The 72089-nt window shown below is 47.4% G+C and overlaps 12 non-coding genes across 12 annotated transcripts; all 12 read right to left on the bottom strand.

The window, feature by feature from the left end:
* Positions 1–3180: 3180 nt before the first annotated feature.
* On the bottom strand, positions 3181–3253 carry TRNAR-ACG (transfer RNA arginine (anticodon ACG)). The gene has a single exon. It is a non-coding gene; the product is annotated as a tRNA-Arg (tRNA).
* A 16716-nt stretch (positions 3254–19969) lies between these two features.
* On the bottom strand, positions 19970–20042 carry TRNAR-ACG (transfer RNA arginine (anticodon ACG)). Its single transcript has one exon. It is a non-coding gene; the product is annotated as a tRNA-Arg (tRNA).
* Positions 20043–25840: 5798 nt separating this feature from the next.
* TRNAR-ACG (transfer RNA arginine (anticodon ACG)) lies at positions 25841–25913 on the bottom strand. The gene has a single exon. It is a non-coding gene; the product is annotated as a tRNA-Arg (tRNA).
* An 11078-nt stretch (positions 25914–36991) lies between these two features.
* On the bottom strand, positions 36992–37064 carry TRNAR-ACG (transfer RNA arginine (anticodon ACG)). The gene has a single exon. It is a non-coding gene; the product is annotated as a tRNA-Arg (tRNA).
* Positions 37065–44123: 7059 nt separating this feature from the next.
* Positions 44124–44196, bottom strand: TRNAR-ACG (transfer RNA arginine (anticodon ACG)). Its single transcript has one exon. It is a non-coding gene; the product is annotated as a tRNA-Arg (tRNA).
* A 7063-nt stretch (positions 44197–51259) lies between these two features.
* TRNAR-ACG (transfer RNA arginine (anticodon ACG)) lies at positions 51260–51332 on the bottom strand. The gene has a single exon. It is a non-coding gene; the product is annotated as a tRNA-Arg (tRNA).
* A 5730-nt stretch (positions 51333–57062) lies between these two features.
* TRNAR-ACG (transfer RNA arginine (anticodon ACG)) lies at positions 57063–57135 on the bottom strand. Its single transcript has one exon. It is a non-coding gene; the product is annotated as a tRNA-Arg (tRNA).
* An 855-nt stretch (positions 57136–57990) lies between these two features.
* Positions 57991–58063, bottom strand: TRNAR-ACG (transfer RNA arginine (anticodon ACG)). Its single transcript has one exon. It is a non-coding gene; the product is annotated as a tRNA-Arg (tRNA).
* A 5718-nt stretch (positions 58064–63781) lies between these two features.
* On the bottom strand, positions 63782–63854 carry TRNAS-ACU (transfer RNA serine (anticodon ACU)). The gene has a single exon. It is a non-coding gene; the product is annotated as a tRNA-Ser (tRNA).
* An 855-nt stretch (positions 63855–64709) lies between these two features.
* On the bottom strand, positions 64710–64782 carry TRNAR-ACG (transfer RNA arginine (anticodon ACG)). Its single transcript has one exon. It is a non-coding gene; the product is annotated as a tRNA-Arg (tRNA).
* A 5727-nt stretch (positions 64783–70509) lies between these two features.
* On the bottom strand, positions 70510–70582 carry TRNAR-ACG (transfer RNA arginine (anticodon ACG)). Its single transcript has one exon. It is a non-coding gene; the product is annotated as a tRNA-Arg (tRNA).
* An 857-nt stretch (positions 70583–71439) lies between these two features.
* Positions 71440–71512, bottom strand: TRNAR-ACG (transfer RNA arginine (anticodon ACG)). The gene has a single exon. It is a non-coding gene; the product is annotated as a tRNA-Arg (tRNA).
* Positions 71513–72089: the final 577 nt, after the last annotated feature.

Here is a 72089-nt window from a genome sequence, read left to right as displayed (position 1 = left end):
ACACCACCACATCACTCGGGGACACCACCATATCACTCGGAAACACCACCACATTACTTGGGGACACCACCACATCACTCGGGGACACCACCACATCACTCAGGGACAACACCACATCACTCGGGGACACCACTACATCACTTGGGGACACCACTACATCACTTGGGGACACCACCACATCACTCAGGTGCACCACCACATCACTAGGTTTACCACCACATCACTCTGGGACACCACCAGATCACTCGGGGACACCACCAGATCACTAGGGGACACCACACCATCACTCGGGGACACCACCACATCACTCGGGGACACCACCACATCACTCTGGGAACACCACCACATCACTCGGGGTCACCACCACTTCACTCGGGGACACCACCACATCACTCGGGGACACCACTACATCACTCTGGGACACCACCACATCACTCTGGGACACCACCACTTCACTCAGGGACACCACCACATCACTCGGGGACACCACCACATCACTCTGCGACACCACCACATCACTTGTGGACACCACCACATCACTTGGGGAAACCACCACATCACTCAAGGACACCACCACATCACTCCGGGACACCACCACATCACTCAGGGACACCACCACATCACTCAGGGACACCACCACATCTCTAAGGAATACCACCACATCACTCGAGGACACCACCACATCACTCAGGGACAACACTACATCACTAAGGAACACCACAACATCACTCGGGGACACCACCACATCACTCGGGGACACCACCACATCACTTGGGGACAACACCACATCACTCGGGGACACCACCACATCACTCAGGAACACCACCACATCACTCAGGGACACCACCACATCACACAGGGACACCACCACATCACTCGGGGACACCACCACTTCACTCGGGGACACCACCACTTCACTCGGGGACACCACCACATCACTCGGGGACACCACCACATCACTCTGGGACACCACCACATCACTCGGGGACACCACCACATCACTCGGGGACACCACCACATCACTCTGGGACACCACCACATCACTCTGGGACATCACCACATCACTCCAATACACCACACATCACTCTAATACACCACCACATCACTCAGGGGCACCTCTCAGGGGCATCACCACATCACTCGGGGACACCACCATATCACTCGGAAACACCACCACATTACTTGGGGACACCACCACATCACTCGGGGACAACACCACATCACTCGGGGACACCACCACATCACTCAGGAACACCACCACATCACTCAGGGACACCACCACATCACACAGGGACACCACCACATCACTCGGGGACACCACCACTTCACTCGGGGACACCACCACTTCACTCTGGGACACCACCACATCACTCGGGGACACCACCACATCACTCTGGGACACCACCACATCACTCTGGGACATCACCACATCACTCCAATACACCACACATCACTCTAATACACCACCACATCACTCAGGGGCACCACTCAGGGGCATCACCACATCACTCAGGGACAACACCACATCACTCGGGGACACCACCACATCACTCAGGGACACCACCACATCACTCAGGGACACCACCACATCATTAAGGAATACCACCACATCACTCGGGGACACCACCACATCACTCAGGGACACCACTACATCACTAAGGAACACCACCACATCACTCGGGGACACCACAACATCACTCGGGGACACCACCACATCACTCAGGAACACCCCCACATCACTCAGGGACACCACCACATCACACAGGGACACCACCACATCACTCGGGGACACCACCACTTCACTCGGGGACACCACCACTTCACTCGGGGACACCACCACATCACTCGGGGACACCACCACATCACTCTGGGAGACCACCACATCACTCTTGGACACCACCACATCACTCTAATACACCACACATCACTCTAATACACCACCACATCACTCAGCCCAACCACATCATCACTCAGCACCACAACAGTACTGTCCCTGCTTGCTGCCTACAAGCATTTCCATAGCCAATAGGACTCGCATTAGGAAAGTGTAAGCTATTGGCTTTGTAAATAACGATGCTATTAATGTATATATTTTCACTTTTTGTGACGCACCAGTGGCGTAAAAATATCGCCATGTTTCATCATATTTACGTAGTGACGCATCTAGGTAGATGTGTCACTTCGTAAACCCCTGCACCACATTATACCTGCGCCAGGTACAATGTATGCAGAGTGGCGTAACCTCGCAAGAAAGGGTTGTAGGATTGGCGCAGCGAAATCTATGAGATTTCGCTGTGGCACTTCTAGGACGCCAATGCGTCAAAACCTTACGCCTGCCTCATGGCAATCGTAAGGGTGACGCAGGCCCATTCACATGGGTCTTGTCCCATGTTAAAGGAACATTGCTGGGGTTGCCTCACGTTTCTGACACAAATCCAGCAATGATCCACTTTTTGCGCTGGCAGACACGTCAGTTTTACTGACATATCTGTCGTTCCTTGCGACATGATCATTAGTGTCGCAAGGAGGTTTCACTGAGAAGTGGCGCATCGCTGCTTTCACACAGCGATGCTCCACTTCTCATGAATGAGGCCCCAGAAGTTCTCATGGCTCTTCTCAAACACAGGCTCTTTGAACTACTTCCACTGAACTATTTTCTATTCTTGCCTGGGCTCTCCCTGTTGTTAATTTGTTGTTGGGGGGAGGCGCAAAAAAAGTGTTGGGATTAGATGCTCATTCAATCTGCTGCCTCCCTGCATAGCCCACAGCTCAATTGTCACCTATGCCAACTTCAATTCTATGCAAAGGGTGGCACTCTAGTTTACATGTTTAAGCCACGCCCTAATTATATAGGCCCGCCCCTTTCAGGAACCCCACATGTTTTTTCATCCCACTTAAAACTCTGCCTCTCTGTAACTAGGTAGTCCGATCGAAGGCAACTATTTCTGCATTGTGGTATGTAGTTCTTTTAAATGTAATGAGTGTCTGGGCACATCGGATTTTTTCCCGATTAAAGCGCTGCTCTTTCAGTGGAATCAAATTACGGTTCTTCATGATTAATGGTTTATTTACAGGAAATTGTGTCATTAGTTTAATCTTCCATAAACGCCCACTAGGTATATGGATACATTTTACTATTAACTGTGATTTCTTTTAAAGATGTGAAAAGGATCCTTAAGTCGAACCAGCCAGGAGTCGAACCTGGAATCTTCTGCTCCGTAGGCAGACGCGTTATCCATTGCGCCACTGGCCCGCCGCTGTCTGAAGTGCACGGGGCGGGGTACTAGACCAACACATATACGCTCTGGTATATGGACGGCAATGTGCAGGCTGGAGAGGTTGAACAAGCTGGAGAAATTATAGCGCTTTCACATTAAGGAGTGAAGATAGTAGCAAGAGTCAAATACTGAGGTGTCTAAAGGGATCACTTAAGGAACTCACAGAATGTACGGCCAATGAAAGTCACAACAACTTTGACATGCTTCTGCTCAATTGGCAATTGTATATTTTGTCCGCGGCTCTGATTGGATCAAAGTCTTTTCGATTTGGTCAGGCAGCCATTCAGAACTGGCGACTTAACTAGTTTTTTTCCGCTTCAGTGCAAGTGCATAGGCCGGTGTGAAGGGAATGAAAAATTGTCTAGCATTCGCGACACAGAATTTTCAATTCTATTAAGGACACGGAGGCGAGAATAATGCTTCTCTAACTTTACAAACAAATACAGCAGCAAAAGAGTTAACTTTAAACAAGCATAACCCGGAAGAACAGCCCCCTCCAGGTATGCACCAATAGCATGACAGTAATCAATATATAATGTCCCAGTGACGTAAGCACTTCCTCTTTCTTTGCAAAGTCCATAAGTAAAAGAATTCAAATCCAATGGAACTTGAATGGAACACATCAGGAAACCTCCAGGAACACAGAGGACTGGTAAAGAACGTCAGGATAGCTGAATCTTCAGGATTGGGTGTTTTGATCACCTGAAAAAGAAACATAGCCATAATACCCATGTCGGATTGAAAGTAAAAACAGTCACAACGAGAATTGGGTGGGGAAAAACAAGAGTTTAAGCATAGCATCAAACAATGCATTCAGTATAAAACAGTTGTAAACAATAATACATTAAATATCATATAACATCCTGGGTGGGATTATTCTCGCCTCCGTGTCCACGGAGTCAGTGATAGATTGCAACGAGCTCCATCCCATTAAAATCTTGTCATGGAACATCGCAGGACTGACCGCTAAAGTAAACGATCCGATGTGGGTAACTTGGGTCAGAAATTACACCATACTATGTTTCCAGGAGACCTGGCTTGCAGATAATAACATCTTTATCGAGGGATACCAAAGCTTCTTTGTCCATGCATCTCCCTCACCTAGTGGAAGGGCAAAGGGAGGCCTAGCAACATTCATCAGTCTGTCTCTTATATCCCAGATAAAAAACATACAGCAGGATAGCAGGAACATCCAGATACTGGAGCTTAGGAAGGGTAAAAAAGCATTAACCCTGGTTAACTTTTACAACTCTGTTACATCCCCAGGAGAATGTAACATCGTTAAACTCCAAAATTATCTCTGTGACAACTCGGCAAAGCTATCCCGGGATAAAATAATTGTCGGTGACTTTAACACGCATATCTGGGGAAATCCATCTGTGACATCCTTGGGTTCTTTGGGCTGTGGAAATAGACCAGGTCCTCACTTTGAACATCGCCCTCGAGGAACAAACATGAACACCCTAACAGACGTCCTAAACCTGAGTATTGCCCTGTCTCTGAAAGATGATTCTTATATCTTCAAAACACCAACCTATAAAGGCTCAGAATCAGGGTCTTATATAGATCATATACTCCTTTCAGCTGAGGTGGTAAACCTGGTCCTAAACTTTAACATACTTGAAAGCACTTATAGTGATCACAACCTGCTTTCACTTGACCTACAACGCGGTCCTTTTGTACGCCAGAAAAATCATAAGGACCCTGGAGTCCTAAAATTGGTTAACAATAATCGCCGTCTGAAATGGTCCACGATAAATAGCGACACCTTGCAAGAGTCTGTTATAAAGAACTGTGAACATGAACTCAACCTTTGTGCCTCTAATATCACACCCCCTGAATCTATTTTATCTGCCTTTGCTGTGATTACAAAAAGAATTGATCAACTGCTCTCCGTACCAACGAAAGGAACAATTGCTCAACAACCACGGTGGTTTGATCATACTTGCTCATCCTCCAAGCGTAAACTGAAAATTGCCCTTAAGAATATACCAAGAAACCTTGTACTTATCAAAGCTTTACGTTTAGAATACAAAATAGCCTTGGCATCACGGAAAAAGATCATAAAAAAGAACATCTGGGAGTCCTTGCTTGATCCCTCAATCTTGGGAAACAGCTCGAAGTTCTGGAGCATAATCAACAAGCCACTGTTTGATTATCCCAACGCTACCAGCCTCGGAACTGTTATACCCGAGAATGAATGGATTTCCCATTTCAGCTCAATATTTGAGAGTGACGTCCCACAAACAACACAAGTTTTTAAATTTCCTGAAGGTGCACCATTGCACTTCACAGTCAAAGAACTTGAAAAAGGGATCCGTGGTCTAACCAGTAACAAAGCTCCGGGCCCGGACGGTCTCCCCCCGGACTTGTTCAAATCAAACATCCCCTTTTGGGCTCCAATTCTTACAGTGGTTGTCAATGCTGGGGCCGCAATTGGGGTACCAAAGACCTGGGGAGCATCTACCATCGTTCCAGTATACAAGAAGGGCGATAGAACTAATGCAGCGTGTTACAGACAAATCTCCCTGATAAATTCAGTTGCCAAAGTAGTGGGAGGGATCCTTTTAAACAGGTTGTCCACATGCGCCAAAAACAACAACATAATGGCACCCGCTCAATATGGCTTCAGACCAGGACACTCAACAACAACTCTATGCCTGAATTTATATCTAATCAGTGGCAAGTACACCCTAGCCCGCACTGGAACATTATATATGGCCTTTATGGACCTTTCATCGGCCTTTGATTGTGTTGACAGTAGCAAACTTTGGGACATCTTACTGAATATGGGAGTTGAAACTAATTTGATTAATTTTCTGGCCGACCTCCATAATGATACACGTACAAATGTTCGTTACACCAAAGACCTGAAAGTAACCAGTGACTTTAAAATTAATCGGGGGGTTAGGCAGGGCTGTATTTTAGCGCCTTTTCTTTTTAATTTATATATAAACGGTCTTGAGGAGCATCTTTTAACAACTGATACGGACTATCCTTACATAGGGAAAAAGGGCGTCCCTGTTCTGCTTTATGCAGATGACGCCGTTCTTATTTCCAGAACTGCACTTGGCCTCCAGAAACTGTTAGATTCCTTTCTCCAATTTATGAACTTGCGGGGTCTGAGTATCAACAACTCAAAATCTTTTGTTATGAAGGTAGGCTCCGAATCCAAAAAGTCCCACCCCTTCTTTATCAACGGGGAAAAAATACCAACAACAAAAACCTTCTCATACCTTGGAGTATTGTTTGATTCTAAACTCACATGGGGACCCGCAATATATAAAAAGAAAGACGAATTAATATGGACCAACGTTGGAATAATGGACTTTGCGCGTAAAATGGGCAACACACCAGTGGTCGCCCTGATGAAAATATATCAAGCCAAAAGTATTGCAGTCGCCAGTTACGGAAGCGAACTCTGGGGCTTCGCCCCTGTGGGCGTCCTTACAACCGCTGAAAAAATCTTTTTAAAACAGGTCCTGTGTCTACCAAAGTGTACTGCTAATTTTTCCACTCATGAGGAACTGGGCATGCCACATATAGGGGATAAGATCGCTGTAAGCCCTCTGCTCTGTTGGCTTAAATGTTGGCTGAACGACGAAATACCATTAACCCATAACATCCTCCTCGAAGCACTAACCTGGGAAGAGAAATTCAAGATACCCTGGCTAAAATACATCAAAAACTGCCTTCACGATCTAGGCAGGCTGGATCTCTTTTTTACACCTCAGCAAGTATCCAAGCTTGATGTAATATATGTAAAGGATACTTTCTTGCTGAATAGACAGCTTGCCAGGGAAGAAACCGAACTGAAAAAGGATAGTGTTATGAGACATGTCTTAATTACAACAAGTATACAAATTGAACCATACCTATCCTGGCCTACCTCCAGATATGAACGCTTCCTGTTGAGTAGATTTCGCTTTGGTTTATTTCACCTGATGTTAGCCGTACCGAGCGGAGCCCATAGAGGGACAGTGTTGCCATCTTGCGGCTGCGACAATAAGTCTCCGCAAGATATGGCACACTTTTTATTTATATGCTCATTTTACGAGACCCCGCGGAAAATGTTTTTAAAACTTTTGCTTAAGAAATTGAACTTTGGGCAAATAATGCTAGCACTACTATATCTTCAAATGCTGCATTGTGATTGCACCCTTTTTATATATAACTTTTTAAAAACAGCCCTGAAATTTAGAAAAAGTATGGAAGGTTGACTCCTAACCGAACCATCTTACCCCCTTAAACAAGTCTCTGATGAACTGTATATATACAACTGACCGTGATATCATGTACTTTTCTATGATTATCTGACGTATTGATTCCTTCTATCATGTTTTGTATATATATGTATTTTAAATGTACTTTTATGACTGTATTCCACGCAGTCGAATAAAGAACTTTGAATTGAAATTGAATTGAATTGAAAATTCTTTGTCGCGAATGCTAGACAATTTTTCATTCTATGTCAGGCCATGGAGGCTCAAATAATGCTAGTTTAAAGTTGCTCCACTACCACCGACGCAATATCCACAAAAGGTTTGTGGTAAAAGGTCTTGAAAGTGGACTCAGATGACCAATCTGCCGCAGTCATGATGTCTTGTAACCTAGACCCAGTGAGAAGGGCCTTAGAAGCCATAGAACCTCTAACAGAATGTGCTCCAAAAACGGAGGAATCAATGCCAGCTAAGGTCAAAAGCCAAGTAACCCACATGGCTAGAGTAGCTGAAGAGACAGGGCGGAAAGGTCTCTGAAGAGAAATTAGAAGTTGACCTGCCACATCATTTCGAAATTCTCTAGTACAGTCTTCATAGACCTTCAAACATTGCACAACACAAAGTTTGCTATGATGTGGAAAAGCAGGGTAAGAAACACATTTTGAATTTGTCTTTGTACGACGAGAAATGGTAAAAGAAACTCCAGAAGGAGTAAATACTCTACCTGCTAAGTCCAGTGCACGCACATCAGATACACGTCTACATGATATAAGACAAAGTAACAGAGTCAATTTGGCCGATAATTGTTTGCGCGACAAACCATCATTAGCCGGCCAAGACTGCAGGAATCTGAGAACAATGGAAACATCCCATAAGGTGTGATATTTGTCTTGAGGAGGATTTACTAACCTGATACCTCGTAGAATCTTACAAACCAAAGGGTGTTCACCTACTGGTTTACCGTCAATATGAGGATGACCCGCTGAAAGGGCTGATCGAAAATTTTTGACTGTCCTGAAAGCCATACCAGACTTGGCTAATTCAGACAAAAAATTTACAATTACAGAGATTCGGATCCCAAAGGATCACTCTGTTGTTGACCACACCAACGCACCCATCGCCGCCAAGCGGACTCATAACGTTTGTGAGTGGAAGGTGCCCAAGATTGAGAGAGGAAAAAGAGAGCGTCTTGCGAAGCTCCCGGCACTTGCCAACGTCGCCGGAAAGTCTCCACGCCATGAGTGACAATTGGCCCTGCAGGATCAACGGATGAAGAAGACCGACAGGGTTGGTCAATAATTCCGGAAAGGACTTGATTTGAACTGGAGGAGCACATGACAGAGTCATTGCTCCTGGAAACCAGGCTCGAGCTTTCCAACAAGGTGATACTAGGATTATTTCCGCCCTCTGTCGACAAGTGTGGGTCAACAATCTCGGGATCATCACGAACGGTGGAAATGCATATAGAATGCCCGTCGTCCATGATTGAAGGAAGGCGTCCGAGCTGATCGCTAACGGATCCGGACGCCAATTGTAAAACAGGGGAAGTTGCCTGTTGAGTCGAGAGGCAAAGAGATCTAGAACACACGGGCCCCATTTGGAGTTCAACGCTTGGAACACACAGGGATGCAGTTTCCAATCGCTTGAGTCCCGTAGGAATCTGGGATTCCAGTCTGCCACCACATTCAAGGAACCCGGAATGTACTCTGCCGTCACTGAGATGTGATGGTCCAGACAATAATGCCAAAAATCCTTGGCAATTTCCACCAGTAGACGGGATCTGGTACCCCCCAGACGATTGATGTAGCGTACCACGGACACATTGTCCATGCGCAGAAGTATACAACAACTTGCCTTCTGAGGAGAAAGAGTCCGAATAGCAAAAGAGCACGCTAACAGCTCCAGGCAGTTGATGTGAAGACGTAATTCCTCCTGGGACCAACGACCACCGGTCTCCAAAGTCCCGCAACGAGCCCCCCAGCCCCAACGACTGGTGTCGGACTCGATGATGGCATCCGGGATTGCCGCAAAAATGGCCTTGCCATTCCAAGCATCCATGTGTTGTAACCACCAATTCATCTCCAGACGCGCCTCCTGAGAGAGTGCAATCTGTTCTGCATAATGCAGACCCTTGCGAAGATGTAAGATCTTCAACCTCTGTAAAGCCCTGTAATGAAGGGGACCCGGAAAAATCGCTTGAATGGACGCTGCCAACAACCCTACAAGGCGGGCTAAGGTCCTCAATTATATTGTCGGAGATGCAAGCGCTCTCCTCAATTCCTTCTTGATAGCGGACCTCTTTTTTAGAGGCAAGAGAAGTTGAGACGTCACCAAATCGACTTGAAAACCCAAGAATTCGATCACCTGAGATGGAATCAGGAGAGACTTGGGAACATTGAGGAGGAAACCTAACTCCTGAAGGAGGCTTATAGTCCAAGAAAGATGCAACTGAACTATCTCAACAGACTGACCCATTATCAGAATGTCGTCCAGATAAATAATGAGTCTCACTCCTCTCTCCCTTAACCACTGAACCACCGGCCGCATGAGTTTTGTGAAACACCATGGAGCGGACGACAGACCGAAGGGCATGGCCGTAAACTCAAACCATTGATTGCGCCACTGAAACTGGAAGAAGCGACGATGAGGAGGAAAAATGGCAACCGTCAGGTAAGCATCCTTTAGGTCTAACCGAACCATCCAATCGCGGCTCAATAACATGTCTCGTAAGAGATTAATGCCCTCCATTTTGAAATGGCGATACACTACGCCCACGTTGAATTCTTTCAGATTGAGAACAAGACGGAAACCCAGATCTTTCTTGGGCACAAGGAAAACTGTGCTTACAAATCCGTGTGGATGCAGCTCTGTCTGCAAAATAGCCCCTTTGAGCAACATAGACTGAATCTCTTCGTCGATGAAAATCATCTCTACGGGGGAAAATCTTAGAGGTCTTGGAAACATCGTCTAAGTAGGAGTGGAATAAAAGTCAATCTGAAAACCCTGAACAGTTTGAAGGATCCAAGGATCCGAAGACAAGGCCTCCCACCTGGAAAGGAACTGAGACAGACGACCTCCCACCATGTGATCCCCGTAATGCAAAATGGGTACCTGAATATGAGGAGTCTCCATACTGGTACTGCTGACATCGATAATTGCCCCGCTGACCTCGGCCTCTGTCGCCTCTATTCTTGGAGGGGTAGAATTTGGACCTTTGGGCACCTCCTCTGCCCCTCTGCTCAGAACCTCTAGAGGTCTGTTGTCCTCCACGGCCAGAACCGCGACCTCTAAAGCGGCCGGCCCTGTTAAAAACACCAGTATGGGGCTTGACTGCCGCGCAAGATGGCCGGCTAGTTACGGAGCTCCGCCGCACCGAACAGCCTCCTTGAAGCTTCCTCGATGTGAAGGGGATTGCCTTCGCTTCTGACTCCTGGATTCTCCTGTCGGAACCTCCGGAGAACACGCGGAGCGCCAGTGCGGCTTTTGAACTGCCGTTTTTCATCGGTTTACACGATGTTGCTGCCACTCCTCACGCAGCCGCCATTTTAGGCGTCCCTCGACACACCGGACCTCCGCCTCCTCAATAAGCCGGCACGACCTCGACCACCATGTGTCGCTCGGCAGTAATGACTTTTGGGGTGAGCATTTAAGATGATTTATGCTACGCTTATTCTCTTCTGAGGCGCGTCTGTTCAGACTCTACGTTATGAGGCTTCCATTGTGAGACCTGCTTACCTCAGACGCTTTGCCACTTCAGCGTTCATCACTGGCGGTGTACTGCGGCTGTTTCAATAACTGTTTTCTGACTTTCTGCCTCACAGCTTTTTTCTTCTATGTCATGTTTTGCGCCCTTTTTCTTCAATACTACCAGCATCCACACCATTCAGCTCGCTGGCGCTTTCCAATGCAATTTACTTGCGCTTCCTCAGGCACATGACTTCATGTTATTTACCTGATTTTATTTTGGCGCCTTTGGCTCAAATATCCCTCCTATTATTTCTATGCTAGTTTCTCATGCCAAGTATATGCTTTGGACTTGACAGGTATGTTTTGGTGCAACCCTGTCATATTCAGCTGAAGTCTTCAAAGATACTACTTCACTCTTGTCAGCAATACCCACAGGGATATGTCTTTGGAACATCTTATGTATCTATAGTGACTGGCTTACCTTATACTACGGTGACCTTCTGAATCACTACTGTCGCCTTTCTCTCAACTTCTACGCGCCTTGAACTCAATTGTTGTCTGAAGGAGGAACTCCCTATGGTGACATTACGTAAACCTAAGTTTCTCTTTGACCCCTCGGTGAGTACTCCGGTGATTTCTTCAACTGCTGCGTCTACATTGCCTCAGTCTGCAAGAATGTCGACTTCTTCCTCTCAGCGTGCCCCCTCCGGTCACTCAGCTTCCAATAGAACCTCTCCACCGGCTCCAGCTGGCAAACGTCTTAAACAAAATTCTCCCACACCGGAAGACCCCTCTTCCTCATCTCCTATTGATCAAATTTTGGAAGAACTTCGTGCAATGCGTCCTTTTATCGAAGAGACGAGCAAGGATATGCAGCTTCTGAAAGATAAATGGGAGTCCATGGATGCTCGCCTTTCTTCTGTAGAACTACTTACACCTGAGGTTCAGTCCAACACGCAACGCATTGTAACGTTAGAAAAGACTGTCCTCTCTCTGCAGAAACATACGGAGGATTTGGAAAATCGCAACAGAAGAAACAACCTTCGTATTTACAATCTGCCAGAAAATCTTGAGGGTGACAATCCAGTCTCTTTCTTCACCTCCTTCCTTCCGAAACTTTTGGACATGCCCACCTGTACGTCCATCAGTATTGAAAGAGCGCATAGACTTGGCGCCAGATAATCTTCATCTACCAAACCTCGTGGGGTCATTATCCTGTTTTTGAAGTTCACTGACCTTCTTTCGATCCTTTCAGCAGCAAGAGGCAAAAAACAATTGACTTTTCAAGGTCAGCGAATTTACTTATCTCAAGATGTCTCTAATGCTACTGCCTCCAGACGCAAAGAATTTCTAGCAATGCGTCACTCTTTGCGATCTCTTGGAGCACGTTATGGCTTATTTCATCCTTGTACCTTCAGAGTCACTCATCGGAATAAGACTTGGACATTTCAGGATCCTGGTGAACTACGTAACTTTCTTCTTCTGCAGAATGAGGAAGGGATGGAAGCTTCTTCCTCTCCTTCAAACAGTGGCTGAAATGTTTCTGTTGTATTCATGTCTTCCTCTCTAGCTCTCTTTTTCTCTGGTTCCATGTACTCTTCTCGGCTTTTTTCTCTTGATCTTCTCATTTTTCTCCTCTTGAATATCTTCTTTTTCTTGAGTCTCCTTGACTATGCTCTACATAACTCTTCTTTCTATTTTCTGGTTATATATCTTGTGTCACATGTTCCGTATGTTATTAATTATTTTCTTTTTCCCTATGCAGATCTGTCTCGGATGTTCCCTTCACCATCTTGTTCCGTCCTTTGTTCCCTTTTTGTGAGGTCTCGGTGTGGTTCCGCTCCTGTTCCTGGTCCCCCGTCGTGTAACGCATCACCACCTCCCCGCCTTCCCCCTTGTGTATTTACCCCCTTCAGGTATGTTTATTACAGTCATCCTTTTGGATTTGTACTGTCTTCTATGCCTTCTCTCTTTTCCTTCTTCACCATCCTTTGCTGACCTTCTTTCCTTTCCCCTCGCCTTCTCCCTTTCCCCCTCTCTTTTTCCTTTTCCTCCTACTCTTCCTTCTACCTTTTCAATGGTTTACATATTTTTCACTCTCTTGCAGTTTGACTTATTGCTTATACAGTATGTTTATCCATTTTTCCATTTCCTAGTTATAATGGCTTTTATTGTCTCTACTTCACCTTATTGCATGTACAGTATATTTTGGCACCTGTTATTTCTGAATAGTTTTATGCGTTCTCATGTTTAACGTTATTTCATGGAATGTGAAAGGATTTAATCATCCTATTAAGCGGCAGAGAGTACTTTCCCACCTCTCCTCTTATAATCCTGACATTGCTCTTATCCAAGAAACCCACCTCTCTGACGTTGAGTCTTTGAAACTCAAAAGACTTTGGGTGGGCGATGTTTTCTTTTCACCTGCCTCTCATAAAAAAAATGGGGTTGCTATTCTAGTTCACAAACGTCTCAAATGTAAACTACTCCTTGAAGAGAGGGATGAAGAGGGTCGTTGGATTTTGGTTAAACTACTTGTCAATGCTATCCCGATTACTATACTGAATGTTTATGGTCCTACATGCCCTGACTCTTCTTTTTGGCCATTGATCACAGCAAAATGTATCCAATACAAGGACGATACCTTTCTATTAGGTGGAGACTGTAACCAGATTGTAGACCCCTTTTTAGACCGTAAATCTTCTGTTCGTTTCATTCCTCATAAACCTCACAAGCAGTTTCTTGACACTATCTCTCAGGTTCATCTCATAGACTCCTGGAGGATCACACACCCTGACACTTTAGATTTTTCCTTTTTCTCTCCCCCACATTCTTCCTTCTCCCGCTTGGATTACATTTTCCTTTCTTCCTCCTTATCTCAAAATCTTCTTTCCTCTTCTATTGAACCTATTGTCATTTCTGATCATGCCCCTATTCTTACTGTCTTTGATCTTCTCCCCCCTGCTCCTAAATCCTCTCGCTGGCGTTTTAACTCCTCTCTTCTCACTGATCCCCTTTTCTCTTCCTCATTTCGCTCTTTCACCTCAGAATTTTTCCAACTTAACTCTACCCCTACCACCCCTCTACACATCCTCTGGGATTCGTTTAAAGCCACGGCCCGAGGTTTCATTATTGACTTTGTCTCCAAGAAAAAGAAAGCGTTTCTTCAAAAACGCAAGGTCGCCCTAACACATATCAAGTCACTTGAACACCAATTTTATACCTCCTCTCCAAATCAGATGTCTCCTGAACTTCTTCGATCTAAAATTGCCTTTAATAAGCTCACCACGGATTCAGCCTCTTCTTATCTTCTACGCAGTAGTGCTCGGTACTACGGGGGTCGCAACAAGTCCGGTAAACTGCTTGCTAATTACCTCAAATCACGGAAGGAGCGGACTATTATTGATGCTATTTATTCCCTTTCCAATACCCTCCTACATACAGATAAAGACATTTTGGAGCAATTTCACTCTTTCTATGAATCTTTATATACACCTGAACATCCCCCTACCCCAGATCTTCTTCAGTCATATTTTGATCGTCTGCCTATACCTGATACCTCCCAGCTCAATTTCTCGACTCTAGACTCTGACATTAGCCTTTCTGAATTGTCCACTGCGTTAGCGTCTCTCACCAAAGGCAAGACCCCCGGTCCCGATGGCTTCCCGGTTGAATTTTATCTACATTTTTCCGACATTCTTTTACCTCATCTTCTTCTCCTTTTTCAGTCCTTTTGTTCCGACGGCCTGGCTCAAGGATCATTCCAAGATGCTACTATTTGCCTCATCCCTAAAGAAGGTCGTGATCCCAAATTTTGCAAAAACTATCGCCAATATCTTTAGTCAACGTGGATTATAAACTGTTTGCTAAACTTCTCGCTCTTCGCCTTGATCCCCTTCTGCCACACCTCATAGGGAAAGAGCAATGTGGCTTTGTTAAAGGTCGCCTCACTTCGGACAACTCTAGACTATTCCTTAATGTCCTTAGTAAAGCCCCTTCCTTATCCATCCCTCTTGCGGCCATCTCAGTGGATGCTGAAAAAGCTTTCGACCGAGTTGATTGGTCCTTTCTGATGGCTTCCCTGAAGTGGCATGGTTTTGGCCCGAAATTCATTTCCTATGTTTCCTTAATCTATTCCATGCCCAAAGCCTCTGTTTTAGTCAATGGTAAACTCTCCTCATCCTTTACACTTAAACGCGGTGTCCGCCAGGGTTGTCCTCTTTCCCCCCTTTTGTTCATCCTAGCTCTTGAACCCTTTTTGACCTCTATCCGTAATAATCCTTCCATCTCTGGCTTTCCATACGGACCCAATCACCTTAAATTATCTGCATATGCTGATGACATCCTTCTTTTTATTTCTGACCCTGCTACCTCAGTCCCTTCCTTATTGGTTGAATTTGAGAATTTTTCTTTGGTCTCCGGTTATAAAATAAACTCGGATAAGACGGAGATTCTTCCCCTCACTAAATTCTGCCTTCCACACTTCTTTTCTTCCACTGGCTTTGCTTGGCAGAGTAAGAAAATTAAATATCTGGGTGTACTTTTTTCCAACTCTATCTCATCTTCTGTTCAACTCAACATGAACGCCGTTATTTCTAGGATAGATGTCCTGCTCTCCTCCTGGAATCCCCTTTTCCTCTCATGGTGGGGGCGTCTTGACTCCATTAAAATGATGATTGCCCCAATCTTAATTTATTTACTTTCCATGCTCCCGATCCATATTCCGACTCTTTACTTTCGTCGTATTGACTCTGTCTTGTCCAAATTCCTCTGGAAACAGAAAAAAGCACGCATCTCAATCTCATCCCTTCGTAAACCCAAAGTAAATGGTGGCACTAATTTTCCGGATTTCCGTCTTTACCACAAATCCTTTTCCCTACGTCAAGCTTCTCGTTGGTTGTCACAGGACATCTCCTCTTTGTCGCCACTTTGGCTTTCTGTTGAACGTAATCTGTTACTCCCACATTCATTTAAGGAAGTTCTCCAATTCACCGCTAAAGCTCCGTGTATTGTCTCCCCTTTATTTCGACATACTTCATCTCTTTTGCGACCCTTGACTTCATCTTCTCCTATTTCTCGTGAGTCCTTTCTGTTATTGCCCATCTGGTATAATTCACTTATTCTTATACGGAACAGACCTATTGCCTGGCCTACCTGGAGATCGAGGGGTATTATCTGGGTCCATCATCTTTTCGATGGTTTATCCCCTCGCTCCTTTCCTCAATTTCAGTCCTCCTTCCACTGTCCTTCCTCCTTTGCAAAGAAGTACTTCATTCTTATGGAAACTGTTCTTGAACGATACTACTCTCTTGAATCGGACGTCTCACCCCCATCATCTTCTTCTTTACTTACACTTCTTTCCACTGTTCCTAAGGCCTCCCTTATCTACCGGTTTTTCTCTGCTTCTGACCCTGATCGCCCCAAATCGAAACTGGAACTCTCTTGGGAAAAAGATCTCGATTCCATATGGCCGATTTGTCTTTGGGATAAAATCTGGGCTAAATCTCTAAAAACCTCCCGCAATGCCTCTCTTACTCAATCTCTCTTTTTCTTCTATCATAGACTCTATTTTTCTCCACTTTCCCTATCTCGTTTTCTCTCCTCTTCTAGTGCTAATTGCTGGACCTGCAATGCTACCAATGCGGATTCCTTTCACCTTTTCTTTCTCTGTCCTTCAGTTCGCCTTTTTTGGACACAGGTGTGGACCCGTATTTCTCATATCTTTCACTTCTCTCTCCCTTTCTCAGCCTCCTTGGTGTTTCTAGGCAGTCTGTCAGATTCCCTTGACCTCCCACCACACTCGAGAGGTCTCTTTGACCTCATGCTTGCCCTTGCCCTCCAACACATTTCTTCTAATTGGAAATCTCTACACAAACTTTCCATAGTCTGTTGGTAGAACTTACTCTGTCATTCCCATAGGCTCGATGTAGCCTTCGCAGCCTTGTGCAAACCCTCTCGTGATGTTGATTTATACTGGTTACCTCTAACTCTCCATTTGGACCAATCTGCCAAGACGAAACCCTCTACATTTTCCTCTGCCAATTTTAAACCCCCTTGAATATTTGTACTCCTGTATGTAATCACATTACTTACTCTTTCACTTATGCCGTTTTATGCTTCATAATATTTTATGTACTGCCTTTTAGACCGTATATTTGTCGTTATTGGTGCTTTTACTGTACTTTCTTATGCTTGTTGTTTATAATTACTGCAATTTTCCATTTATGACTTATTACTAGGTTTTCTTACTCCCCCTCCCCCCCTTCCCCCCCCCCCGCTTCCCCCCCCTCTTAAAAACACTTAAAATGCTTTGTTCCTCATTTGTACCATCAGCTTTATTTTGTATTCTCTCCTCATATTTCCTCTTCCTCATTTATTTATGCTGATGTTACCTTGTTGGATTGATTATTTACTTCAATAAAGCTTTCAAACATAAAAAAAAAAAACACCAGTATGAAATAATTTTTTAATGTTAGCTTGCGCTTTATCCAAAGCAGAGAAAGTCGCTACGTATTTCCCCATCTTTTTAACAAAGTCCTCTCCAAAAAGCATTCCATTGGCCAGGGAACCTGGCTCTCTGGTAGCCATCTCTGCTAATTGTGGATCTATCCGCATCAAAAATGAACGTCTCCTTTCGGTAGACAAAGCAACATTTGCATTCCACAAAAAACACATGGCGCGTTGCGTCCATTTCATGATGTCCGAAGGGTCCTGAGGGGTACCTTTATCTTTAGCCACTACTGCGGCATCCAAAATCTTCGTCAAAGGACCAGAAATATCCAAAAGTTTATCCTGGCATCCTTTCCAGGCTCTATCTAACCCCTTTTTAGGGTCCTTAGCAAATTTGCGCATAAAAGTTGCCATATTTGGGTCCAAATCTGGCATATCAGTGACCTTGCCAAGTAAAGAGGGTCGAGGGCACTCAGACCTAAGCGTAGCTCTGACCTGGTTTTCAAAACCCTGGCGGATATTATTTTGGACATGATGCGCAACTTCCACACAAGGTTGCTATTCTGTGGACCGTGGATGGATCAAATTTCTTGGATTGAATAATACATTCTTAGGCTATACCTCAGCCTGAGCATCATAGAAGGTGTGTTTTGTCTTCTTGACCTTCTTTTTAGGTGTAACGGAGTCATCCGAATCAGAAGAAGTAGTGGTACTAGGCGTAGAATCCTCTTGTGTATCTTTATCAGCCAAGGAACCATGGTCTAACAACACACTTTCTTTTCCCCGAAGTCAGAGACTTTGCCAAAGGCTTCAGCGCCTTAAGAAGCGCCTTATTCATAGAACTCCAGTCGTGGGTATCCCGGGTTTCTATAGAATGCTCCTCCATAGTGTCAGTGTATGGTTCCACATACTCCTCATACTCATTGAATTCCACCCACTTATCTTCCTCCTCATCGTAGTACGCCATCACTATTATAGGAGGTTTTGAAGGAGTTCAAAATGGGGGGAGAACCCAAGGGCTAATAGACCACAGACAGATAAAAAAGCAAAAAGACTGGGTCAAATACAAACAATTTTGAAGTGTCAGCAGCAAGCCCTGAAACAACTCCCCTAATGCCAAGCACTATGTCTGGAAAAACGCTCCAGTCAGCGTTAAATTGGAGCCAGGGATTTATCAGGCAATGCGTGTGTTAATGTGTGAAGAGCCGGGCTAGAAATCCTGTCACCGGCTGTTCGCGCATGCGCAGACACGCGAAGGCGGGGCTAAATGAAGCCTGCTCCCTGAACGCACCGAAGTGCGTAACTCCGCTCCCTCGCCACAGCCCACAACTAAAAAGGAGCCGAAGGGGCACTGAAGCCTCAACCTCAAGTAAGGAACAAAATTTAAAAAGCGCGGGATCGCGCGACACTCTCCCATGCAAATGCGCATTCCGAAAATGAAACGCACCTAGAAACATGCGGTCAGTCAAAGACTTCCCCGCAAGCAAAAGAAAACGCGAAGGTCGCGTTTGATATGAAAAACGCAGCACGCCTAATATTTTTACAGAAGCAAACAATTAATACTGAATAAGAATGAAAAAGCACTTATCTCGCTGCTGCAGCAGCAAAGAAAGGGGAAGTGCTTACGTCACTGGGACATTATATATTGATTACTGTCATGCTATTGGTGCATACCTGGAGGGGGCTGTTCTTCCGGGTTATGCTTGTTTAAAGTTAACTCTTTTGCTGCTGTATTTGTCAGTAAAGTTAGAGAAGCATTGTTTGAGCCTCCGTGGACTGACATAGAAATACAAGTGTTTGCGCACAACATTATACATCGCAGCTGGAAAGAACGGCTGTTCCGCAGACACAATAAATGTATTTATTGTTCTAGAACCGTGGCCACGCACCAGTATCTCAGATGCCCCGTTATTTTGCCCAGTTTCAACGGAATAAGTCACTAGCAGCCGCATCCGTGACAGCCATTATGAAGGCCCGTGCCTTCGAGACCACGCTAGTAAAGGTGCTTTTTCAAAAATCCACTAGCATTTGTTGTTCCATGAAAATATTGGGCCCTTTGGCAAATCGACAGATATCTGTTTTACAGTTAAAAACAGACCTCTCAAGAAACTCTGAATGGCCCACTTTTAAATAAAAAAAACTTGGCGTGAAATTCCTATTATGTAATTTAATTCAAATGCCTAGCTGTTTGTGTACCGAAGTTTACAGATCCGTTTATATAATATCACACAGGACGGAATTTCATGGCCCTAACAGAAGTGATGTAGTTTCTTCTCATGTTTCTAGATCATTGCAATGTTTCTATTATCGGTTGAAAAAAGTGCTATCCACTATCGAGCCAGCCAGGAGTCGAACCTGGAATCTTCTGCTCCGTAGGCAGACGCGTTATCCATTGCGCCACTGGCCCTGTACTTCAACTCGTCAGGAGAAAGATGATAGCCTAGTCACAAGAGAGGTGATAGAAACTCATGTGAAAGTAAGGGTGTAGCGATGCATTCTACAAAAGAAAACACACAGTTCTAGGAGCTAAGTACAATATCAACTCACTTCAAGTCGCAGCTCTGAAGCCAGCCTATAGGTTAGAGGAGCTTCAGAGCCCTGCTCTCTCTACTGCTTGCAGAGATGAATGCTGCCTTCGAGGGGGAAGGGCTTCTTGGCTTTGCCTCCTCTAACTGCAGAAATGCGGCTGGAGCCTGACATCTTACAATTCCTTCTGTTATATATAACAATATATAAAATTTTGCAGTACTACATTACAACTACGAACAAACTACTATACACCAACCCAGGGCTCTGTGCTTAGCATAGTTTGCCGCCTGACTGGTATTTTGCTGCTTCTGTCATTGCATTTAGATATACAACAACTAACATTACACCTACAACAAGCAAGGATTATTGGCTTTGTCATTGGTTGTTAGCTGCGTAAGATGAATAAGCCCCACTGGCTCGACCTCAGTTCTACAGTCTTTCAGATACAGTGGCCTGCCAGGAAGCATCCTGGTGGCCTTGCGCCTCTGGTCACACAATGAAGGGAGCAGGCGCTGTAAGTATTGGTTGGGCACTTCCTTTGGTAATGACTAGGCCACTGACGCCAGAAGCGCCAGCACACATCCCACTGATATGTAAGCACGTGGGCTACTTTTCTATAGTGCAACTCTAGCTACAAAGCAATGTAGTGCTGCACAGGAGCAGAGGTTAATTTGTATTAAAAAAATGCAAATGCCAGTGGCCAACATTTTTCTTAGGAAGCACTCCACCCAGTTCCACCTCTAGCATGGGATGTTAATTAATAAGCGCTTCCATATAGTCTGACTAAAGCTGTACTTTGATTATGGTTGACAACAGGGCACTTAATATATTCAACCACTTAAAACAATCTGCCCCTGTTCGAAATGCGTGCCTCGAGGGGGCAATGGTTTCCACCTTTGTCCAAGTAGTGACCCTTCCTTCTAGTCAGGATAAGGGAGTTACACTCTTAAAATAACCCCTGCTCACCCCCTTAGTAGCTTGGCACCAGCAGTCAGGCTTATCTTAGAGGCATTGTTTAAAGCATTTGCACATAACCAACAGTAACACAGTGAAAGCACTACAAAAGGACATCACACCAGTTTATAAAAATATCCAATATTTTTATATACTTAAGACAAGACCAAAAATGATAAAAATCGACAATAGAGTACTTAGAAATCTTCAATCATCAAAATAGAGTTGAAATATGGTTCCTAGAAGTCGATAGCTCGTGTCTGGGGTTATCACTGCGTTTTAGCATGCTAATGACCTGGCAGAAGTGTGAGGCCAGCCCTGGAGGGCTTATTCAAATTGCTAGGTCTTAATTTTCTTACCCGACAAAAGAAGAAAGGAGGAGTCTATGATGTGTGTGTCGAGGGATGTCATTCCAGGCTTTAGGAGCTAAGTTTGAGAAGGCCTGACCCTACCATGATTTGCTTTTGAGCATGCCTGGGACGTGTGCTAGTGAGAGTCTGGTAGAGCAGAGGTGTCTATAAGATTTTTGGAAATGAATGTGGGTGTGCTGGTAGGCAGGGCGTATGTTGTGGAGTGCTTTGTGTTTGTGAGTGAGGAGTAGTTTGAAGTCTACACACTTGTGTATTGGGAGCCACTAGAGCTCCCGAAGGCGAAATGTGATATGGGCTCAGCATGGGAGTTTGGGGAGAACACTTGCTGCTGGGTTGTGGATGGTCGGAATTCTCCTTGTGAGCTGGTTGGTTATTCCTGCGGATAGGATATTTACATAGTACAGCCTGCTGCTGAGGGCTTTGGTGATCGGTTTATTGGTGCTAACCAGTTGCCACTTGAAAATCTTCTACAGCATCCTCAGGGTGGGTGTTGAAGCAGGATGAGTCAACTGTGTCGTAGCCATGTCCAGTTTATTTACAATGATTCTGAGATTTCTTGCTTGTGAGCTGGGTCAGCGATCCATAGGCCACCAGGTGTAGTTCTATCAGGGCTTGAAACATCCACTTGCATTGTCAAGCAAGATTTATTCAGGACAGGCCTTTTTTTAGGGACTACTCGCCCTTTCTGGCCAGTCGAAAATCCTCTAATTTCAGAGAAGACAAACTGACTTGTGACCTCTGTCTCTGAAAGCAGAAAAAATGTGACAAGATAACAATATTTAAAGGCATCTTTATTGCTCACAAAGTGAACGAGAAATAAAAATGGCATTAAATCACATTATCTTATCACATTTGTTGGCTTTCAGAGAAACAGAGGTCAAAAGTTAGCTTATCTTATTACATTTATTTTTCTTTCTGTGACTTTAGTTAGAGGATTTTGTAAACTGAACTGCATGACAATTGAACGTGCAAAGCATGTTAAATGAAAGGCTGTAAGATGTCAGGCTTTTTCTAACAACATTGATTCCTTGACCTCTGGTCAAAGGTAGCACTCCTCCCAGCAGCGCCGCTTGTCAGCTGGTTCACCCGAGCCTTGTGCCTATCTCCCCTGGGTTCGAGGCTGCTCTGCTCCTTCCTGGTATTTGCCGCCTCTCCCCCCTATTGCTGCGTGACTGCTACCTGTATTGGTCTGTATTGTGCTTCATTCACTGTCCCTGTACTTTGCCTCTGTCCCTGTAATCACTTCCACTCCCCGCCGCTACGACCCCACCCCCCTACTGCCTCTTGCCTGCTCCCTGCAGCCCGCCTGTTTTGCTGCCGTTCCCCGCCACCTCCCACCGCTGCGTCCCTGAGCCCCCCCCCCCCGCACTCCATCGGACACCATGCTCCTGCCTCCCAGCTGCTCCTCCCTCCTTATCCCCCTCTTATGGAGGACGCTAAGGCAAGCCCGTCTGCGCCCCATCCACGTCTGGACCTCGACCAGCGCCAGAACCTTTGGACCCGCGAACGCCACAACACCAGACTCCGCTACGACGCCAGCACCCTGTACGCACTCAACGCCGGCCGAAAGCACACGCGCTTCCAAGCCACCCCGAAACAGACTGAGGGACCTTTCTCCTGCCACACCTGCAGCTTCACCTTCGACAGAACCACCAAACCACCAAGGACTGGACCCAACCACCTCCGCTGCATACTCCTCAACACCCGCTCCACACGCAAACACGCCATCGAGCTCTGGGATCTGCTCGACTCCTCCGCCCCAGACGTGGCCTTCCTGACCGAGACCTGCTGGAACGACTCCTCGGCGCCGGACATCGCTATTGGCATCCCGGACGGCTACAAAATCACACGCAGGGATCGCGCCAACGGTATCCGAGGAGGAATAGCCATCGTCCACAAGTCCACCCTCAAGGTCGCCACCCACACAGACGACACCCTCAACACCACCGAACACCTGCACTTCCGGATCCACACCGACCCCAACACCACCCTCAGAGGAACACTCATCTACAGACCCCCCGGACCCCTAGCTCAATTCAGCGACTCCATCGCTGACCTCACCAGCACCCACGCACTCGCCTCCACCGACTACATCCTCCTCGGGGACCTGAATTTCCACCTCGAGACAAACAGTGATGCCAACTCCACCACCCTGATCACCAACCTCGCCAACCTTGGCCTCAGACAATTCGTCACCGCACCCACCCACGCCGCTGGCCACGCACTGGACCCCGCATAATGTTGAGAATGAACCCAGAGTTTCATGTGATACTGTGCGCACATTTTTGTGGATAGATCCTTTCCACATCACGATTAGATCCTTTTCAAACACTGCCTTTATGGTAAAACCTAAGTCTGCTAACTCTGCCCATTCATTAAAAGAGGTCCTACTTTCAGCTTTGTTTTAGAACTTTATTTTGCTTTAGTAGTTTCTTTTAAGAACACAGTCGCTAAACTATTAACCATACTCTTCTAACAAAAAGCCTGCTTGTTAAACGTTAACTGAGTTTTCATTTTAACACAGGCCCTCAGTTTCACATCCATTTTCATAGCCCCATAAAATCTACCTGTTGACTGATTGCTTTACCATTTCAAGTAACATAAACTTTAGAGGGGTTTTCACCACCAGCCGTCAGTGCACTCTTTCACCAGGCACAAACACCACCAGCCGTCAGGGCACGCTTCCACCAAACACTCACAACCACACTCACAACCACACTCATACACACAAACACACACTCATAACCACACATTCATAACCACACACACACACTCACAACCACACTCACAACCACACACACAACCACGCACACAACCACACCGTCAGTACACACTTTCACCAGACACAGACACCATAAGTCGTCAGTGCATGCTTTCACCGGGTACAAACACCACCGGCCGTCAGGGCACGCTTTCACCGGGCACAAACACCACCAGCCGTCAGTGCACGCTTCCACCAGGCACACACCACCAGACGTCAGTGCACGCTTTCACCAGGCACACAACCACTACCAGCCATCAGTGCACGCTTTCACCAGGCACGCACACACCACCAGCCGCCAATGCACGCTCTTACCAGGCACACACACACACCACCAGCCGTCAGTGCACGCTTTCACCAAGAACACACACACACCAACAGCCGTCAGTGCACGCTTTCACCAGGCACACACACCACCAGCCGTCAGTGCACACTTCCACCAGGCACACACACCACCAGTTGTCAGTGCATGCTTTCACCAGGCACACGCACCACCAGCCGTCAGTGCACGCTTTCACCAGGCACACGCACCACCAGCCGTCAGTGCACACTTCCACCAGGCACACAAACCACCAGCCGGCAGTACACACTTCCACCAGGCACACACACCACCAGCCATCAGTGCACACATCAATTGTTAACGCATCCACAGTTAACTATTGTAGCAATCACAGTATGGCGCACTTTACTTTTAAACATATTCATCTAAAGCGCAGCATGCCACCATTCCTACAAAAATAAATACACTTTTTTTGGCCTACAATTTATAGATTTTGTTGCAATTGGTGTTGCAATATTTAGCAATGCCAATAGCTCAAACTTAATTAATGCGAGACCTATCGCATTGCAAATGCTTGTTATGATTTTTTGAGCCCTGGCCTACGTTGAAACATCTTTAAAGAATACCAGCACTTTAGTTTTGTCCATGTTCAGCTTGAGACAGTTGGACTTCATCTAGGTGGCCACTACCGTCATGCATGTGGTGAACTTGTTCCTAGTGTTTGATGCTTGTCCAAGAGGGACAGTATCAGTTACGAGTGTGAGGATATTTTTGTTGCAAGTCTGGACGATGTGGTCCACTGAACTCATGAATATTTTGAAAAGTGTTGGGCTGGGCAAGGAGCCCTGTGGTACTGCAAATGAGTTTCTCTGCTTCAAAGCCCACAGCTCAATTGTCACCTATGCCAACTGCAATTCTATGCAAAGGGTGGCACTCTAAAGGAATTTCTGTTTACATGTTTAAGCCACGCCCTAATTGTATTTGCCGCGCCCCTTTCAGGGACCCCACATTTTTTTCATCCCACTTTAAACTCTGCCTCGCTGTAACTAGGTAGCCCGATCGCAGGCAACTATTTCTGTATTGTGGTATCGATTTCTTTTAAAAGTAATGAGAGCCTGGGCACATTGGATTCTTTCCCGATTAAAACGCTGTTCTTTCTGTGGAAGCAAATTATGGTACCTCATGATTAATGATATATTTACAGGAAAACGTGTCATTAGTTTAATCTTCCATAAACGCCCAGTAGGTATATGGCTATATTTTACTATTAACTGTGACTCCTTTTAAAGATGTGAAAAGAAGCCTTGAATCGAGCCAGCCAGGAGTCGAACCTGGAATCTTCTGCTCCGTAGGCAGACGCGTTATCCATTGCGCCACTGGCCCGCCGATGACCTTCTCAGAGAGGGGTGAGAATATGGAGCTGCTTATCCCAGGGTATCGGTAGAGAGTGATACTGAAAGCTTTGGAGTGTTAGCATGAGCATGTCATTCAAAGTCAAACGGGGAACTCTGCAGTAGCACAGGGTGAACTCCCAGAATGTAGGCGTCATGGGGAGAGTGAAGAGCTTTAACAACCTTCTGCCTGGAAAAGCAATCAGCGGGGAGACTGGGAGCATTGGGACAGAGAGAACTGGCGACGTGACTAGTTCTTTTCCGCTTCAGTGCAAGTGCACAGGGCGGTGTGGCGGGAAATACAAGTGTTTGCGCACAACATTATTCATCGCAACTGGAAAGAACGACTGTTCCGTAGACACAATACATGTGTTATTTCTTTTTCTAGAATCGTTGCCACGCACCAGTATCTCAGATGCTCCGTTATTTTGCCCGGTTTCAATGGAATAAGTCACTAGCAGCTGCATCCGTGACAGCCATTATGAAGGCCCGTGCCTTCGAGACCACGCTGGTAAAGGTGCTTTTTCAAAAATTCACTAGCATTTGTTGTTCCATGAAAATATTGGTCCCTTTGGCAAATCGACAGATATCTGTTTTACAGTTAAAAACAGACCTCTCGAAAACTCTGAATGGCCCACTTTTAAATAAAAAAATATTGGCGTTAAATTCCTATTATGTAATTTAATTCAAATGCCTAGCTGTTTGTGTACCGAAGTTTACAGATCCGTTTATTATAATATCACCCAGGACGGAACTTCATGGTCTAAGAGGAGTGATGTGGTTTCTCTCACGTTTATAGATTATTGCAATGTTTATATTATTGTTTGAAAAAAGTGATATCCACTATCGAGCCAGCCAGGAGTCGAACCTGGAATCTTCTGCTCCGTAGGAAGACGCGTTATCCATTGCGCCACTGGCCTGTCGTGGCTCTATTGATCAGAGAAAAGATGATAACCACGTCACAAGAAAGGTGATAGAAGCTCGTGTGACACGGCTGTAGCGATGCACTCTGGAGCCAGCCTATAGGTCTGAGGAGCTTCAGAGCCCTGCTCTCTCTACTGCTTGCAGAGATGAATGCTGCCTTCGAGGGGGAAGGGCTTCTTGGCTTTGCCTCCTCTAACTGCAAAAATGCCCCGGTTACTTACCGGTAATCTTCATTACTCCGAGTCCATGTCTTCCTCGCCACAGTAATATACATATGAGCCTCCGGCTCCACACAGAACTCCAAGTAAATTAAAAAGAGCAGCGCTCTAGTCTCCCCTCCCTCCTCCAATATGGCCCCAGAGGCTTCACGGCACCGTCAACAATGAAGCCGACATCAGACCCTGAACTCGTAACCACAGGCTCACAGGATGAGAAACCCCCACCAACAGGGAACGAACAGCAGACATCAGGGACAAAACACGGGGAGGGGGCAGGAACACCATCCCCAACTGAGTCTTGAACAGAGCCCCAATGAAAGTCAATTCTTGAGCTGGAACCAGGGAGGACTTCGGTACATTCACGAGGAACCCATGATGCTCCAGGACATGGCACACCTTCCGGACATGCAACTCCGCCTTAGGAAGAGAAGAAGCAGAAATTAGAATGTCGTCCAGATAAGGAAAAACACTAACTCCCTCTCCATGCAAATGTCCAATAAGAGGAGCCAGAACCTTAGTAAAGATCCGGGGAGCAGAGCAGAGCCCAAAAGGCAATACCTGGAATTGGTAATGAAGACCCTGCACACAAAACCGGAAAAACTTCCGAAAGTCTGGATGAAGAGGAACATGAAGGTAAGCATCCTTCAGGTCCAGCGATGCAAGGAAATCCCCTTGAGAGATCAGAGGAAGGATCAAGGGAAGGGAAACCATCTTGAACCGATGGTGAGGGATGAAAGTATTCACCCACTTCAGGTCCATCACCGGCCGAAGATCCCCGGTGCGCTTGGACACTAGGAAAAGTATCAAATACACCCCTTGCCCCAACTGATCGCTGGGCACAGGAACGATCGCCTTCTAGACCAACAGGGACGCAATGCCGTCCAAAAGCGCCAGTCGTTTCACCGGATCTCTCGGGCAAGGAGTGGCCCTGAAACAGTCTGGGGGTGTCCGGGCAAATCCAATGCGCAAACCCTCCAAGATCACCTGAAGCACCCATTGGTCCGACACAGTCGCCCGCCAAGAGTCCAGGAAGCAAGAGAGCCGACCCCCAACCGGACCCACACCAGGAGCGATCCAGTCATGATTTGGAAGCGGGAGCGGAGGAGGCAGAAGCTCCGGAGAACCAGGACTTATCAAAGGAGGGAGCACCCCGGCCACGCCCCCGTCCACGAAAGGGCTGACCTGCCCGACCCCTCTTCGAGGCACCAAAAGACCGCTGCGAACCAAAGGCACGGAACCTGCCAGGACGGTCAGGAGCAAGCAGTTTATGGTCCTCTGCCGTCTTCTTCACCATGTCGTCAAGAGAAGAACCAAAAAGCTTAACCCCAGAAAAAGGAATTTTCATGAGCAAGTTTTTCTGTGCAGCATCAGCCTTCCAGGAACGGAGCCACAACTGACGCCTCGCAGCCACAGAGGATCCAGCCGCAGAAGCAGCAGCCCCCAGCTAATCAAAGGAGACATCAGACAGCAGACGAACCTGCTGCTCCATCATCGCCAGGGTAGAAGAAACATCCTCCCCCTGGTCCAACAACTCCGACAGAGACTGAAAATCCTTGAGCAAGGACTGGATAGTGTAAGACGAATAGGCCGCAGCCCTGATAGAAAAATTGGCAGCCGCAAAAGTGCGTTTCACAGCACCATCCACCTTACGGTCAACCGGGTCAGCAGGAGAAGAGTCCTCCGAGACAACGGACCCATGTGAAGACATGCTTGCCAACAAAGAGTCAACCTTCACTGAGGCAGGGTATTTCACCGCAAAATCCTGAAGAGGGTACCTCTTACTCAAGAAACGAGGAAAGGAACCTTTGTCCACATCCTTCCATTCATTCTCCAGGACCTTCAAGACAGAGGAATGGAGAGGCAAAGAATCAGGCTCGGGACGATGATATTGCGAAAACAGATCGTCTTCCAGAGGCACATCAGAAGCAGGGAACACCAAGTTTTCGCGAATGTGGCCCAGCACCTCCTTCAGGTCGGCACCTTGTACAAAGCGACCCCTGACATCAACCGCCTCTTCATTCTCAGAATCAGCATCAGCAGCAGCGCCATCAACCCTCGCCTTTTTAGGAGGAGGGACAGGCACATGACCCTGCAAAGCAGCAGAAACAGCAGTATTAATCATCTGCTGCAAAAGTTCCATAGAGGGAACATGCACCCCCGAACCGGAAGCCACGTCCAAAGGAGCAGAATCACCCATGCCGGAGGAAAGAACCCAGAAAGCCAGCCACGTGTAAGAAAAACAAACACAGGCAAAAACGAAGAACAGGCCCGGTAAAGTAGGACCCCAGGTTGCTAAGCAACCCAACCAACTCCACCTGGACCGAAGCCGAAGGCCACAAAAGCAGCCGGAAGAGCCGCGCGCCGCAGTAGAAACGAGGCATAGACTGCAGCGCGCCGAGCCCAATGAACCCCAAAACGCGGCTCCCGCTCCGCAGGAAACACGAAGAGGCATGCAACACGCCGGCGCGGAGACTGGCATCAGGTAAGCCCGCAGACCGGTAAAATTCAACTGTAGCACCCGGCTCCCAGAGAACACGCACCCGGCCGTGCAACGTCCGCACAGCAGGACGCGCGGCCGGGAACGAAAAAAAAAACGGCATACAGGACACAAGGCGTCCCGCCCAATAACAACCAACACCAGCCGTATACAGAGAAGCCACTCCAGTCCGCTTAAGCAGGACGCGAGGCAACCAGGCAGAAGAAGGGGGAAACAAGACAATCAGCAAAACGAAGCCAAAGTAAATGACAAATTAACGCATGCAAATACCAACAAACATCCCCCAACTAGATACCACAGGGCAAGGGGAACCGCTAAAGCAGGAACCCCGGCCCACTCACCTGACCAGCAGGGAAAACACAGCACTCGGAGAAGTGCAGAAAAAAAGAACAGGCTGGGCTGCTTGTTATGTGTCCTTTTATGTGATTGGAGGAAGCCTCTGGGGCCATATTGGAGGAGGGAGGTGAGACTAGAGCGCTGCTCTTTTTAATTTACTTGGAGTTCTGTGTGGAGCCGGAGGCTCATATGTATATTACTGTGGCGAGGAAGACAGGACGAGGAGGTAATGCGGCTGGAGCATGACATCTTACAATTCCTTCTGTTATATATAACAATATATAACATTTTGCAGTACTACATTACAACTACGAACAAACTACTATACACCAACCCAGGGCTCTGTGCTTAGCATAGTTTGCCGCCTGACTGGTATTTTGCTGCTTCTGTCATTGCATTTAGATATACAACAACTAACATTACACCTACAACAAGCAAGGATTATTGGCTTTGTCATTGGTTGTTAGCTGCATAAGATGAATAAGCCCCACTGGCTCGACCTCAGTTCTACAGTCTTTCAGATACAGTGGCCTGCCAGGAAGCATCCTGGTGGCCATGCGCCTGTGGTCACACAATGAAGGGAGCAGGCGCTGTAAGTATTGGTTGGGCACTTCCTTTGGTAATGACTAGGCCACTGAAGCCAGAAGCGCCAGCACACATCCCACTGATATGTAAGCACGTGGGCTACTTTTCTATAGTGCAACTCTAGCTACAAAGCAATGTAGTGCTGCACAGGAGCAGAGGTTAATTTGTATTAAAAAACATGCAAATGCCAGTGGCCAACATTTTTCTTAGGAAGCACTCCACCCAGTTCCACCACCGGCATGGGATGTTAATTAATAAGCGCTTCCATATAGTCTGACTAAAGCTGTACTTTGATTATGGTTGACAACAGGGCACTTAATATATTCAACCACTTAAAACAATCTGCCCCTGTTCGAAATGCGTGCCTCGAGGGGGCAATGGTTTCCACCTTTGTCCAAGTAGTGACCCTTCCTTCTAGTCAGGATAAGGGAGTTACACTCTTAAAATAACCCCTGCTCACCCCCTTAGTAGCTTGGCACCAGCAGTCAGGCTTATCTTAGAGGCATTGTTTAAAGCATTTTCACATAACCAACAGTAACACAGTGAAAGCACTACAAAAGGACATCACACCAGTTTATAAAAATTTCCAATATTTTTATATACTTAAGACAAGACCAAAAATGATAAAAATCGACAATAGAGTACTTAGAAATCTTCAATCATCAAAATAGAGTTGAAATATGGTTCCTAGAAGTCGATAGCTCGTGTCTGGGGTTATCACTGCGTTTTAGCATGCTAATGACCTGGCAGAAGTGTGAGGCCAGCCCTGGAGGGCTTATTCAAATTGCTAGGTCTTAATTTTCTTACTGGACAAAAGAAGAAAGGAGGAGTCTATGATGTGTCGAGGGATGTCATTCCAGGCTTTAGGAGCTAAGTTTGAGAAGGCCTGACCCTACCATGATTTGCTTTTGTGCATGCCTGGGACGTGTGCTAGTGAGAGTCTGGTAGAGCAGAGGTGTCTATAAGATTTTTGGAAATGAATGTGGGTGTGCTGGTAGGCAGGGCGTATGTTGTGGAGTGCTTTGTGTTTGTGAGTGAGAAGTAGTTTGAAGTCTACACACTTGTGTATTGGGAGCCACTAGAGCTCCCTAAGGCGAAATGTGATATGGGCTCAGCATGGGAGTTTGGGGAGAACACTTGCTGCTGCGTTGTGGATGGTCGGAATTCTCCTTGTGAGCTGGTTGGTTATTCCTGCGGATAGGATATTTACATAGTACAGCCTGCTGCTGAGGGCTTTGGTGATCGGTTTATTGGTGCTAACCAGTTGCCACTTGAAAATCTTCTACAGCATCCTCAGGGTGGGTGTTGAAGCAGGATGAGTAAACTGTGTCGTAGCCATGTCCAGTTTATTTACAATGATTCTGAGATTTCTTGCTTGTGAGCTGGGTCAGCGATCCATAGGCCACCAGGTGTAGTTCTATCAGGGCTTGAAACATCCACTTGCATTGTCAAGCAAGATTTATTCAGGACAGGCCTTTTTTTAGGGACTACTCGCCCTTTCTGGCCAGTCGAAAATCCTCTAATTTCAGAGAAGACAAACTGACTTGTGACCTCTGTCTCTGAAAGCAGAAAAAATGTGACAAGATAACAATATTTAAAGGCATCTTTATTGCTCACAAAGTCAACGAGAAATAAAAATGGCATTAAATCACATTATCTTATCACATTTGTTGGCTTTCAGAGAAACAGAGGTCAAAAGTCAGCTTATCTTATTACATTTATTTTTCTTTCTGTGACTTTAGTTAGAGGATTTTGTAAAGTGAACTGCATGACAATTGAACGTGCACAGCATGTTAAATGAAAGGCTGTAAGATGTCAGGCTTTTTCTAACAACATTGATTCCTTGACCTCTGGTCAAAGGTAGCACTCCTCCCAGCAGCGCCGCTTGTCAGCTGGTTCACCCGAGCCTTGTGCCTCTCTCCCCTGGGTTCGAGGCTGCTCTGCTCCTTCCTGGTATTTGCCGCCTCTCCCCCCTATTGCTGCGTGACTGCTACCTGTATTGGTCTGTATTGTGCTTCATTCACTGTCCCTGTACTTTGCCTCTGTCCCTGTAATCACTTCCACTCCCCGCCGCTACGACCCCACCCCCCTACTGCCTCTTGCCTGCTCCCTGCCGCCCGCCTGTTTTGCTGCCGTTCCCCGCCACCTCCCGCCGCTGCTTCCCTGAGCCCCCCCCCCCCGCACCCCATCGGACACCATGCTCCTGCCTCCCAGCTGCTCCTCCCTCCTTATCCCCCTCTTATGGAGGACGCTAAGGCAAGCCCGTCTGCGCCCATCCACGTCTGGACCTCGACCAGCGCCAGAACCTTTGGACCCGCGAACGCCACAACACCAGACTCCGCTACGACGCCAGCACCCTGTACGCACTCAACGCCGGCCGAAAGCACACGCGCTTCCAAGCCACCCCGAAACAGACTCAGGGACCTTTCTCCTGCCACACCTGCAGCTTCACCTTCGACAGAACCACCAAACCACCAAGGACTGGACCCAACCACCTCCGCTGCATACTCCTCAACACCCGCTCCGCACGCAAACACGCCATCGAGCTCTGGGATCTGCTCGACTGCTCCGCCCCAGACGTGGCCTTCCTGACCGAGACCTGCTGGAACGACTCCTCGGCGCCCGACATCGCTATTGGCATCCCGGACGGCTACAAAATCACACGCAGGGATCGCGCCAACGGTATCCGAGGAGGAATAGCATCGTCCACAAGTCCACCCTCAAGGTCGCCACCCACACAGACGTAACCCTCAACACCACCGAACACCTGCACTTCCGGATCCACACCGACCCCAACACCACCCTCAGAGGAACACTCATCTACAGACCCCCCGGACCCCTAGCTCAATTCAGCGACTCCATCGCTGACCTCACCAGCACCCACGCACTCGCCTCCACCGACTACATCCTCCTCGGGGACCTGAATTTCCACCTCGAGAACAACAGTGATGCCAACTCCACCACCCTGATCACCAACCTCGCCAACCTTGGCCTCAGACAATTCGTCACCGCACCCACCCACGCCGCTGGCCACGCACTGGACCCCGCATAATGTTGAGAATGAACCCAGAGTTTCATGTGATACTGTGCGCACATTTTTGTGGATAGATCCTTTCCACATCACGATTAGATCCTTTTCAAACAGTGCCTTTATGGTAAAACCTAAGTCTGCTAACTCTGCCCATTCATTAAAAGAGGTCCTACTTTCAGCTTTGTTTTGCTATAGAACTTTATTTTGCTTTAGTAGTTTCTTTTAAGAACACAGTCGCTAAACTATTAACCATACTCTTCTAACAAAAAGCCTGCTTGTTAAACGTTAACTGAGTTTTCATTTTAACACAGGCCCTCAGTTTCACATCCATTTTCATAGCCCCAAAAAATCTACCTGTTGACTGATTGCTTTACCATTTCAAGTAACATAAACTTTAGAGGGGTTTTCACCACCAGCCGTCAGTGCACTCTTTCACCAGGCACAAACACCACCAGCCGTCAGGGCACGCTTCCACCAAACACTCACAACCACACTCACAACCACACTCATACACACAAACACACACTCATAACCACACACTCATAACCACACACACACACTCACAACCACACTCACAACCACACACACAACCACGCACACAACCACACCGTCAGTACACACTTTCACAAGACACAGACACCATAAGTCGTCAGTGCATGCTTTCACCGGGCACAAACACCACCGGCCGTCAGGGCACGCTTTCACCGGGCACAAACACCACCAGCCGTCAGTGCACGCTTCCACCAGGCACACACCACCAGACGTCAGTGCACGCTTTCACCAGGCACACAACCACTACCAGCCATCAGTGCACGCTTTCACCAGGCACACACACACCACCAGCCTCCAATGCACGCTCTTACCAGGCACACACACACACCACCAGCCGTCAGTGCACGCTTTCACCAAGAACACACACACACCAACAGCCGTCAGTGCACGCTTTCACCAGGCACCCACACCACCAGCCGTCAGTGCACACTTCCACCAGGCACACACACCACCAGTTGTCAGTGCATGCTTTCACCAGGCACACGCACCACCAGCCATCAGTGCACGCTTTCACCAGGCACACGCACCACCAGCCGTCAGTGCACACTTCCACCAGGCACACAAACCACCAGCCGGCAGTACACACTTCCACCAGGCACACACACCACCAGCCATGAGTGCACACATCAATTGTTAACGCATCCACAGTTAACTATTGTAGCAATCACAGTATGGCGCACTTTACTTTTAAACATATTCATCTAAAGCGCAGCATGCCACCATTCCTACAAAAATAAATACACTTTTTTTGGCCTACAATTTATAGATTTTGTTGCAATTGGTGTTGCAATATTTAGCAATGCCAATAGCTCAAACTTAATTAATGCGAGACCTATCGCATTGCAAATGCTTGTTATGATTTTTTGAGCGCTGGCCTACGTTGAAACATCTTTAAAGAATACCAGCACTTTAGTTTTGTCCATGTTCAGCTTGAGACAGTTGGACTTCATCTAGGTGGCCACTACCGTCATGCATGTGGTGAACTTGTTCCTAGTGTTTGATGCTTGTCCAAGAGGGACAGTATCAGTTACGAGTGTGAGGAAAGTTTTTTTTGCAACTCTGGACGATGTGGTCCACTGAACTCATGAATATTTTGAAAAGTGTTGGGCTGGGCAAGGAGCCCTGTGGTACTGCAAATGAGTTTCTCTGCTTCAAAGCCCACAGCTCAATTGTCACCTATGCCAACTGCAATTCTATGCAAAGGGTGGCACTCTAAAGGAATTTCTGTTTACATGTTTAAGCCACGCCCTAATTGTATTGGCCGCGCCCCTTTCAGGGACCCCACATTTTTTTCATCCCACTTTAAACTCTGCCTCGCTGTAACTAGGTAGCCCGATCGCAGGCAACTATTTCAGTATTGTGGTATCGATTTCTTTTAAAAGTAATGAGAGCCTGGGCACATTGGATTCTTTCCCGATTAAAACGCTGTTCTTTCTGTGGAAGAAAATTATGGTACCTCATGATTAATGATATATTTACAGGAAAACGTGTCATTAGTTTAACCTTCCATAAACGCCCACTAGGTACATGGCTATATTTTACTATTAACTGTGACTTCTTTTAAAGATGTGAAAAGGAGACTTGAATCGAGCCAGCCAGGAATCTTCTGCTCCGTAGGCAGACGCGTTATCCATTGCGCCACTGGCCCGCCGATGACCTTCTCAGAGAGGGGTGAGAATATGGAGCTGCTTATCCCAGGGTATCGGTAGAGAGTGATACTGAAAGCTTTGGAGTGTTAGCATGAGCATGTCATTCAACGTCAAACGGGGAACTCTGCAGTAGCACAGGGTGAACTCCCAGAATGTAGGCGTCATGGGGAGAGTGAAGAGCTTTAACAACCTTCTGCCTGGAAGAGCAATCAGCGGGGAGACTGGGAGCATTTGGACAGAGAGAATTGGCGACGTGACTAGTTCTTTTCCGCTTCAGTGCAAGTGCACAGGGCGGTGTGGCGGGAAATACAAGTGTTTGCGCACAACATTATTCATCGCAACTGGAAAGAACGACTGTTCCGTAGACACAATACATGTGTTATTTCTTTTTGGGTTTCGCCTGCCGAAGGCTGCGCTCTGCGCAGCTTTTCGGCGCAGGTGAAATCCTATGTTGACCATAAGGACTTCGGGAACGTCCCCCGGCTCTCATTGGCTAGCTCCATAAATGGAGGCTAGCCATTGGGTGCCGGATCTGTCCGTCAAGGCCGGACCAGATTCGGGGGCGTTCCTGAGATTTTTTCCCTGGGCGGAGTTACGTTTTTTCCCGTTCCCTCCCCTTTCACTGAAAGTGATTTCAGATGCGCTGTCCATTCCCGCCCCCTCCGTGTGCCTCCCCGCCCCCCCTCGCTGTCCTGTGCACGTTTTCCTCCTCCCTCCCGCCGTCCGTGTCCTCTCCCGCCGTCCGTGTCCTCTCCCGCCCTCCTCCCGCCGTCCGTGTCCTCTCCCGCCCCCTGTGTCCTCGTAGGTGCTTGTTCTAGAATCGTTGCCATGCACCAGTTTCTCAGATGCTCCGTTATTTTGCCCGGTTTCAATGGAATAAGTCACTAGCAGCTGCATCCGTGACAGCCATTATGAAGGCCCGTGCCTTCGAGACCACGCTGGTAAAGGTGCTTTTTCAAAAATTCACTAGCATTTGTTGTTCCATGAAAATATTGGTCCCTTTGGCAAATCGACAGATATGTGTTTTACAGTTAAAAACAGACTTCTCGAAAACTCTGAATGGCCCACTTTTAAATAAAAAAAATATTGGCGTTAAATTCCTATTATGTAATTTAATTCAAATGCCTAGCTGTTTGTGTACCGAAGTTTACAGATCCGTTTATTATAATATCACCCAGGACGGAACTTCATGGTCTAAGAGGAGTGATGTGGTTTCTCTCACGTTTATAGATCATTGCAATGTTTATATTATTATTTGAAAAAAGTGATATCCACTATCGAGCCAGCCAGGAGTCGAACCTGGAATCTTCTGCTCCGTAGGCAGACGCGTTATCCATTGCGCCACTGGCCCGTCGTGGCTCTATTGATCAGAGAAAAGATGATAACCACGTCACAAGAAAGGTGATACAAGCTCGTGTGACACGGCTGTAGCGATGCACTCTGGAGCCAGCCTATAGGTCTGAGGAGCTTCAGAGCCCTGCTCTCTCTACTGCTTGCAGAGATGAATGCTGGGGAAGGGCTTCTTGGCTTTGCCTCCTCTAACTGCAAAAATGCGGCTGGAGCCTGACATCTTACAATTCCTTCTGTTATATATAACAATATATAACATTTTGCAGTACTACATTACAACTACGAACAAACTACTATACACCAACCCAGGGCTCTGTGCTTAGCATAGTTTGCCGCCTGACTGGTATTTTGCTGCTTCTGTCATTGCATTTAGATATACAACAACTAACATTACACCTACAACAAGCAAGGATTATTGGCTTTGTCATTGGTTGTTAGCTGCATAAGATGAATAAGCCCCACTGGCTCGACCTCAGTTCTATAGCCTTTCAGATACAGTGGCCTGCCAGGAAGCATCCTGGTGGCCATGCGCCTGTGGTCACACAATGAAGGGAGCAGGCGCTGTAAGTATTGGTTGGGCACTTCCTTTGGTAATGACTAGGCCACTGAAGCCAGAAGCGCCAGCACACATCCCACTGATATGTAAGCACGTGGGCTACTTTTCTATAGTGCAACTCTAGCTACAAAGCAATGTAGTGCTGCACAGGAGCAGAGGTTAATTTGTATTAAAAAAATGCAAATGCCAGTGGCCAACATTTTTCTTAGGAAGCACTCCACCCAGTTCCACCACCGGCATGGGATGTTAATTAATAGACGCTTCCATATAGTCTGACTAAAGCTGTACTTTGATTATGGTTGACAACAGGGCACTTAATATATTCAACCACTTAAAACAATCTGCCCCTGTTCGAAATGCGTGCCTCGAGGGGGCAATGGTTTCCACCTTTGTCCAAGTAGTGACCCTTCCTTCTAGTCAGGATAAGGGAGTTACACTCTTAAAATAACCCCTGCTCACCCCCTTAGTAGCTTGGCACCAGCAGTCAGGCTTATCTTAGAGGCATTGTTTAAAGCATTTGCACATAACCAACAGTAACACAGTGAAAGCACTACAAAAGGACATCACACCAGTTTATAAAAATTTCCAATATTTTTATATACTTAAGACAAGACCAAAAATGATAAAAATCGACAATAGAGTACTTAGAAATCTTCAATCATCAAAATAGAGTTGAAATATGGTTCCTAGAAGTCGATAGCTCGTGTCTGGGGTTATCACTGCGTTTTAGCATGCTAATGACCTGGCAGAAGTGTGAGGCCAGCCCTGGAGGGCTTATTCAAATTGCTAGGTCTTAATTTTCTTACTGGACAAAAGAAGAAAGGAGGGGTCTATGATGTGTCGAGGGATGTCATTCCAGGCTTTAGGAGCTAAGTTTGAGAAGGCCTGACCCTACCATGATTTGCTTTTGTGCATGCCTGGGACGTGTGCTAGTGAGAGTCTGGTAGAGCAGAGGTGTCTATAAGATTTTTGGAAATGAATGTGGGTGTGCTGGTAGGCAGGGCGTATGTTGTGGAGTGCTTTGTGTTTGTGAGTGAGGAGTAGTTTGAAGTCTACACACTTGTGTATTGGGAGCCACTAGAGCTCCCTAAGGCGAAATGTGATATGGGCTCAGCATGGGAGTTTGGGGAGAACACTTGCTGCTGCGTTGTGGATGGTCGGAATTCTCCTTGTGAGCTGGTTGGTTATTCCTGCGGATAGGATATTTACATAGTACAGCCTGCTGCTGAGGGCTTTGGTGATCGGTTTATTGGTGCTAACCAGTTGCCACTTGAAAATCTTCTACAGCATCCTCAGGGTGGGTGTTGAAGCAGGATGAGTCAACTGTGTCGTAGCCATGTCCAGTTTATTTACAATGATTCTGAGATTTCTTGCTTGTGAGCTGGGTCAGCGATCCATAGGCCACCAGGTGTAGTTCTATCAGGGCTTGAAACATCCACTTGCATTGTCAAGCAAGATTTATTCAGGACAGGCCTTTTTTTAGGGACTACTCGCCCTTTCTGGCCAGTCGAAAATCCTCTAATTTCAGAGAAGACAAACTGACTTGTGACCTCTGTCTCTGAAAGCAGAAAAAATGTGACAAGATAACAATATTTAAAGGCATCTTTATTGCTCACAAAGTCAACGAGAAATAAAAATGGCATTAAATCACATTATCTTATCACATTTGTTGGCTTTCAGAGAAACAGAGGTCAAAAGTCAGCTTATCTTATTACATTTATTTTTCTTTCTGTGACTTTAGTTAGAGGATTTTGTAAAGTGAACTGCATGACAATTGAACGTGCACAGCATGTTAAATGAAAGGCTGTAAGATGTCAGGCTTTTTCTAACAACATTGATTCCTTGACCTCTGGTCAAAGGTAGCACTCCTCCCAGCAGCGCCGCTTGTCAGCTGGTTCACCCGAGCCTTGTGCCTCTCTCCCCTGGGTTCGAGGCTGCTCTGCTCCTTCCTGGTATTTGCCGCCTCTCCCCCCTATTGCTGCGTGACTGCTACCTGTATTGGTCTGTATTGTGCTTCATTCACTGTCCCTGTACTTTGCCTCTGTCCCTGTAATCACTTCCACTCCCCGCCGCTACGACCCCACCCCCCTACTGCCTCTTGCCTGCTCCCTGCCGCCCGCCTGTTTTGCTGCCGTTCCCCGCCACCTCCCGCCGCTGCTTCCCTGAGCCCCCCCCCGCACCCCATCGGACACCATGCTCCTGCCTCCCAGCTGCTCCTCCCTCCTTATCCCCCTCTTATGGAGGACGCTAAGGCAAGCCCGTCTGCGCCCATCCACGTCTGGACATCGACCAGCGCCAGAACCTTTGGACCCGCGAACGCCACAACACCAGACTCCGCTACGACGCCAGCACCCTGTACGCACTCAACGCCGGCCGAAAGCACACGCGCTTCCAAGCCACCCCGAAACAGACTCAGGGACCTTTCTCCTGCCACACCTGCAGCTTCACCTTCGACAGAACCACCAAACCACCAAGGACTGGACCCAACCACCTCCGCTGCATACTCCTCAACACCCGCTCCGCACGCAACACGCCATCGAGCTCTGGGATCTGCTCGACTGCTCCGCCCCAGACGTGGCCTTCCTGACCGAGACCTGCTGGAACGACTCCTCGGCGCCCGACATCGCTATTGGCATCCCGGACGGCTACAAAATCACACGCAGGGATCGCGCCAACGGTATCCGAGGAGGAATAGCCATCGTCCACAAGTCCACCCTCAAGGTCGCCACCCACACAGACGACACCCTCAACACCACCGAACACCTGCACTTCCGGATCCACACCGACCCCAACACCACCCTCAAAGGAACACTCATCTACAGACCCCCCGGACCCCTAGCTCAATTCAGCGACTCCATCGCTGACCTCACCAGCACCCACGCATTCGCCTCCACCGACTACATCCTCCTCGGGGACCTGAATTTCCACCTCGAGAACAACAGTGATGCCAACTCCACCACCCTGATCACCAACCTCGCCAACCTTGGCCTCAGACAATTCGTCACCGCACCCACCCACGCCGCTGGCCACGCACTGGACCCCGCATAATGTTGAGAATGAACCCAGAGTTTCATGTGATACTGTGCGCACATTTTTGTGGATAGATCCTTTCCACATCACGATTAGATCCTTTTCAAACAGTGCCTTTATGGTAAAACCTAAGTCTGCTAACTCTGCCCATTCATTAAAAGAGGTCCTACTTTCAGCTTTGTTTTGCTATAGAACTTTATTTTGCTTTAGTAGTTTCTTTTAAGAACACAGTCGCTAAACTATTAACCATACTCTTCTAACAAAAAGCCTGCTTGTTAAACGTTAACTGAGTTTTCATTTTAACACAGGTCCTCAGTTTCACATCCATTTTCATAGCCCCATAAAATCTACCTGTTGACTGATTGCTTTACCATTTCAAGTAACATAAACTTTAGAGGGGTTTTCACCACCAGCCGTCAGTGCACTCTTTCACCAGGCACAAACACCACCAGCCGTCAGGGCACGCTTCCACCAAACACTCACAACCACACTCACAACCACACTCATACACACAAACACACACTCATAACCACACACTCATAACCACACACACACACTCACAACCACACTCACAACCACACACACAACCACGCACACAACCACACCGTCAGTACACACTTTCACAAGACACAGACACCATAAGTCGTCAGTGCATGCTTTCACCGGGCACAAACACCACCGGCCGTCAGGGCACGCTTTCACCGGGCACAAACACCACCAGCCGTCAGTGCACGCTTCCACCAGGCACACACCACCAGACGTCAGTGCACGCTTTCACCAGGCACACAACCACTACCAGCCATCAGTGCACGCTTTCACCAGGCACACACACACCACCAGCCGCCAATGCACGCTCTTACCAGGCACACACACACACCACCAGCCGTCAGTGCACGCTTTCACCAAGAACACACACACACCAACAGCCGTCAGTGCACGCTTTCACCAGGCACCCACACCACCAGCCGTCAGTGCACACTTCCACCAGGCACACACACCACCAGTTGTCAGTGCATGCTTTCACCAGGCACACGCACCACCAGCCATCAGTGCACGCTTTCACCAGGCACACGCACCACCAGCCGTCAGTGCACACTTCCACCAGGCACACAAACCACCAGCCGGCAGTACACACTTCCACCAGGCACACACACCACCAGCCATCAGTGCACACATCAATTGTTAACGCATCCACAGTTAACTATTGTAGCAATCACAGTATGGCGCACTTTACTTTTAAACATATTCATCTAAAGCGCAGCATGCCACCATTCCTACAAAAATAAATACACTTTTTTTGGCCTACAATTTATAGATTTTGTTGCAATTGGTGTTGCAATATTTAGCAATGCCAATAGCTCAAACTTAATTAATGCGAGACCTATCGCATTGCAAATGCTTGTTATGATTTTTTGAGCGCTGGCCTACGTTGAAACATCTTTAAAGAATACCAGCACTTTAGTTTTGTCCATGTTCAGCTTGAGACAGTTGGACTTCATCTAGGTGGCCACTACCGTCATGCATGTGGTGAACTTGTTCCTAGTGTTTGATGCTTGTCCAAGAGGGACAGTATCAGTTACGAGTGTGAGGAAATTTTTTTGCAACTCTGGACGATGTGGTCCACTGAACTCATGAATATTTTGAAAAGTGTTGGGCTGGGCAAGGAACCCTGTGGTACTGCAAATGAGTTTCTCTGCTTCAAAGCCCACAGCTCAATTGTCACCTATGCCAACTGCAATTCTATGCAAAGGGTGGCACTCTAAAGGAATTTCTGTTTACATGTTTAAGCCACGCCCTAATTGTATTGGCCGCGCCCCTTTCAGGGACCCCACATTTTTTTCATCCCACTTTAAACTCTGCCTCGCTGTAACTAGGTAGCCCGATCGCAGGCAACTATTTCAGTATTGTGGTATTGATTTCTTTTAAAAGTAATGAGAGCCTGGGCACATTGGATTCTTTCCCGATTAAAACGCTGTTCTTTCTGTGGAAGAAAATTATGGTACCTCATGATTAATGATATATTTACAGGAAAACGTGTCATTAGTTTAATCTTCCATAAACGCCCACTAGGTATATGGCTATATTTTACTATTAACTGTGACTTCTTTTAAAGATGTGAAAAGGAGACTTGAATCGAGCCAGCCAGGAATCTTCTGCTCCGTAGGCAGACGCGTTATCCATTGCCCCACTGGCCCGCCGATGACCTTCTCAGAGAGGGGTGAGAATATGGAGCTGCTTATCCCAGGGTATCGGTAGAGAGTGATACTGAAAGCTTTGGAGTGTTAGCATGAGCATGTCATTCAACGTCAAACGGGGAACTCTGCAGTAGCACAGGGTGAACTCCCAGAATGTAGGCGTCATGGGGAGAGTGAAGAGCTTTAACAACCTTCTGCCTGGAAGAGCAATCAGCGGGGAGACTGGGAGCATTTGGACAGAGAGAACTGGCGACGTGACTAGTTCTTTTCCGCTTCAGTGCAAGTGCACAGGGCGGTGTGGCGGGAAATACAAGTGTTTGCGCACAACATTATTCATCGCAACTGGAAAGAACGACTGTTCCGTAGACACAATACATGTGTTATTTCTTTTTGGGTTTCGCCTGCCGAAGGCTGCGCTCTGCGCAGCTTTTCGGCGCAGATGAAATCCTATGTTGACCATAAGGACTTCGGGAACGTCCCCCGGCTCTCATTGGCTAGCTCCATAAATGGAGGCTAGCCATTGGGTGCCGGATCTGTCCGTCAAGGCCGGACCAGATTCGGGGGCGTTCCCGAGATTTTTTCCCTGGGCGGAGTTACGTTTTTTCCCGTTCCCTCCCCTTTCACTGAAAGTGATTTCAGATGCGCTGTTCATTCCCGCCCCCTCCGTGTGCCTCCCCGCCCCCCCTCGCTGTCCTGTGCACGTTTTCCGCCTCCCTCCCGCCGTCCGTGTCCTCTCCCGCCGTCCGTGTCCTCTCCCGCCCTCCTCCCGCCGTCCGTGTCCTCTCCCGCCGCCTGTGTCCTCGTAGGTGCTTGTTCTAGAATCGTTGCCATGCACCAGTTTCTCAGATGCTCCGTTATTTTGCCCGGTTTCAATGGAATAAGTCACTAGCAGCTGCATCCGTGACAGCCATTATGAAGGCCCGTGCCTTCGAGACCACGCTGGTAAAGGTGCTTTTTCAAAAATTCACTAGCATTTGTTGTTCCATGAAAATATTGGTCCCTTTGGCAAATCGACAGATATCTGTTTTACAGTTAAAAACAGACCTCTCGAAAACTCTGAATGGCCCACTTTTAAATAAAAAAAATATTGGCGTTAAATTCCTATTATGTAATTTAATTCAAATGCCTAGCTGTTTGTGTACCGAAGTTTACAGATCCGTTAATTATAATATCACCCAGGACGGAACTTCATGGTCTAAGAGGAGTGATGTGGTTTCTCTCACGTTTATAGATCATTGCAATGTTTATATTATTGTTTGAAAAAAGTGATATCCACTATCGAGCCAGCCAGGAGTCAAACCTGGAATCTTCTGCTCCGTAGGCAGACGCGTTATCCATTGCGCCACTGGCCCGTCGTGGCTCTATTGATCAGAGAAAAGATGATAACCACGTCACAAGAAAGGTGATACAAGCTCGTGTGACACGGCTGTAGCGATGCACTCTGGAGCCAGCCTATAGGTCTGAGGAGCTTCAGAGCCCTGCTCTCTCTACTGCTTGCAGAGATGAATGCTGGGGAAGGGCTTCTTGGCTTTGCCTCCTCTAACTGCAAAAATGCGGCTGGAGCCTGACATCTTACAATTCCTTCTGTTATATATAACAATATATAACATTTTGCAGTACTACATTACAACTACGAACAAACTACTATACACCAACCCAGGGCTCTGTGCTTAGCATAGTTTGCCGCCTGACTGGTATTTTGCTGCTTCTGTCATTGCATTTAGATATACAACAACTAACATTACACCTACAACAAGCAAGGATTATTGGCTTTGTCATTGGTTGTTAGCTGCATAAGATGAATAAGCCCCACTGGCTCGACCTCAGTTCTACAGCCTTTCAGATACAGTGGCCTGCCAGGAAGCATCCTGGTGGCCATGCGCCTGTGGTCACACAATGAAGGGAGCAGGCGCTGTAAGTATTGGTTGGGCACTTCCTTTGGTAATGACTAGGCCACTGAAGCCAGAAGCGCCAGCACACATCCCACTGATATGTAAGCACGTGGGCTACTTTTCTATAGTGCAACTCTAGCTACAAAGCAATGTAGTGCTGCACAGGAGCAGAGGTTAATTTGTATTAAAAAAATGCAAATGCCAGTGGCCAACATTTTTCTTAGGAAGCACTCCACCCAGTTCCACCACTGGCATGGGATGTTAATTAATAAGCGCTTCCATATAGTCTGACTAAAGCTGTACTTTGATTATGGTTGACAACAGGGCACTTAATATATTCAACCACTTAAAACAATCTGCCCCTGTTCGAAATGCGTGCCTCGAGGGGGCAATGGTTTCCACCTTTGTCCAAGTAGTGACCCTTCCTTCTAGTCAGGATAAGGGAGTTACACTCTTAAAATAACCCCTGCTCACCCCCTTAGTAGCTTGGCACCAGCAGTCAGGCTTATCTTAGAGGCATTGTTTAAAGCATTTGCACATAACCAACAGTAACACAGTGAAAGCACTACAAAAGGACATCACACCAGTTTATAAAAATTTCCAATATTTTTATATACTTAAGACAAGACCAAAAATGATAAAAATCGACAATAGAGTACTTAGAAATCTTCAATCATCAAAATAGAGTTGAAATATGGTTCCTAGAAGTCGATAGCTCGTGTCTGGGGTTATCACTGCGTTTTAGCATGCTAATGACCTGGCAGAAGTGTGAGGCCAGCCCTGGAGGGCTTATTCAAATTGCTAGGTCTTAATTTTCTTACTGGACAAAAGAAGAAAGGAGGGGTCTATGATGTGTCGAGGGATGGCATTCCAGGCTTTAGGAGCTAAGTTTGAGAAGGCCTGACCCTACCATGATTTGCTTTTGTGCATGCCTGGGACGTGTGCTAGTGAGAGTCTGGTAGAGCAGAGGTGTCTATAAGATTTTTGGAAATGAATGTGGGTGTGCTGGTAGGCAGGGCGTATGTTGTGGAGTGCTTTGTGTTTGTGAGTGAGGAGTAGTTTGAAGTCTACACACTTGTGTATTGGGAGCCAATAGAGCTCCCTAAGGCGAAATGTGATATGGGCTCAGCATGGGAGTTTGGGGAGAACACTTGCTGCTGCGTTGTGGATGGTCGGAATTCTCCTTGTGAGCTGGTTGGTTATTCCTGCGGATAGGATATTTACATAGTACAGCCTGCTGCTGAGGGCTTTGGTGATCGGTTTATTGGTGCTAACCAGTTGCCACTTGAAAATCTTCTACAGCATCCTCAGGGTGGGTGTTGAAGCAGGATGAGTCAACTGTGTCGTAGCCATGTCCAGTTTATTTACAATGATTCTGAGATTTCTTGCTTGTGAGCTGGGTCAGCGATCCATAGGCCACCAGGTGTAGTTCTATCAGGGCTTGAAACATCCACTTGCATTGTCAAGCAAGATTTATTCAGGACAGGCCTTTTTTTAGGGACTACTCGCCCTTTCTGGCCAGTCGAAAATCCTCTAATTTCAGAGAAGACAAACTGACTTGTGACCTCTGTCTCTGAAAGCAGAAAAAAGTGTGACAAGATAACAATATTTAAAGGCATCTTTATTGCTCACAAAGTCAACGAGAAATAAAAATGGCATTAAATCACATTATCTTATCACATTTGTTGGCTTTCAGAGAAACAGAGGTCAAAAGTCAGCTTATCTTATTACATTTATTTTTCTTTCTGTGACTTTAGTTAGAGGATTTTGTAAAGTGAACTGCATGACAATTGAACGTGCACAGCATGTTAAATGAAAGGCTGTAAGATGTCAGGCTTTTTCTAACAACATTGATTCCTTGACCTCTGGTCAAAGGTAGCACTCCTCCCAGCAGCGCCGCTTGTCAGCTGGTTCACCCGAGCCTTGTGCCTCTCTCCCCTGGGTTCGAGGCTGCTCTGCTCCTTCCTGGTATTTGCCGCCTCTCCCCCCTATTGCTGCGTGACTGCTACCTGTATTGGTCTGTATTGTGCTTCATTCACTGTCCCTGTACTTTGCCTCTGTCCCTGTAATCACTTCCACTCCCTGCCGCTACGACCCCACCCCCCTACTGCCTCTTGCCTGCTCCCTGCCGCCCGCCTGTTTTGCTGCCGTTCCCCGCCACCTCCCGCCGCTGCTTCCCTGAGCCCCCCCCGCACCCCATCGGACACCATGCTCCTGCCTCCCAGCTGCTCCTCCCTCCTTATCCCCCTCTTATGGAGGACGCTAAGGCAAGCCCGTCTGCGCCCATCCACGTCTGGACCTCGACCAGCGCCAGAACCTTTGGACCCGCGAACGCCACAACACCAGACTCCGCTACGACGCCAGCACCCTGTACGCACTCAACGCCGGCCGAAAGCACACGCGCTTCCAAGCCACCCCGAAACAGACTCAGGGACCTTTCTCCTGCCACACCTGCAGCTTCACCTTCGACAGAACCACCAAACCACCAAGGACTGGACCCAACCACCTCCGCTGCATACTCCTCAACACCCGCTCCGCACGCAAACACGCCATCGAGCTCTGGGATCTGCTCGACTGCTCCGCCCCAGACGTGGCCTTCCTGACCGAGACCTGCTGGAACGACTCCTCGGCGCCCGACATCGCTATTGGCATCCCGGACGGCTACAAAATCACACGCAGGGATCGCGCCAACGGTATCCGAGGAGGAATAGCCATCGTCCACAAGTCCACCCTCAAGGTCGCCACCCACACAGACGACACCCTCAACACCACCGAACACCTGCACTTCCGGATCCACACCGACCCCAACACCACCCTCAAAGGAACACTCATCTACAGACCCCCCGGACCCCTAGCTCAATTCAGCGACTCCATCGCTGACCTCACCAGCACCCACGCACTCGCCTCCACCGACTACATCCTCCTCGGGGACCTGAATTTCCACCTCGAGAACAACAGTGATGCCAACTCCACCACCCTGATCACCAACCTCGCCAACCTTGGCCTCAGACAATTCGTCACCGCACCCACCCACGCCGCTGGCCACGCACTGGACCCCGCATAATGTTGAGAATGAACCCAGAGTTTCATGTGATACTGTGCGCACATTTTTGTGGATAGATCCTTTCCACATCACGATTAGATCCTTTTCAAACAGTGCCTTTATGGTAAAACCTAAGTCTGCTAACTCTGCCCATTCATTAAAAGAGGTCCTACTTTCAGCTTTGTTTTGCTATAGAACTTTATTTTGCTTTAGTAGTTTCTTTTAAGAACACAGTCGCTAAACTATTAACCATACTCTTCTAACAAAAAGCCTGCTTGTTAAACGTTAACTGAGTTTTCATTTTAACACAGGCCCTCAGTTTCACATCCATTTTCATAGCCCCATAAAATCTACCTGTTGACTGATTGCTTTACCATTTCAAGTAACATAAACTTTAGAGGGGTTTTCACCACCAGCCGTCAGTGCACTCTTTCACCAGGCACAAACACCACCAGCCGTCAGGGCACGCTTCCACCAAACACTCACAACCACACTCACAACCACACTCATACACACAAACACACACTCATAACCACACACTCATAACCACACACACACACTCACAACCACACTCACAACCACACACACAACCACGCACACAACCACACCGTCAGTACACACTTTCACAAGACACAGACACCATAAGTCGTCAGTGCATGCTTTCACCGGGCACAAACACCACCGGCCGTCAGGGCACGCTTTCACCGGGCACAAACACCACCAGCCGTCAGTGCACGCTTCCACCAGGCACACACCACCAGACGTCAGTGCACACTTTCACCAGGCACACAACCACTACCAGCCATCAGTGCACGCTTTCACCAGGCACACACACACCACCAGCCTCCAATGCACGCTCTTACCAGGCGCACACACACACACCACCAGCCGTCAGTGCACGCTTTCACCAAGAACACACACACACCAACAGCCGCCAGTGCACGCTTTCACCAGGCACCCACACCACCAGCCGTCAGTGCACACTTCCACCAGGCACACACACCACCAGTTGTCAGTGCATGCTTTCACCAGGCACACGCACCACCAGCCATCAGTGCACGCTTTCACCAGGCACACGCACCACCAGCCGTCAGTGCACACTTCCACCAGGCACACAAACCACCAGCCGGCAGTACACACTTCCACCAGGCACACACACCACCAGCCATCAGTGCACACATCAATTGTTAACGCATCCACAGTTAACTATTGTAGCAATCACAGTATGGCGCACTTTACTTTTAAACATATTCATCTAAAGCGCAGCATGCCACCATTCCTACAAAAATAAATACACTTTTTTGGGCCTACAATTTATAGATTTTGTTGCAATTGGTGTTGCAATATTTAGCAATGCCAATAGCTCAAACTTAATTAATGCGAGACCTATCGCATTGCAAATGCTTGTTATGATTTTTTGAGCGCTGGCCTACGTTGAAACATCTTTAAAGAATACCAGCACTTTAGTTTTGTCCATGTTCAGCTTGAGACAGTTGGACTTCATCTAGGTGGCCACTACCGTCATGCATGTGGTGAACTTGTTCCTAGTGTTTGATGCTTGTCCAAGAGGGACAGTATCAGTTACGAGTGTGAGGAAAATTTTTTTGCAACTCTGGACGATGTGGTCCACTGAACTCATGAATATTTTGAAAAGTGTTGGGCTGGGCAAGGAGCCCTGTGGTACTGCAAATGAGTTTCTCTGCTTCAAAGCCCACAGCTCAATTGTCACCTATGCCAACTGCAATTCTATGCAAAGGGTGGCACTCTAAAGGAATTTCTGTTTACATGTTTAAGCCACGCCCTAATTTTATTGGCCGCGCCCCTTTCAGGGACCCCACATTTTTTTCATCCCACTTTAAACTCTGCCTCGCTGTAACTAGGTAGCCCGATCGCAGGCAACTATTTCAGTATTGTGGTATCGATTTCTTTTAAAAGTAATGAGAGCCTGGGCACATTGGATTCTTTCCCGATTAAAACGCTGTTCTTTCTGTGGAAGAAAATTATGGTACCTCATGATTAATGATATATTTACAGGAAAACGTGTCATTAGTTTAATCTTCCATAAACGCCCACTAGGTATATGGCTATATTTTACTATTAACTGTGACTTCTTTTAAAGATGTGAAAAGGAGACTTGAATCGAGCCAGCCAGGAATCTTCTGCTCCGTAGGCAGACGCGTTATCCATTGCCCCACTGGCCCGCCGATGACCTTCTCAGAGAGGGGTGAGAATATGGAGCTGCTTCTCCCAGGGTATCGGTAGAGAGTGATACTGAAAGCTTTGGAGTGTTAGCATGAGCATGTCATTCAACGTCAAACGGGGAACTCTGCAGTAGCACAGGGTGAACTCCCAGAATGTAGGCGTCATGGGGACAGTGAAGAGCTTTAACAACCTTCTGCCTGGAAGAGCAATCAGCGGGGAGACTGGGAGCATTTGGACAGAGAGAACTGGCGACGTGACTAGTTCTTTTCCGCTTCAGTGCAAGTGCACAGGGCGGTGTGGCGGGAAATACAAGTGTTTGCGCACAACATTATTCATCGCAACTGGAAAGAACGACTGTTCCGTAGACACAATACATGTGTTATTTCTTTTTGGGTTTTGCCTGCCGAAGGCTGCGCTCTGCGCAGCTTTTCGGCGCAGGTGAAATCCTATGTTGACCATAAGGACTTCGGGAACGTCCCCCGGCTCTCATTGGCTAGCTCCATAAATGGAGGCTAGCCATTGGGTGCCGGATCTGTCCGTCAAGGCCGGACCAGATTCGGGGGCGTTCCCGAGATTTCTTCCCTGGGCGGAGTTACGTTTTTTCCCGTTCCCTCCCCTTTCACTGAAAGTGATTTCAGATGCGCTGTCCATTCCCGCCCCCTCCGTGTGCCTCCCCGCCCCCCCTCGCTGTCCTGTGCACGTTTTCCGCCTCCCTCCCGCCGTCCGTGTCCTCTCCCGCCGTCCGTGTCCTCTCCCGCCCTCCTTCCGCCGTCCGTGTCCTCTCCCGCCCCCTGTGTCCTCGTAGGAGCTTGTTCTAGAATCGTTGCCATGCACCAGTTTCTCAGATGCTCCGTTATTTTGCCCGGTTTCAATGGAATAAGTCACTAGCAGCTGCATCCGTGACAGCCATTATGAAGGCCCGTGCCTTCGAGACCACGCTGGTAAAGGTGCTTTTTCAAAAAATCACTAGCATTTGTTGTTCCATGAAAATATTGGTCCCTTTGGCAAATCGACAGATATCTGTTTTACAGTTAAAAACAGACCTCTCGAAAACTCTGAATGGCCCACTTTTAAATAAAAAAAATATTGGCGTTAAATTCCTATTATGTAATTTAATTCAAATGCCTAGCTGTTTGTGTACCGAAGTTTACAGATCCATTTATTATAATATCACCCAGGACGGAACTTCATGGTCTAAGAGGAGTGATGTGGTTTCTCTCACGTTTATGGATCATTGCAATGTTTATATTATTGATTGAAAAAAGTGATATCCACTATCGAGCCAGCCAGGAGTCGAACCTGGAATCTTCTGCTCCGTAGGCAGACGCGTTATCCATTGCGCCACTGGCCCGTCGTGGCTCTAGTCATCAGAGAAAAGAAGATAACCACGTCACAAGAAAGGTGATACAAGCTCGTGTGACACGGCTGTAGCGATGCACTCTGGAGCCAGCCTATAGGTCTGAGGAGCTTCAGAGCCCTGCTCTCTCTACTGCTTGCAGAGATGAATGCTGCCTTCGAGGGGGAAGGGCTTCTTGGCTTTGCCTCCTCTAACTGCAAAAATGCGGCTGGAGCATGACATCTTACAATTCCTTCTGTTATATATAACAATATATAACATTTTGCAGTACTACATTACAACTACGAACAAACTACTATACACCAACCCACGGCTCTGTGCTTCGCATAGTTTGCCGCCTGACTGGTATTTTGCTGCTTCTGTCATTGCATTTAGATATACAACAACTGACATTACACCTACAACAAGCAAGGATTATTGGCTTTGTCATTGGTTGTTAGCTGCATAAGATGAATAAGCCCCACTGGCTCGACCTCAGTTCTACAGTCTTTCAGATACAGTGGCCTGCCAGGAAGCATCCTGGTGGCCATGCTCCTGTGGTCACACAATGAAGGGAGCAGGCGCTGTAAGTATTGGTTGGGCACTTCCTTTGGTAATGACTAGGCCACTGACGCCAGAAGCGCCAGCACACATCCCACTGATATGTAAGCACGTGGGCTACTTTTCTATAGTGCAACTCTAGCTACAAAGCAATGTAGTGCTGCACAGGAGCAGAGGTTAATTTGTACTAAAAAAATGCAAATGCCAGTGGCCAACATTTTTCTTAGGAAGCACTCCACCCAGTTCCACCACCGGCATGGAATGTTAATTAATAAGCGCTTCCATATAGTCTGACTAAAGCTGTACTTTGATTATGGTTGACAACAGGGCACTTAATATATTCAACCACTTAAAACAATCTGCCCCTGTTCGAAATGCGTGCCTCGAGGGGGCAATGGTTTCCACCTTTGTCCAAGTAGTGACCCTTCCTTCTAGTCAGGATAAGGGAGTTACACTCTTAAAATAACCCCTGCTCACCCCCTTAGTAGCTTGGCACCAGCAGTCAGGCTTATCTTAGAGGCATTGTTTAAAGCATTTGCACATAACCAACAGTAACACAGTGAAAGCACTACAAAAGGACATCACACCAGTTTATAAAAATATCCAATATTTTTATATACTTAAGACAAGACCAAAAATGATAAAAATCGACAATAGAGTACTTAGAAATCTTCAATCATCAAGATAGAGTTGAAATATGGTTCCTAGAAGTCGATAGCTCGTGTCTGGGGTTATCACTGCGTTTTAGCATGCTAATGACCTGGCAGAAGTGTGAGGCCAGCCCTGGAGGGCTTATTCAAATTGCTAGGTCTTAATTTTCTTACCGGACAAAAGAAGAAAGGAGGAGTCTATGATGTGTCGAGGGATGTCATTCCAGGCTTTAGGAGCTAAGTTTGAGAAGGCCTGACCCTACCATGATTTGCTTTTGTGCATGCCTGGGACGTGTGCTAGTGAGAGTCTGGTAGAGCAGAGGTGTCTATAAGATTTTTGGAAATGAATGTGGGTGTGCTGGTAGGCAGGGCGTATGTTGTGGAGTGCTTTGTGTTTGTGAGTGAGGAGTAGTTTGAAGTCTACACACTTGTGTATTGGGAGCCACTAGAGCTCCCTAAGGCGAAATGTGATATGGGCTCAGCATGGGAGTTTGGGGAGAACACTTGCTGCTGCGTTGTGGATGGTCGGAATTCTGCTTGTGAGCTGGTTGGTTATTCCTGCGGATAGGATATTTACATAGTACAGCCTGCTGCTGAGGGCTTTGGTGATCGGTTTATTGGTGCTAACCAGTTGCCACTTGAAAATCTTCTACAGCATCCTCAGGGTGGGTGTTGAAGCAGGATGAGTCAACTGTGTCGTAGCCATGTCCAGTTTATTTACAATGATTCTGAGATTTCTTGCTTGTGAGCTGGGTCAGCGATCCATAGGCCACCAGGTGTAGTTCTATCAGGGCTTGAAACATCCACTTGCATTGTCAAGCAAGATTTATTCAGGACAGGCCTTTTTTTAGGGACTACTCGCCCTTTCTGGCCAGTCGAAAATCCTCTAATTTCAGAGAAGACAAACTGACTTGTGACCTCTGTCTCTGAAAGCAGAAAAAATGTGACAAGATAACAATATTTAAAGGCATCTTTATTGCTCACAAAGTGAACGAGAAATAAAAATGGCATTAAATCACATTATCTTATCACATTTGTTGGCTTTCAGAGAAACAGAGGTCAAAAGTCAGCTTATCTTATTACATTTATTTTTCTTTCTGTGACTTTAGTTAGAGGATTTTGTAAAGTGAACTGCATGACAATTGAACGTGCAAAGCATGTTAAATGAAAGGCTGTAAGATGTCAGGCTTTTTCTAACAACATTGATTCCTTGACCTCTGGTCAAAGGTAGCACTCCTCCCAGCAGCGCCGCTTGTCAGCTGGTTCACCCGAGCCTTGTGCCTCTCTCCCCTGGGTTCGAGGCTGCTCTGCTCCTTCCTGGTATTTGCCGCCTCTCCCCCCTATTGCTGCGTGACTGCTACCTGTATTGGTCTGTATTGTGCTTCATTCACTGTCCCTGTACTTTGCCTCTGTCCCTGTAATCACTTCCACTCCCCGCCGCTACGACCCCACCCCCCTACTGCCTCTTGCCTGCTCCCTGCCGCCCGCCTGTTTTGCTGCCGTTCCCCGCCACCTCCCGCCGCTGCGTCCCTGAGCCCCCCCCCGCACCCCATCGGACACCATGCTCCTGCCTCCCAGCTGCTCCTCCCTCCTTATCCCCCTCTTATGGAGGACGCTAAGGCAAGCCCGTCTGCGCCCATCCACGTCTGGACCTCGACCAGCGCCAGAACCTTTGGACCCGCGAACGCCACAACACCAGACTCCGCTACGACACCAGCACCCTGTACGCACTCAACGCCGGCCGAAAGCACACGCGCTTCCAAGCCACCCCGAAACAGACTCAGGGACCTTTCTCCTGCCTCACCTGCAGCTTCACCTTCGACAGAACCACCAAACCACCAAGGACTAGACCCAACCACCTCCGCTGCATACTCCTCAACACCCGCTCCGCACGCAAACACGCCATCGAGCTCTGAGATCTGCTCGACTCCTCCACCCCAGACGTGGCCTTCCTGACCGAGACCTGCTGGAATGACTCCTCGGCGCCCGACATCGCTATTGGCATCCCGGACGGCTACAAAATCACACGCAGGGATCGCGCCAACGGTATCCGAGGAGGAATAGCCATCGTCCACAAGTCCACCCTCAAGGTCGCCACCCACACAGACGACACCCTCAACACCACCGAACACCTGCACTTCCGGATCCACACCGACCCCAACACCACCCTCAAGGGAAAACTCATCTACAGACCCCCCGGACCCCTAGCTCAATTCAGTGACTCCATCGCTGACCTTACCAGCACCCACGCACTCGCCTCCACCGACTACATCCTCCTCGGGGACCTGAATTTCCACCTCGAGAACAACAGTGATGCCAACTCCACCACCCTGATCACCAACCTCGCCAACCTTGGCCTCAGACAATTCGTCACCGCACCCACCCACGCCGCTGGCCACGCACTGGACCCCGCATAATGTTGAGAATGAACCCAGAGTTTCATGTGATACTGTGCGCACATTTTTGTGGATAGATCCTTTCCACATCACGATTAGATCCTTTTCAAACAGTGCCTTTATGGTAAAACCTAAGTCTGCTAACTCTGCCCATTCATTAAAAGAGGTCCTACTTTCAGCTTTGTTTTGCTATAGAACTTTATTTTGCTTTAGTAGTTTCTTTTAAGAACACAGTCGCTAAACTATTAACCATACTCTTCTAACAAAAAGCCTGCTTGTTAAACGTTAACTGAGTTTTCATTTTAACACAGGCCCTCAGTTTCACATCCATTTTCATAGCCCCATAAAATCTACCTGTTGACTGATTGCTTTACCATTTCAAGTAACATAAACTTTAGAGGGGTTTTCACCACCAGCCGTCAGTGCACTCTTTCACCAGGCACAAACACCACCAGCCGTCAGGGCACGCTTCCACCAAACACTCACAACCACACTCACAACCACACTCATACACACAAACACACACTCATAACCACACATTCATAACCACACACACACACTCACAACCACACTCACAACCACACACACAACCACGCACACAACCACACCGTCAGTACACACTTTCACAAGACACAGACACCATAAGTCGTCAGTGCATGCTTTCACCGGGCACAAACACCACCGGCCGTCAGGGCACGCTTTCACCGGGCACAAACACCACCAGCCGTCAGTGCACGCTTCCACCAGGCACACACCACCAGACGTCAGTGCACGCTTTCACCAGGCACACAACCACTACCAGCCATCAGTGCACGCTTTCACCAGGCACACACACACCACCAGCCGCCAATGCACGCTCTTACCAGGCACACACACACACCACCAGCCGTCAGTGCACGCTTTCACCAAGAACACACACACACCAACAGCCATCAGTGCACGCTTTCACCAGGCACACACACCACCAGCCGTCAGTGCACACTTCCACCAGGCACACACACCACCAGTTGTCAGTGCATGCTTTCACCAGGCACACGCACCCCCAGTCGTCAGTGCACGCTTTCACCAGGCACACGCACCACCAGCCGTCAGTGCACACTTCCACCAGGCACACAAACCACCAGCCGGCAGTACACACTTCCACCAGGCACACACACCACCAGCCATCAGTGCACACATCAATTGTTAACGCATCCACAGTTAACTATTGTAGCAATCACAGTATGGCGCACTTTACTTTTAAACATTTTCATCTAAAGCGCAGCATGCCACCATTCCTACAAAAATAAATACACCTTTTTTGGCCTACAATTTATAGATTTTGTTGCAATTGGTGTTGCAATATTTAGCAATGCCAATAGCTCAAACTTAATTAATGCGAGACCTATCGCATTGCAAATGCTTGTTATGATTTTTTGAGCCCTGGCCTACGTTGAAACATCTTTAAAGAATACCAGCACGTTAGTTTTGTCCATGTTCAGCTTGAGACAGTTGGACTTCATCTAGGTGGCCACTACCGTCATGCATGTGGTGAACTTGTTCCTAGTGTTTGATGCTTGTCCAAGAGGGACAGTATCAGTTACGAATGTGAGGATATTTTTGTTGCAAGTCTGGACGATGTGGTCCACTGAACTCATGAATATTTTGAAAAGTGTTGGGCTGGGCAAGGAGCCCTGTGGTACTGCAAATGAGTTTCTCTGCTTCAAAGCCCACAGCTCAATTGTCACCTATGCCAACTGCAATTCTATGCAAAGGGTGGCACTCTAAAGGAATTTCTGTTTACATGTTTAAGCCACGCCCTAATTGTATTGGCCGCGCCCCTTTCAGGGACCCCACATTTTTTTCATCCCACTTTAAACTCTGCCTCGCTGTAACTAGGTAGCCCGATCGCAGGCAACTATTTCTGTATTGTGGTATCGATTTCTTTTAAAAGTAATGAGAGCCTGGGCACATTGGATTCTTTCCCGATTAAAACGCTGTTCTTTCTGTGGAAGCAAATTATGGTACCTCATGATTAATGATATATTTACAGGAAAACGTGTCATTAGTTTAATCTTCCATAAACGCCCAGTAGGTATATGGCTATATTTGACTATTAACTGTGACTTCTTTTAAAGATGTGAAAAGGAGCCTTGAATCGAGCCAGCCAGGAGTCGAACCTGGAATCTTCTGCTCCGTAGGCAGACGCGTTATCCATTGCGCCACTGGCCCGCCGATGACCTTCTCAGAGAGGGGTGAGAATATGGAGCTGCTTATCCCAGGGTATCGGTAGAGAGTGATACTGAAAGCTTTGGAGTGTTAGCATGAGCATGTCATTCAAAGTCAAACGGGGAACTCTGCAGTAGCACAGGGTGAACTCCCAGAATGTAGGCGTCATGGGGAGAGTGAAGAGCTTTAACAACCTTCTGCCTGGAAGAGCAATCAGCGGGGAGACTGGGAGCATTGGGACAGAGAGAACTGGCGACGTGACTAGTTCTTTTCCGCTTCAGTGCAAGTGCACAGGGCGGTGTGGCTGGAAATACAAGTGTTTGCGCACAACATTATTCATCGCAACTGGAAAGAACGACTGTTCCGTAGACACAATACATGTGTTATTTCTTTTTCTAGAACCGTGGCCACGCACCAGTATCTCAGATGCTCCGTTATTTTGCCCGGTTTCAATGGAATAAGTCACTAGCAGCTGCATCCGTGACAGCCATTATGAAGGCCCGTGCCTTCGAGACCACGCTGGTAAAGGTGCTTTTTCAAAAATTCACTAGCATTTGTTGTTCCATGAAAATATTGGTCCCTTTGGCAAATCGACAGATATCTGTTTTACAGTTAAAAACAGACCTCTCGAAAACTCTGAATGGCCCACTTTTAAATAAAAAAATATTGGCGTTAAATTCCTATTATGTAATTTAATTCAAATGCCTAGCTGTTTGTGTACCGAAGTTTACAGATCCGTTTATTATAATATCACCCAGGACGGAACTTCATGGTCTAAGAGGAGTGATGTGGTTTCTCTCACGTTTATAGATCATTGCAATGTTTATATTATTGTTTGAAAAAAGTGATATCCACTATCGAGCCAGCCAGGAGTCGAACCTGGAATCTTCTGCTCCGTAGGCAGACGCGTTATCCATTGCGCCACTGGCCCGCCGTGGCTCTAGTGATCAGAGAAAAGAAGATAACCACGTCACAAGAAAGGTGATACAAGCTCGTGTGACACGGCTGTAGCGATGCACTCTGGAGCCAGCCTATAGGTCTGAGGAGCTTCAGAGCCCTGCTCTCTCTACTGCTTGCAGAGATGAATGCTGCCTTCGAGGGGGAAGGGCTTCTTGGCTTTGCCTCCTCTAACTGCAAAAATGCGGCTGGAGCATGACATCTTACAATTCCTTCTGTTATATATAACAATATATAACATTTTGCAGTACTACATTACAACTACGAACAAACTACTATACACCAACCCAGGGCTCTGTGCTTAGCATAGTTTGCCGCCTGACTGGTATTTTGCTGCTTCTGTCATTGCATTTAGATATACAACAACTGACATTACACCTACAACAAGCAAGGATTATTGGCTTTGTCATTGGTTGTTAGCTGCATAAGATGAATAAGCCCCACTGGCTCGACCTCAGTTCTACAGTCTTTCAGATACAGTGGCCTGCCAGGAAGCATCCTGGTGGCCATGCGCCTGTGGTCACACAATGAAGGGAGCAGGCGCTGTAAGTATTGGTTGGGCACTTCCTTTGGTAATGACTAGGCCACTGACGCCAGAAGCGCCAGCACACATCCCACTGATATGTAAGCACGTGGGCTACTTTTCTATAGTGCAACTCTAGCTACAAAGCAATGTAGTGCTGCACAGGAGCAGAGGTTAATTTGTATTAAAAAAATGCAAATGCCAGTGGCCAACATTTTTCTTAGGAAGCACTCCACCCAGTTCCACCACCGGCATGGGATGTTAATTAATAAGCGCTTCCATATAGTCTGACTAAAGCTGTACTTTGATTATGGTTGACAACAGGGCACTTAATATATTCAACCACTTAAAACAATCTGCCCCTGTTCGAAATGCGTGCCTCGAGGGGGCAATGGTTTCCACCTTTGTCCAAGTAGTGACCCTTCCTTCTAGTCAGGATAAGGGAGTTACACTCTTAAAATAACCCCTGCTCACCCCCTTAGTAGCTTGGCACCAGCAGTCAGGCTTATCTTAGAGGCATTGTTTAAAGCATTTGCACATAACCAACAGTAACACAGTGAAAGCACTACAAAAGGACATCACACCAGTTTATAAAAATATCCAATATTTTTATATACTTAAGACAAGACCAAAAATGATAAAAATCGACAATAGAGTACTTAGAAATCTTCAATCATCAAGATAGAGTTGAAATATGGTTCCTAGAAGTCGATAGCTCGTGTCTGGGGTTATCACTGCGTTTTAGCATGCTAATGACCTGGCAGAAGTGTGAGGCCAGCCCTGGAGGGCTTATTCAAATTGCTAGGTCTTAATTTTCTTACCGGACAAAAGAAGAAAGGAGGAGTCTATGATGTGTCGAGGGATGTCATTCCAGGCTTTAGGAGCTAAGTTTGAGAAGGCCTGACCCTACCATGATTTGCTTTTGTGCATGCCTGGGACGTGTGCTAGTGAGAGTCTGGTAGAGCAGAGGTGTCTATAAGATTTTTGGAAATGAATGTGGGTGTGCTGGTAGGCAGGGCGTATGTTGTGGAGTGCTTTGTGTTTGTGAGTGAGGAGTAGTTTGAAGTCTACACACTTGTGTATTGGGAGCCACTAGAGCTCCCTAAGGCGAAATGTGATATGGGCTCAGCATGGGAGTTTGGGGAGAACACTTGCTGCTGCGTTGTGGATGGTCGGAATTCTGCTTGTGAGCTGGTTGGTTATTCCTGCGGATAGGATATTTACATAGTACAGCCTGCTGCTGAGGGCTTTGGTGATCGGTTTATTGGTGCTAACCAGTTGCCACTTGAAAATCTTCTACAGCATCCTCAGGGTGGGTGTTGAAGCAGGATGAGTCAACGGTGTCGTAGCCATGTCCAGTTTATTTACAATGATTCTGAGATTTCTTGCTTGTGAGCTGGGTCAGCGATCCATAGGCCACCAGGTGTAGTTCTATCAGGGCTTGAAACATCCACTTGCATTGTCAAGCAAGATTTATTCAGGACAGGCCTTTTTTTAGGGACTACTCGCCCTTTCTGGCCAGTCGAAAATCCTCTAATTTCAGAGAAGACAAACTGACTTGTGACCTCTGTCTCTGAAAGCAGAAAAAATGTGACAAGATAACAATATTTAAAGGCATCTTTATTGCTCACAAAGTGAACGAGAAATAAAAATGGCATTAAATCACATTATCTTATCACATTTGTTGGCTTTCAGAGAAACAGAGGTCAAAAGTCAGCTTATCTTATTACATTTATTTTTCTTTCTGTGACTTTAGTTAGAGGATTTTGTAAAGTGAACTGCATGACAATTGAACGTGCAAAGCATGTTAAATGAAAGGCTGTAAGATGTCAGGCTTTTTCTAACAACATTGATTCCTTGACCTCTGGTCAAAGGTAGCACTCCTCCCAGCAGCGCCGCTTGTCAGCTGGTTCACCCGAGCCTTGTGCCTCTCTCCCCTGGGTTCGAGGCTGCTCTGCTCCTTCCTGGTATTTGCCGCCTCTCCCCCCTATTGCTGCGTGACTGCTACCTGTATTGGTCTGTATTGTGCTTCATTCACTGTCCCTGTACTTTGCCTCTGTCCCTGTAATCACTTCCACTCCCCGCCGCTACGACCCCACCCCCCTACTGCCTCTTGCCTGCTCCCTGCCGCCCGCCTGTTTTGCTGCCGTTCCCCGCCACCTCCCGCCGCTGCGTCCCTGAGCCCCCCCCCGCACCCCATCGGACACCATGCTCCTGCCTCCCAGCTGCTCCTCCCTCCTTATCCCCCTCTTATGGAGGACGCTAAGGCAAGCCCGTCTGCGCCCATCCACGTCTGGACCTCGACCAGCGCCAGAACCTTTGGACCCGCGAACGCCACAACACCAGACTCCGCTACGACGCCAGCACCCTGTACGCACTCAACGCCGGCCGAAAGCACACGCGCTTCCAAGCCACCCCGAATCAGACTCAGGGACCTTTCTCCTGCCTCACCTGCAGCTTCACCTTCGACAGAACCACCAAACCACCAAGGACTGGACCCAACCACCTCCGCTGCATACTCCTCAACACCCGCTCCGCACGCAAACACGCCATCGAGCTCTGAGATCTGCTCGACTCCTCCGCCCCAGACGTGGCCTTCCTGACCGAGACCTGCTGGAATGACTCCTCGGCGCCCGACATCGCTATTGGCATCCCGGACGGCTACAAAATCACACGCAGGGATCGCGCCAACGGTATCCGAGGAGGAATAGCCATCGTCCACAAGTCCACCCTCAAGGTCGCCACCCACACAGACGACACCCTCAACACCACCGAACACCTGCACTTCCGGATCCACACCGACCCCAACACCACCCTCAAGGGAACACTCATCTACAGACCCCCCGGACCCCTAGCTCAATTCAGCGACTCCATCGCTGACCTCACCAGCACCCACGCACTCGCCTCCACCGACTACATCCTCCTCGGGGACCTGAATTTCCACCTCGAGAACAACAGTGATGCCAACTCCACCACCCTGATCACCAACCTCGCCAACCTTGGCCTCAGACAATTCGTCACCGCACCCACCCACGCCGCTGGCCACGCACTGGACCCCGCATAATGTTGAGAATGAACCCAGAGTTTCATGTGATACTGTGCGCACATTTTTGTGGATAGATCCTTTCCACATCACGATTAGATCCTTTTCAAACAGTGCCTTTATGGTAAAACCTAAGTCTGCTAACTCTGCCCATTCATTAAAAGAGGTCCTACTTTCAGCTTTGTTTTGCTATAGAACTTTATTTTGCTTTAGTAGTTTCTTTTAAGAACACAGTCGCTAAACTCTTCTAACAAAAAGCCTGCTTGTTAAACGTTAACTGAGTTTTCATTTTAACACAGGCCCTCAGTTTCACATCCATTTTCATAGCCCCATAAAATCTACCTGTTGACTGATTGCTTTACCATTTCAAGTAACATAAACTTTAGAGGGGTTTTCACCACCAGCCGTCAGTGCACTCTTTCACCAGGCACAAACACCACCAGCCGTCAGGGCACGCTTCCACCAAACACTCACAACCACACTCACAACCACACTCATACACACAAACACACACTCATAACCACACATTCATAACCACACACACACACTCACAACCACACTCACAACCACACACACAACCACGCACACAACCACACCGTCAGTACACACTTTCACAAGACACAGACACCATAAGTCGTCAGTGCATGCTTTCACCGGGCACAAACACCACCGGCCGTCAGGGCACGCTTTCACCGGGCACAAACACCACCAGCCGTCAGTGCACGCTTCCACCAGGCACACACCACCAGACGTCAGTGCACGCTTTCACCAGGCACACAACCACTACCAGCCATCAGTGCACGCTTTCACCAGGCACACACACACCACCAGCCGCCAATGCACGCTCTTACCAGGCACACACACACACCACCAGCCGTCAGTGCACGCTTTCACCAAGAACACACACACACCAACAGCCGTCAGTGCACGCTTTCACCAGGCACACACACCACCAGCCGTCAGTGCACACTTCCACCAGGCACACACACCACCAGTTGTCAGTGCATGCTTTCACCAGGCACACGCACCACCAGTCGTCAGTGCACGCTTTCACCAGGCACACGCACCACCAGCCATCAGTGCACACTTCCACCAGGCACACAAACCACCAGCCGGCAGTACACACTTCCACCAGGCACACACACCACCAGCCATCAGTGCACACATCAATTGTTAACGCATCCACAGTTAACTATTGTAGCAATCACAGTATGGCGCACTTTACTTTTAAACATTTTCATCTAAAGCGCAGCATGCCACCATTCCTACAAAAATAAATACACCTTTTTTGGCCTACAATTTATAGATTTTGTTGCAATTGGTGTTGCAATATTTAGCAATGCCAATAGCTCAAACTTAATTAATGCGAGACCTATCGCATTGCAAATGCTTGTTATGATTTTTTGAGCCCTGGCCTACGTTGAAACATCTTTAAAGAATACCAGCACGTTAGTTTTGTCCATGTTCAGCTTGAGACAGTTGGACTTCATCTAGGTGGCCACTACCGTCATGCATGTGGTGAACTTGTTCCTAGTGTTTGATGCTTGTCCAAGAGGGACAGTATCAGTTACGAATGTGAGGATATTTTTGTTGCAAGTCTGGACGATGTGGTCCACTGAACTCATGAATATTTTGAAAAGTGTTGGGCTGGGCAAGGAGCCCTGTGGTACTGCAAATGAGTTTCTCTGCTTCAAAGCCCACAGCTCAATTGTCACCTATGCCAACTGCAATTCTATGCAAAGGGTGGCACTCTAAAGGAATTTCTGTTTACATGTTTAAGCCACGCCCTAATTGTATTGGCCGCGCCCCTTTCAGGGACCCCACATTTTTTTCATCCCACTTTAAACTCTGCCTCGCTGTAACTAGGTAGCCCGATCGCAGGCAACTATTTCTGTATTGTGGTATCGATTTCTTTTAAAAGTAATGAGAGCCTGGGCACATTGGATTCTTTCCCGATTAAAACGCTGTTCTTTCTGTGGAAGCAAATTATGGTACCTCATGATTAATGATATATTTACAGGAAAACGTGTCATTAGTTTAATCTTCCATAAACGCCCACTAGGTATATGGCTATATTTTACTATTAACTGTGACTCCTTTTAAAGATGTGAAAAGGAGCCTTGAATCGAGCCAGCCAGGAGTCGAACCTGGAATCTTCTGCTCAGTAGGCAGACGCGTTATCCATTGCGCCACTGGCCCGCCGATGACCTTCTCAGAGAGGGGTGAGAATATGGAGCTGCTTATCCCAGGGTATCGGTAAAGAGTGATACTGAAAGCTTTGGAGTGTTAGCATGAGCATGTCATTCAAAGTCAAACGGGGAACTCTGCAGTAGCACAGGGTGAACTCCCAGAATGTAGGCGTCATGGGGAGAGTGAAGAGCTTTAACAACCTTCTGCCTGGAAGAGCAATCAGCGGGGAGACTGGGAGCATTGGGACAGAGAGAACTGGCGACGTGACTAGTTCTTTTCCGCTTCAGTGCAAGTGCACAGGGCGGTGTGGCGGGAAATACAAGTGTTTGCGCACAACATTATTCATCGCAACTGGAAAGAACGACTGTTCCGTAGACACAATACATGTGTTATTTCTTTTTCTAGAACCGTGGCCACGCACCAGTATCTCAGATGCTCCGTTATTTTGCCCGGTTTCAATGGAATAAGTCACTAGCAGCTGCATCCGTGACAGCCATTATGAAGGCCCGTGCCTTCGAGACCACGCTGGTAAAGGTGCTTTTTCAAAAATTCACTAGCATTTGTTGTTCCATGAAAATATTGGTCCCTTTGGCAAATCGACAGATATCTGTTTTACAGTTAAAAACAGACCTCTCGAAAACTCTGAATGGCCCACTTTTAAATAAAAAAATATTGGCGTTAAATTCCTATTATGTAATTTAATTCAAATGCCTAGCTGTTTGTGTACCGAAGTTTACAGATCCGTTTATTATAATATCACCCAGGACGGAACTTCATGGTCTAAGATGAGTGATGTGGTTTCTCTCACGTTTATAGATCATTGCAATGTTTATATTATTGTTTGAAAAAAGTGATATCCACTATCGAGCCAGCCAGGAGTCGAACCTGGAATCTTCTGCTCCGTAGGCAGACGCGTTATCCATTGCGCCACTGGCCCGCCGTGGGTCTAGTGATCAGAGAAAAGAAGATAACCACGTCACAAGACAGGTGATACAAGCTCGTGTGACACGGCTGTAGCGATGCACTCTGGAGCCAGCCTATAGGTCTGAGGAGCTTCAGAGCCCTGCTCTCTCTACTGCTTGCAGAGATGAATGCTGCCTTCGAGGGGGAAGGGCTTCTTGGCTTTGCCTCCTCTAACTGCAAAAATGCGGCTGGAGCATGACATCTTACAATTCCTTCTGTTATATATAACAATATATAACATTTTGCAGTACTACATTACAACTACGAACAAACTACTATACACCAACCCAGGGCTCTGTGCTTAGCATACTTTGCCGCCTGACTGGTATTTTGCTGCTTCTGTCATTGCATTTAGATATACAACAACTGACATTACACCTACAACAAGCAAGGATTATTGGCTTTGTCATTGGTTGTTAGCTGCATAAGATGAATAAGCCCCACTGGCTCGACCTCAGTTCTACAGTCTTTCAGATACAGTGGCCTGCCAGGAAGCATCCTGGTGGCCATGCGCCTGTGGTCACACAATGAAGGGAGCAGGCGCTGTAAGTATTGGTTGGGCACTTCCTTTGGTAATGACTAGGCCACTGACGCCAGAAGCGCCAGCACACATCCCACTGATATGTAAGCACGTGGGCTACTTTTCTATAGTGCAACTCTAGCTACAAAGCAATGTAGTGCTGCACAGGAGCAGAGGTTAATTTGTATTAAAAAAATGCAAATGCCAGTGGCCAACATTTTTCTTAGGAAGCACTCCACCCAGTTCCACCACCGGCATGGGATGTTAATTAATAAGCGCTTCCATATAGTCTGTCTAAAGCTGTACTTTGATTATGGTTGACAACAGGGCACTTAATATATTCAACCACTTAAAACAATCTGCCCCTGTTCGAAATGCGTGCCTCGAGGGGGCAATGGTTTCCACCTTTGTCCAAGTAGTGACCCTTCCTTCTCGTCAGGATAAGGGAGTTACACTCTTAAAATAACCCCTGCTCACCCCCTTAGTAGCTTGGCACCAGCAGTCAGGCTTATCTTAGAGGCATTGTTTAAAGCATTTGCACATAACCAACAGTAACACAGTGAAAGCACTACAAAAGGACATCACACCAGTTTATAAAAATATCCAATATTTTTATATACTTAAGACAAGACCAAAAATGATAAAAATCGACAATAGAGTACTTAGAAATCTTCAATCATCAAGATAGAGTTGAAATATGGTTCCTAGAAGTCGATAGCTTGTGTCTGGGGTTATCACTGCGTTTTAGCATGCTAATGACCTGGCAGAAGTGTGAGGCCAGCCCTGGAGGGCTTATTCAAATTGCTAGGTCTTAATTTTCTTACCGGACAAAAGAAGAAAGGAGGAGTCTTTGATGTGTCGAGGGATGTCATTCCAGGCTTTAGGAGCTAAGTTTGAGAAGGCCTGACCCTACCATGATTTGCTTTTGTGCATGCCTGGGACGTGTGCTAGTGAGAGTCTGGTAGAGCAGAGGTGTCTATAAGATTTTTGGAAATGAATGTGGGTGTGCTGGTAGGCAGGGCGTATGTTGTGGAGTGCTTTGTGTTTGTGAGTGAGGAGTAGTTTGAAGTCTACACACTTGTGTATTGGGAGCCACTAGAGCTCCCTAAGGCGAAATGTGATATGGGCTCAGCATGGGAGTTTGGGGAGAACACTTGCTGCTGCGTTGTGGATGGTCGGAATTCTCCTTGTGAGCTGGTTGGTTATTCCTGCGGATAGGATATTTACATAGTACAGCCTGCTGCTGAGGGCTTTGGTGATCGGTTTATTGGTGCTAACCAGTTGCCACTTGAAAATCTTCTACATCATCCTCAGGGTGGGTGTTGAAGCAGGATGAGTCAACTGTGTCGTAGCCATGTCCAGTTTATTTACAATGATTCTGAGATTTCTTGCTTGTGAGCTGGGTCAGCGATCCATAGGCCACCAGGTGTAGTTCTATCAGGGCTTGAAACATCCACTTGCATTGTCAAGCAAGATTTATTCAGGACAGGCCTTTTTTTAGGGACTACTCGCCCTTTCTGGCCAGTCGAAAATCCTCTAATTTCAGAGAAGACAAACTGACTTGTGACCTCTGTCTCTGAAAGCAGAAAAAATGTGACAAGATAACAATATTTAAAGGCATCTTTATTGCTCACAAAGTGAACGAGAAATAAAAATGGCATTAAATCACATTATCTTATCACATTTGTTGGCTTTCAGAGAAACAGAGGTCAAAAGTCAGCTTATCTTATTACATTTATTTTTCTTTCTGTGACTTTAGTTAGAGGATTTTGTAAAGTGAACTGCATGACAATTGAACGTGCAAAGCATGTTAAATGAAAGGCTGTAAGATGTCAGGCTTTTTCTAACAACATTGATTCCTTGACCTCTGGTCAAAGGTAGCACTCCTCCCAGCAGCGCCGCTTGTCAGCTGGTTCACCCGAGCCTTGTGCCTCTCTCCCCTGGGTTCGAGGCTGCTCTGCTCCTTCCTGGTATTTGCCGCCTCTCCCCCCTATTGCTGCGTGACTGCTACCTGTATTGGTCTGTATTGTGCTTCATTCACTGTCCCTGTACTTTGCCTCTGTCCCTGTAATCACTTCCACTCCCCGCCGCTACGACCCCACCCCCCTACTGCCTCTTGCCTGCTCCCTGCCGCCCGCCTGTTTTGCTGCCGTTCCCCGCCACCTCCCGCCGCTGCGTCCCTGAGCCCCCCCCCCGCACCCCATCGGACACCATGCTCCTGCCTCCCAGCTGCTCCTCCCTCCTTATCCCCCTCTTATGGAGGACGCTAAGGCAAGCCCGTCTGCGCCCATCCACGTCTGGACCTCGACCAGCGCCAGAACCTTTGGACCCGCGAACGCCACAACACCAGACTCCGCTACGACGCCAGCACCCTGTACGCACTCAACGCCGGCCAAAAGCACACGCGCTTCCAAGCCACCCCGAAACAGACTCAGGGACCTTTCTCCTGCCTCACCTGCAGCTTCACCTTCGACAGAACCACCAAACCACCAAGGACTGGACCCAACCACCTACGCTGCATACTCCTCAACACCCGCTCCGCACGCAAACACGCCATCGAGCTCTGAGATCTGCTCGACTCCTCCGCCCCAGACGTGGCCTTCCTGACCGAGACCTGCTGGAATGACTCCTCGGCGCCCGACATCGCTATTGGCATCCCGGACGGCTACAAAATCACACGCAGGGATCGCGCCAACGGTATCCGAGGAGGAATAGCCATCGTCCACAAGTCCACCCTCAAGGTCGCCACCCACACAGACGACACCCTCAACACCACCGAACACCTGCACTTCCGGATCCACACCGACCCCAACACCACCCTCAAGGGAACACTCATCTACAGACCCCCCGGACCCCTAGCTCAATTCAGTGACTCCATCGCTTACCTCACCAGCACCCACGCACTCGCCTCCACCGACTACATCCTCCTCGGGGACCTGAATTTCCACCTCGAGAACAACAGTGATGCCAACTCCACCACCCTGATCACCAACCTCGCCAACCTTGGCCTCAGACAATTCGTCACCGCACCCACCCACGCCGCTGGCCACGCACTGGACCCCGCATAATGTTGAGAATGAACCCAGAGTTTCATGTGATACTGTGCGCACATTTTTGTGGATAGATCCTTTCCACATCACGATTAGATCCTTTTCAAACAGTGCCTTTATGGTAAAACCTAAGTCTGCTAACTCTGCCCATTCATTAAAAGAGGTCCTACTTTCAGCTTTGTTTTGCTATAGAACTTTATTTTGCTTTAGTAGTTTCTTTTAAGAACACAGTCGCTAAACTATTAACCATACTCTTCTAACAAAAAGCCTGCTTGTTAAACGTTAACTGAGTTTTCATTTTAACACAGGCCCTCAGTTTCACATCCATTTTCATAGCCCCATAAAATCTACCTGTTGACTGATTGCTTTACCATTTCAAGTAACATAAACTTTAGAGGGGTTTTCACCACCAGCCGTCAGTGCACTCTTTCACCAGGCACAAACACCACCAGCCGTCAGGGCACGCTTCCACCAAACACTCACAACCACACTCACAACCACACTCATACACACAAACACACACTCATAACCACACATTCATAACCACACACACACACTCACAACCACACTCACAACCACACACACAACCACGCACACAACCACACCGTCAGTACACACTTTCACAAGACACAGACACCATAAGTCGTCAGTGCATGCTTTCACCGGGCACAAACACCACCGGCCGTCAGGGCACGCTTTCACCGGGCACAAACACCACCAGCCGTCAGTGCACGCTTCCACCAGGCACACACCACCAGACGTCAGTGCACGCTTTCACCAGGCACACAACCACTACCAGCCATCAGTGCACGCTTTCACCAGGCACACACACACCACCAGCCGCCAATGCACGCTCTTACCAGGCACACACACACACCACCAGCCGTCAGTGCACGCTTTCACCAAGAACACACACACACCAACAGCCGTCAGTGCACGCTTTCACCAGGCACACACACCACCAGCCGTCAGTGCACACTTCCACCAGGCACACCCACCACCAGTTGTCAGTGCATGCTTTCACCAGGCACACGCACCACCAGTCGTCAGTGCACGCTTTCACCAGGCACACGCACCACCAGCCGTCAGTGCACACTTCCACCAGGCACACAAACCACCAGCCGGCAGTACACACTTCCACCAGGCACACACACCACCAGCCATCAGTGCACACATCAATTGTTAGCGCATCCACAGTTAACTATTGTAGCAATCACAGTATGGCGCACTTTACTTTTAAACATTTTCATCTAAAGCGCAGCATGCCACCATTCCTACAAAAATAAATACACCTTTTTTGGCCTACAATTTATAGATTTTGTTGCAATTGGTGTTGCAATATTTAGCAATGCCAATAGCTCAAACTTAATTAATGTGAGACCTATCGCGTTGCAAATGCTTGTTATGATTTTTTGAGCCCTGGCCTACGTTGAAACATCTTTAAAGAATACCAGCACTTTAGTTTTGTCCATGTTCAGCTTGAGACAGTTGGACTTCATCTAGGTGGCCACTACCGTCATGCATGTGGTGAACTTGTTCCTAGTGTTTGATGCTTGTCCAAGAGGGACAGTATCAGTTACGAATGTGAGGATATTTTTGTTGCAAGTCTGGACGATGTGGTCCACTGAACTCATGAATATTTTGAAAAGTGTTGGGCTGGGCAAGGAGCCCTGTGGTACTGCAAATGAGTTTCTCTGCTTCAAAGCCCACAGCTCAATTGTCACCTATGCCAACTGCAATTCTATGCAAAGGGTGGCACTCTAAAGGAATTTCTGTTTACATGTTTAAGCCACGCCCTAATTGTATTGGCCGCGCCCCTTTCAGGGACCCCACATTTTTTTCATCCCACTTTAAACTCTGCCTCGCTGTAACTAGGTAGCCCGATCGCAGGCAACTATTTCTGTATTGTGGTATCGATTTCTTTTAAAAGTAATGAGAGCCTGGGCACATTGGATTCTTTCCCGATTAAAACGCTGTTCTTTCTGTGGAAGCAAATTATGGTACCTCATGATTAATGATATATTTACATGAAAACGTGTCATTAGTTTAATCTTCCATAAACGCCCAGTATACGGCTATATTTGACTATTAACTGTGACTTCTTTTAAAGATGTGAAAAGGAGCCTTGAATCGAGGCAGCCAGGAGTCGAACCTGGAATCTTCTGCTCCGTAGGCAGACGCGTTATCCATTGCGCCACTGGCCCGCCGATGACCTTCTCAGAGAGAGGTGAGAATATGGAGCTGCTTATCCCAGGGTATCGGTAGAGAGTGATACTGAAAGCTTTGGAGTGTTAGCATGAGCATGTCATTCAAAGTCAAACGGGGAACTCTGCAGTAGCACAGGGTGAACTCCCAGAATGTAGGCGTCATGGGGAGAGTGAAGAGCTTTAACAACCTTCTGCCTGGAAGAGCAATCAGCGGGGAGACTGGGAGCATTGGGACAGAGAGAACTGGCGACGTGACTAGTTCTTTTCCGCTTCAGTGCAAGTGCACAGGGCGGTGTGGCGGGAAATACAAGTTTTTGCGCACAACATTATTCATCGCAACTGGAAAGAACGACTGTTCCGTAGACACAATACATGTGTAATTTCTTTTTCTAGAACCGTGGCCACGCACCAGTATCTCAGATGCTCCGTTATTTTGCCCGGTTTCAATGGAATAAGTCACTAGCAGCTGCATCCGTGACAGCCATTATGAAGGCCCGTGCCTTCGAGACCACGCTGGTAAAGGTGCTTTTTCAAAAATTCACTAGCATTTGTTGTTCCATGAAAATATTGGTCCCTTTGGCAAATCGACAGATATCTGTTTTACAGTTAAAAACAGACCTCTCGAAAACTCTGAATGGCCCACTTTTAAATAAAAAAAGATATTGGCGTTAAATTCCTATTATGTAATTTAATTCAAATGCCTAGCTGTTTGTGTACCGAAGTTTACAGATCCGTTTATTATAATATCACCCAGGACGGAACGTCATGGTCTAAGAGGAGTGATGTGGTTTCTCTCACGTTTATAGATCATTGCAATGTTTATATTATTGTTTGAAAAAAGTGACATCCACTATCGAGCCAGCCAGGAGTCGAACCTGGAATCTTCTGCTCCGTAGGCAGACGCGTTATCCATTGCGCCACTGGCCCGCCGTGGCTCTAGTGATCAGAGAAATATGAGAACCACGTCACAAGAAAGGTGATAGAAGCTCGTGTGACACGGCTGTAGCGATGCACTCTGGAGCCAGCCTATAGGTCTGAGGAGCTTCAGAGCCCTGCTCTCTCTACTGCTTGCAGAGATGAATGCTGCCTTCGAGGGGGAAGGGCTTCTTGGCTTTGCCTCCTCTAACTGCAAAAATGCGGCTGGACCATGACATCTTACAATTCCTTCTGTTATATATAACAATATATAACATTTTGCAGTACTACATTACAACTACGAACAAACTACTATACACCAACCCAGGGCTCTGTGCTTAGCATACTTTGCCGCCTGACTGGTATTTTGCTGCTTCTGTCATTGCATTTAGATATACAACAACTGACATTACACCTACAACAAGCAAGGATTATTGGCTTTGTCATTGGTTGTTAGCTGCATAAGATGAATAAGCCCCACTGGCTCGACCTCAGTTCTACAGTCTTTCAGATACAGTGGCCTGCCAGGAAGCATCCTGGTGGCCATGCGCCTGTGGTCACACAATGAAGGGAGCAGGCGCTGTAAGTA

The sequence above is a fragment of the Lissotriton helveticus genome, chromosome 5_1 (assembly GCF_964261635.1).
Source record: "Lissotriton helveticus chromosome 5_1, aLisHel1.1, whole genome shotgun sequence".
Taxonomy (NCBI): domain Eukaryota; kingdom Metazoa; phylum Chordata; class Amphibia; order Caudata; family Salamandridae; genus Lissotriton; species Lissotriton helveticus.
Note: the sequence above shows the minus strand (reverse complement) of the source record. Positions and strands in the feature narration are given on the sequence as shown.